The sequence below is a fragment of the Capsicum annuum genome, chromosome 4 (genome assembly GCF_002878395.1).
Source record: "Capsicum annuum cultivar UCD-10X-F1 chromosome 4, UCD10Xv1.1, whole genome shotgun sequence".
Classification (NCBI taxonomy): domain Eukaryota; kingdom Viridiplantae; phylum Streptophyta; class Magnoliopsida; order Solanales; family Solanaceae; genus Capsicum; species Capsicum annuum.
This window is the reverse complement of record NC_061114.1, coordinates 197102135-197167648: the sequence shown is the minus strand read 5'-3', so window position 1 is coordinate 197167648 and position 65514 is coordinate 197102135. Positions and strand designations below refer to the sequence as shown.

Genomic DNA, 65514 nt, shown 5'->3' with positions numbered 1-65514 from the left:
GATGTTTGACTAACTCATTAGAAAGCTTGTGCATATCGTTGTGCGGCCACATATTACATTGTGCGATCTGCACACCCAACACACAAAAAGGGACGAATTAACAAGTTAACTTGAAGCCTTGTGCGGCCACACATCTCATTGTCTGCTCCACCCCTTGCTCCAAGAAAAGTCCCGACGAGAATTTCTATATCAAGAGCTAACAAAAGCCCACTTCAATTCTATGTTGAAAATTATTTTACAAGTTGAGAAGAATGTCGCTACCTTTGCTTTTTTCAATATGATAATGTTAGGATATTTTGAGTTGATTGCGTGAAGGTCACATTATGTCCTTAGTTTTGTTCATCTGGTTCATTTCACGCATCCTTCTTTGTTTAATTTTTATGAATACTACTTTATTAGATGGACTAGTTTGAGACTCTTTTGTCAAAATTTGCTTAGGTGCACTAGTTGGACAAAGACAACCTAGAGATAGTTATTTCTTGATATACAATATAGTGTATATACTATCTTATGATCGAAACGCCATATAATGCATTATATTGAAAGGACATTCCAAATATAATTTTGTGGGCACTCAAAAAGCAAATGCGAACATCAAGTTGACATGACTATGCATACTAGACAATCCTGGCTATCCTATTATGTAAGTTACAACAACAATAACATATTCAGTAAAATTCCACAAGTATGGAGAGGATAAAGTGTACACAAACCTTACCACTACCTCGGAGAGGTAGAGAGACTATTTCCAAGAGACCCTCAGAGTTACATACCTATTATGTGAGTTAATAGACAAAAACATCTCATACATTAGCTATATTTTCGGTTTGAGATACATTATTTTCCACCTTTTTTTTCTTTTATTAAAATAAGGAACTCCAACTTCTCTGTCAAGTTACTGTTTAGTGATCTATCTCAATCTCCTTAGACATGTGACGTTTTACTGTAGGATAATTTATCCCATCAAGAATACTCTTTCATGTACCATAGAAGAAACAGTGAACTAATTAGAAGCTTATGAAATTTCTAAGTGAATTTTCATTGATGTAATTTTCTGTTACTTATAGCTAATACAGTGTCCTATTTGTAAATACAGATAACTGCTAACTAACTTTGTTTCTAGTGTAACTAATTATGTACACCTATACAAATTCTAGAATCTTAAGTTATGTACAAGTAAATCAAACTATACAGAAAATATTTAGACTATGTGAGTTGTTGGATTGGTACTGATGACTGGCCCAAAAGAATGTTATGCCCAATCCTTTTATTTGCTTTGGCTTACTCTATTTCCTTGTGTGAGATGTACCTAGAAGTTTCTGAAGTTGTGTCGAAACACTTCTCATTTTCTCTTGCTTTGTTACTGAGATGAACATCACCATTGTTACTGTTAACACCCCCCTCAAGTTGAAATGAGGCCCAACTTGCCAATTAAATAGTGATGTGAAGGTCCAGACAAGGGTTTGGTGAGAAGGTCAGCGAGTTGATAGGTGGCAGGAACAAAAGAGAGAGATATTAACCCAGCGAGAAATTGTTGTCGAACAAAATGGCAGTCAAGTTTGACGTTTTTGGTGCGCTCATGAAAGATGGGGGTTTTGGCTATATGGATTGTCGCTTGGCTATCAGAGTGAATAGGAATGGGAAGAGATTGAGGGACACCTAAGTCATGAAGAAGGCAATTTAACCATATGAGTTCTGCAACCACACGCCTCATGGAGCAATATTCTGCTTTAGTAGAGGATAAATAAATGAATGATTGTTTCTTGGACTTTCAAGAGATGGGATATCCACCAAAGGTAATGTAGAACCCACTGAATAAACGTTAAGAATCTACACAAGAACCCTAATATACATTGCAAAAACTAAGAAGGGAAAATGAAGGGTCACTGGTAAAGAACAAACCTTGACCTGGGTCAGAGCGTAGATAACAAACAACTCGGAGCGCAGCATTGAAATGGGGAAAACGGGGTTGCTGCATATATTGAGAGAGATGTTGGACGGCATAAGAAAGATCAAGGCGAGTATATGTAAGGTAGTTGAGCTTTTCAATTAGGTGACGATAACCAGTAGGGTCGATAATGAGTTCTCTTTAGCTAGATGAAAGCTTAACTGATGGATCTAATGGAGAAGAAACCACGGGCAAATGAGCACAATCAAATTTAGTAAGTATCTCAAGAGTGAATTTTCTTTGAGTAACAATCAAGATATTGTCTTCTCTGAAAATTTCACGTCCTAAAAATTAGTGTAAGTTTCCCAGATCCTTTATTTTAAATTCTGCGTTGAGAAATTCCTTCAACTGTGTGATAGTAGAGAAATCACTTCCAATGATGATTATATCGTCGACATTTACAACAATGATAGTAATAAGATCCCCGGAGTTCTTGTAAAATAGTGAATAATCATTAAGTGATGAGCAAAAACCTTTGAAATGAAGAGCTGTCGATAGTCTAGCAAACCATTGGCGCAATGCTTACCTTAACCCGTAGAGTGATTTCTTGAGTTAAAAAATAAGATTAGGACTAGTACAATCCATGCATGGTGGAAACTTCATGTAGACCTCTTCATCAAGGTCTCCATAAAGGAAGGCATTACTGACATCTAGCTGAAAAAAAGGTCATTTCTTTTTCGTACCAATAGCCAAAAGACACCTTATTGTTGTCATTTTTAGCACTGGTGAAAATGTTTCAGCAAAGTCAATCCCAGCCCTTTGAATATCACCTCAAACTACTAGTTTTGCTTTGAATCGATTAATACTGCCATCAGACCTATGTTTTACTTTGTACACCCATTTGCAGGGTAGAGCTTTTTTGCCTTTGGGTAGATCCACAACATCCCGAGTTTGATTAGATACCAAGGCCTTAATCTCATTATTCATAGCTGATTGCCAACCAGGGTGCATTGCAGCTTGTGCATAGGTAGTAGGCTCGGTGACAGAAGAGATAAAATTAACTATAAGTTGATTTGTAGAAGAGAGTGCAATGAAGGGAAAAACATATGAACCGATAGGTGAAGCGAAGCAAGAAGAGGTAAGATCAGTGAGAAACACATTGTTACAGTAATAATCATCTAAACAAGCAGGTTGTTTATGGGTTTTGGATGATCTTCTGGGTTCAAGAGAAGTAGTAGTAGTTTCAGATAAGGAAACACTAGAGTTAGGGATAGAGGAGGTAGGATCAGAACCAAGATTAGAATGAATATGAAGAGATGAAGGGTCTTGATTAGCTGTGGAGTTAGGGTCAGAAGGAATGGTATAGGAATCTGTAGAGGTAGGAAGTGGATGAGAGAAAATTGGGGCAGAGCTTGAAGTTATTCTAAAAGGAAAAATGGTTTCATGGAAATGAACATCTCTTGAAATAAATATTTTCTTGTCTTATAAAGATAACAACTTATATCCCTTTTTCCCCAGTGGATATCCCAAAAACACACAAGCAGTAGCTCTAAGTGAAAATTTTGATCTCTTTTGAGTTAGAGTAGAAGCATAGCATAGACAACCAAAAGCTTTGAGAAATTGATATTTCAGAGGATAACTAAACAAAACTTCATGAGGGGTTCTACCATTTAAGACTCTGGAGGGGTATCTATTGATTAAAAAAGTAGATGTAAGAACACAATTACCCCAATAAGAAATAGGTAGGTTAGACTGAAACAACAAAGCTCTAGAAGTTTCTAAAAGATGTCTATGCTTTCTCCCCATTATGCCATTCTGTTGAGGAGTAGAAATACATGATGTTTGGTGTAAAATCCCTTGAGAAAGCAGAAATTCAGAGGCAACAGTTCCTTTTCCTAATTCTAAGGCATTGTCAGACCTAATAACTTTGACTTTACTGTTAAACTATCTTTGAACCATGGATAGAAACTTTTAGCATGGGAAAAGCATTAGCCTTAGTGCTTAAGAGATAAGTCTAAGTAGTTCTCCTAAAATCATCTACTATGGTGAGAGAGTATTCATAACCATTGTAGGTTGAATTTTTATAGGGACCCCATGTATCAATATGAATTAATTCAAAAGGTGATTTGGTTTTAATGTGACTGAGTGAAAAGGGAAATTTAGTTTGCCTGGCAAGATGACAAACATCACAAATGGAATTGAAATTGTTAGCATAATGTAAATATTGTAACCATATATTATTGTATATTAGTGTAATTACATAGATTTGATTTAGTAGTTAAAGAGAATAATAGTGGCTTTAGTAGAGCAGATTTGGTGGGATAGAATAGTGAATTTAGAGGGATAGAAAAGATGATCTTTAGGGATAGGAAGATGGATTTTTAGGGATGTAATCATTAAATATTTTCTATTTAATGGCAAGACTCTCAGTATTGAGAGTCATTTAGCAGAAAATTGACATGGTATCATAGCCTTCTCTTGGTTGTCTTGTTTCATGGAGTTCATTTGTGGTTCCTTTCAGCCTTTTTGGAAATTTTTTGTTTTTTGTTGATTGTTCCTCGGCAATTAACACCTTGTACTTTGATCTTGGTCATTTTGTTTATTCTTTTTGAGTCAGTGTTTTTAGTTTTCATAAATATGACTTCATATCTGTTTGACTCATTCAGTGTTTGTTTTACTGGAAAGAATTTTTCATCATAGGAGTTTCAATTTTAGTTAGTTGTCACCGTAAAAGGACTATAGGGCCATATAGATGGAGTCGATCCTGCTCCTACTGATCCTACAAAATTAGGTAAATGAAAGATTAAAGATGCTCGGGTGATGACATAGATTTTAGGGTCAATTGACCCTATTGTTGTTCTTAATCTTAGGCCTTACAAGACAACTAAAGCCATGTGGGATTATTTACAACGGGTTTACAACCAAGAAAATAGTGCCTGACACTTTCACTTAGAGTATGAAATTGCTAATTACTCTCAAGGAAGTCTTTCTCTTTCGGATTATTTTTCTGGATTTCAGAATTTATGGGCTGAATTTACAAATATTGTTTATGCCAAAATACCTTTCGAATCTCTCTCTGTAATTCAACAAGTTCATGAGCAAAGCAACCGAGATCAATTTTTGATGAATTTACGCTCTGAGTTTGAGAGTATTCGCTCCCACTTGATGAATCGTGACCTGTCTCCCTCCTTGGATGTTTGTTTTAAGGAATTACTACGTAAAGAGCAGCATTTTGTCACATAAAATACTTTCAAGCAAGTTGATAAAATTGTTGTTGCATTTGCTGCCCAAGGTAAAGGAAAGGGTAGGGATATGACTAGAACTCAATGCTACAGTTACAAAGGATATGGTCATATTGCTAGCAATTGTGGCAGGAAGTTTTGTAATTATTGCAAACAACAAGGACACATTATCATAGAGTGTCTCACACGCCCTCAAAATCGTAAGGTTAATGCTTTTCAAGCTGGGACAAATGGTTTCACTACTGAGAACTCATCTTTGGGACAAGTTCTTACTCCTGAAATGGTAAGACAAATGATCATGTCAGCTTTTTCAGATTTAGGGCTACAAGGTAATGATCTTGCATCTAATTTTTGGCTTGTTGATTCTGGAGCTTCCAACCATATGAACAACTCATCTAGTATGCTAAAAAATGTTGGTAAATATCATGGTCCATCACAAATTCAAGTTGCCAATGGTAGTAATTTACCCATTACCAGGGTTGGGGATATTGCTAAAACTTTCAACAATGTTTTTGTGTCACCAAAGCTCTCCACTAGTCTTATTTCTATTGGACAATTGGTAGATAACAATTGTGATGTAAATTTTTCTCATAATGGTTATTTTGTGCAGGATCAAGTGTCGGGGACGATAATTGCAAAGGGGCCTAAAGTTGGACAACTGTTTCCTATACACTTTTCCATTCCTCGTGTTCTATCATTTGCTTGTACTTCTACACCTAGTAAGACTGAGGTATGGCATAAGCGCTTAGGACATTCAAATTCTATTGTATTATCTCATTTATCAAATTTGGATTTATTAGGGAACAAAAATCAATTTTCCACTGCTTTCTTTGATTGTTCTACTTGTAAATTTGGCAAGAGTAAAATTCTTCCTTTTCCTAATTTTGGTAGTCGTGCTACAAAGTGTTTTGATGTCATTCATAGTGATGTTTGGGGTATTTCACCAATTGTTTCTCATGCTCATTTCAAGTACTTTGTGACATTTATAGATGATTATAGTCGATTTACGTGGGTATATTTTCTTTATTCCAAATCTGAGGTATTCAAGACATTTTTAGCCTATATTGAGACTCAATTTTCTACTTGCATCAAATTATTAAAGACTGATTCTAGTGGAGAATATATGTCTTATGAGTTCAAAATTTTTTACTTGAAAAAGAAATTGTCTCACAACGCTCTTGTCCACATACACCACAACAAAATGGGGTTGCTGAACGTAAAAATCGTCATCTTTTAGATGTCACTCGTACTTTATTGATTGAGTCCTCTGTTCCATCTAAGTATTGGGTGGAAGCTTTGTCTACTGCTGTTTATTTAATTAATAGACTACCATCTAAAGTCTTAAATCTTGAATCTCCATATTTTCGTCTTTTTCACAAAAATCCAAGCTATGATAATTTTCATACATTTGGTTGTATTTGTTTTGTGCACCTTCCTCCTTCTCAGCTTGATAAACTTTTTGTTCAGTTTACTAAATGTGTTTTTATGGGTTATAGTACTTCACATAAAGGTTTTATCTACTATGATCCATGTTCTAATAAATTTCATGTTTCTAGGAATGGTGTTTTCTTTGAGAATCGGTATTTTTTACCTACTCATGTTGACTCATCTCCTGTTTCTCTTCTTCTTCCTACTTTTAAGGATTTTTCATCTTCTTCTTAGAGGTTTGAACCTGGATTTGTTTATGAACATCGGCAGCCAACTTTACCCCCTCCTGATATTGATCTGCCACCTAAAACTGCTCCACAACTAGAATCTGAGAATTCTTTAAGGCCTACTCCTTTTGAGCCCACTCGGCGATCTATGAGATTATCTTGTACTCCTAATTGGTATGGATTTTCATCTACTTTATCCACCATTTCTATTCCAACTTATTACTCACAACCTTCCAAGCATGAATGTTGGCAGAAGGCAATAGAGGAAGAACTTTTGGCTCTTAAATAAAATAACACATAGGATATTGTTTCATGTCCTTAAAATGTCCATCCAATTGGATGTAAATGGGTTTATTCAATTAAACTTCATTCTAATAGAACTCTTGATCGGTAGAAATCTCGGTTGGTTGCTCTTGGTAACAAGAAGAAGTATGGTGTGAACAATGAAGAGACTTTTCCACCAATAGAAAAAATAACGATGGTGCAAACTATGATTGCCATTGCTGCTTCACAAAACTGGAATTTTCATCAAATGGTTGTCAAAAATATTTTTCTTCATGGTGATCTCAAAGAGGATATTTATATGAAACCTCCACAAGGTTTGTTCTCATTGCCTACACCAGATGTATGCATGGTGAAGCGGTCTTTGTATGGATTAAAACAAGCTCCCAGAACTTGGTTTGACAAATTTTGGTCTACTTTGCTACAATGCTCTTTTGAGTAGAGCAAATATGACTCATCTTTGTTTCTTCGAAAAACATCCACAGGTTGTGTTCTTCTTTTGGTTTATGTAGATGACATTATTATTACAAGAACTGATTCTTCACTAATCACTAGCCTATAACAACAACTTAAGGATTCTTTTCATATGAAAGATCTGGGTACTCTTACATATTTCTTGGGTTTGGAAGTTTATCGTGATTTATCTGGTGTATTTCTAAATCAACACAAATATACCCAAGATTTGATTTCTTTGGAAGGTCTTCAGGATTCCTCCTTTGTACATACTCCATTAGAATTGAATGTAAAGTATCGTCTGGAGAAAGGCGATCTTCTTCCTGATCCAACTATATTTCGGTAATTAGTTGGGAGCTTAAATTACCTTACTATTACCAGGACTGATATCTCTTTTGCAATTCAATAAGTTAGTCAGTTCATGCAAGCTCCCCATCATCTTCATTTAGTGGTTGTCCGTCGCATCATTCGATATCTCCGAGGAACATTTAATCGTGGATTATTCTTTCCTAGTGGTTCACCTATTCGTCTTAATACTTTTAGTGATTCTGATTGGGCGAGATGTTCTAACACTCGTCATTTGATTATTGGTTGGTGCATGTTTCTTGGAGAGTCTTTGATATCTTGGAAGAGTAAGAAGCAAGACTGTGTGTCAAAATCTTCAACAGAGGCTGAATATTGAGCAATGTCTACTGCTTGCTCCGAGATTGTGTGGTTTCATGGATTACTTGCTGAGATTGGATTTCCTCAATCTAATCCTACTCCTCTCCATGCTGACAATACAAGTGCTATTCAGATTTCTACTAATTCGGTTTATCATGAGCGGACCAAACACATCAAAGTAGACTATCATTATATACGAGAAGTTGTAGATAAAGGTGTCATTACTCTCCGCACGTGTCCAGTGATCTTCAAATAGCTTATTCTTTTGCAAAATCAAATGCATGACGATAACATCAGTTTCTAGTAAGCAAATTGATGCTTCTTGATCTACCAGCATCAATTTGAGGGAGATGTTAGCATGATGTAAATATTGTATATATTAATGTAACCATATATTATTGTGTATTAGTGTAATTACATAGATTTGAATTAGTAGTTAAAGAGAATAATAATGGCTTTAGTAGAGCAAATTTGGTGGGATAGAATAGCGGATTTAGAGGGACATAAAAATTGATCTTTAAGGATAGGAAGACGGATTTTTAGGGAAGTAATCATTAAATATTTTCTATTTAATGGCAAGACTCTCAGTATTGAGAGACATTCAATAGAAGATTGACAAGAATCACATTTGAAATTAAAAGAACTCAGCTTGTTCATTGATGAAATGGGCAAATGCCCCAGTTTTACATGCCATAAATGAAAATCAGAACTGTTACTGCTTGTGACTGAATTAGATAAGAAATTACAACTGAAAAAGCTAGAACTAGAAAAGGAAATTGCATCTTTCTTTAGAGGACTTTTAGACTGGAGATTTGAAGGAAAAAGTTGATAGAGGCCTTTCAGTGCTTCACCAAGAACCAGAGGCCTCTTCACTGAAGGGGCCTATAAGACACATTTGGTAGAAGAAAGTATAATTAGACAATCTAATTATGTTCATAACTTGTGAATTGATAGGAGATTGAGCTTGAATGAAGGCTCAAAAAGGACATTGTGAATAATGAGATCAGGAAATAGAGCAACAGTTCCTGAATGAGTCACTTTTACCTTAAAAGAATTAGGTAAAGTAATTTTAATGGCTTGATTAAAAGGTGCGAGAGTAGTGAAGTTTGTTGCATCAAAACACATATGTTGAGTAGCCCCTGAATCCAAAATCCAAAATCCAGGGGTTAGAATTTAAGAGTAGTAAATAGGACACTGAACTATTACTAGCACAAGCAGCTGTAGCTACAAAATCAGCAAGTGAAGCATCTGGTTGAGAGATCTTGACCTGATTTAATAGGTTAACCAATTGAGAAAGTTGTTCACTGGTGAATTGGTTCCCAACTTGACCTACACAATTAGGTAAAGAACTGGAGTAACCAGGTAAATCAGAGGGAATAACAACATTGCTCCTCACAGTGTTTTGCATCCTCTTGTTTCTGGCGAACTTGAAATCATTAGGAAAGCCAATGATCCTGTAGCATTTGTCAACTGTGTTTAACTTTATTGCAGTGAGAACATGTCAAGGACATGTCAATCTTCTTAGATCTATATTCAGGAGTATGATTCCTCAGTTTATTTTGAGAGTACTGAGGAGATGCATTGCTATCAGCAACCAAATATGAAAAGTGATCTCCTGCAGGGTTGGAGTAGATAGAAATCTCCCTTTGTTTCTCATCCTGAATAAGAAGAGAGTAAGCAAGACTTACAAAAGGTAGAGGAGAAATCATTAAGATGTTGCTTCTCACAGCCCCATAAGCTTCATTCGATCTCATCAGGAATTGAATAAGTCTCTTATCTTGCTGAGCTTTAGTCATTCTCATCTTACCACCACAATCACACTCACAAGAGCAGGTGTTTTTAGTGTTTAAGGTATCTAACTCATCCCATAATCCCTTGACTTTTGTGTAGTATGCTGCAATATCATATGTGCCCTAGGACAACTCACTAATTTTCTTTTGCAGGTGATATAATTTGGCCCCATTAGATTGGCCAAATCTATCCTCAAGATCTCTCCATAGTGCTTTAGCTGTTTTGAAATAGAGCACACTGTCATTAATATCTCTAACGAGTGAATTCAACAACCAACTGGTAACCATGTCATTTACCGAATCCATGATTGTAGATCTGGATTGTTAAGAACTGGAGCCTTGCAACTTCCATCAATAAATCCCAGCTTATTTTTAGCTGAGAGAGCAATAAGAAATAGATCATCTCCATCCTCCATAGACTTTTCCTTCAAAAGTGGAGTTCACCAAAGACATCACTGGTGAATCAGATAGATGAAGGAAGTAAGGGCTGCTTTGATCCAATACTTTGGATGAAGCAGGAGTAGAAGGTGACTCAGAGGTGGTGCTTTCCATGGAAGAGAAAATAAATCTTCAAAGAGAGGATCTTCAAAGAAGCTCTGATACCATATTGAAGAAACAGTGAACTAATTAGAAGCTTATGAAATTTCTAAGTGAATTTTTATTGATGTAATTGTCTGTTACTTATAGCTAATACAGTGTCCTATTTTGTAAATACAGATAATTGCTAACTAACTTTGTTTTTAGTGTAACTAATTATGTACACCTATACAAATTCTAGAATCTCAAGTTATGTACAAGTAAATGAAACTACAACAACAACGAACCTAGTGTATTCGCACAGCGTGGGTTAGGATAAGATGTATGCAGTCCATACTACTACCTCCGAAGAGATAGAGAAGTAAAAAGTAAATAAAACTATACAGAAAATATTTGGACTATGGACTTGTGAGTTGTTGGGTTGGTACTGATGACTGGCCCAATAGAATGTTGTGCCCAATCCTTTTATTTGCTTTGGCCTGCTCCATTTCCTTGTGTGAGATGTACCTAGAAGTTTCTGAAGTTGTGTTGAAACACTTCTCATTTTCTTATTTTCTCTTGCTTTGTTACTGAGATGAACATCACTGTTGTTACTGTCAACATGTACTAAAAGAATGTAATGTACAAACACTTTTTATTTTGTTTGTCTATTTACCATCTAATTAACATAATTTGTGGTGGCATATAGCAATCATGTTTGTGTTGGAGGAAGCAAATTTACAAGAGAAATTCATAAGGATCGGAGTAGTAAAATAGGTCGTAATATAATTCAAAAGTTAGAAGAAACAAAAATCACATGGCAATCATGTTATTTAACAAAATGCATAGGGGTATTCTTCAAGCCAACTTAATTCTAACAAACAAAAAGGTAAGAGAAAATACCTTTGTTGTTATCTTATCACTTCACCACGTCTATATGGACATCCCCCGTAGCATTGTTCATACATTAAATTCATCAACCAGTTATGGGTGCTCAAAGCAACTAATTACCTTTTTGCAATAGTTATACCATCTGAAATTCTAGCTTCACTACAGATTTGACAACAACGATCACTTCTTTCTCCTGGGAATTCATCCAAAAATGATTTTAAATTATTTAACATTCAAAGAAAAAACAAAATGATGAAAAATTGGATATTGCATTGAAAAAACATAAGTGTGTGTCAAAAAGAAGTTGAAAAAGACGAGATTTTTGGATTCATACAATTCAAGATTCTTGTTTTTTCTTTCAGTTGTGATAATTTTTCAGCTTAGTAAGTAGTAAAGAAGTTGAAAAGACAAGATTTTTGATTGAGTATCTGTGTCAAGTTAGTTGCTTTGGTGTTTCAGCTAGACAAAAATCTTGAATTAAGAAGCATTTGTGTTAAAAGTAAGTATTTGGACACAAATTCATAAAGTATTTGGACACCAATTCATACAATTCAAGATTTTTGTTTTTTTCTTTCAGTTGTGATAATTTGTCATCTCAGTAAGTAGACAAAAAGTGAAAAAAAAAATTGTTAATTGCTTTAGGTGTTTCAGCTAAGCAAGAATCTTGATCAAATAAGCTTTTGTGTTAAGAAGTCAAGTCTTTGGACACCTAATTCAATTCAAGATTTTGCTTCTTGTTTCACTTTTGATATATTTCAACTGAGAGAGTAGAAAAAGTACCAAGATTTTTTATTAAGGAGCTAACCAAATAATCTTGACTTTAAGGGGCTATTATATGAACCCCGAGGAAAGGTAGAAAAATGAAAATTTGGTGTTTGCAGTTAATTGCAAGGGTTGTCTGTGTTTCCATATAAAAATGGTACTCAGAACCGAACCTTATCTGGAAATTGATCATTAAAAGAGACAATAAGTAATATTTTTGAACCTTTAGCCATTTTACATCTATGGTTATACATCTAGATCACCATCCAGTAATCAAATTTAGGGAAACCATTGAAACAATGCTATGTTGCTTGGTTTCTTCTAAAGTTGTGTATTTTGGAAGATCCATCTGGCTATGACATCATTTTTGGAGAGTTCGAGCAGCGAAGAAGAAATGTGAACAATAGGGAAAACAAAAGTACCTCAGCAGCAAAGAATTTTGTGATCAGCTTCAGCCATTCCTTTTGAGAAATCACCAACCTCTTTGGGATAAAAAGATGGCAGGATTTGGATAAAGCTAGATTTCTCAACAGCTTCCTCAACAGTCAAAATGGGCAAATCTATATTTGAAGTGTCGTACTCAATGAGGTTTGTCCTTGGTTGCATCAGCAGACCTCTGACTATCAACAACCTATATTGTTTTAACAACAGAATGAAAAAAGTTCAAAATTTCTTTGGTGAAAGTGTATGAGAAATTAATATTTCATAAAATTAATATCAGCAGAAGGAAACTTGAAGCGCTCGCCACAACTGCAATGCTCGAGCTGGATTTCCTTGACACCTGATAATGGTTTTGTACTGTAGATAAACGATCCATGCAAACAGTTTGGTGGTGAAGGAATGTCATCTACATAAACAGCTTTACCTGAAAAATGTTATATTGTCACGACCCGAACCGTGGACCTGGCCGTGATGGACATCCCGAACCATGAAGGCCTGAGAGCCCTTCTAACTTTTAATCATATACACCATTCATATATATAAATATAAAATGTGGAAAATAAAATGTGCTACGGAAACATGGTCATATTCTAGATTTAGTTTAATAATAAGGAATAAAATCCAATATCAACTAAACATCGTCTGAAACCGTCTACGAAATCTCTACTACATGAAAATCTAACAACTATTTGAAAACTGGGACAAGGCCCCTAGTAGACCAAAACTGAAATAAATGGCATAACCTGAAAGGATAGGCCTTCTAGAACAGAGAAGGCTCACCACTGCAAAATCTGATATGCTGTCTGAATTATCTACTGCTTATTTGGACCCCTAGACTGAGCCTTAGAACCTGAGAGGTAGGGGGAGGGGGTCAATACAGATGTACTGATACGCAAAGTAATCCAAAATAATGCTTTTATATAAATAAAATAGTTGAGAGCTAGTCATAAAACATCATGTATGATATGAATTCAAGACGCATGGGCATTTTTGATAAATCATAAAACTTTCTGTCAATGCAGTTTCTGATCTTTATATTGCTTCTGAGTTAGGTGGCACTCCCCTACAATTCTGATATTCTACGGGCTGTAGGGAATACATCATTGACTCGGTGGGGAAGCCTCCAACCCGAGTGTGCCGCAAGGATTAGAGTTTCTAATTCTGATACGTCACGCGGCACTAGGCCAGCGTAATATAATGTACCCGGATCGGCAAATCACGATTTTGGGAAATGAGTTATCTGAACTCATGCCTTCTTCAGGAAACCACCTAAGCTCTCTTCATGCCCAATTTTATCCCGTTCTTAATCATGCATTTTTTTCTAGTTTCAACATATGAAAATCTGATTTCAACCATGTGTTCTATTCTTTTCTGAATTACCATGGTATTATCTGAGTTGGTATCGTCACACCAAGACTTGAAAGTCCTATTTTCTGAGCCATAATGTATCATGCATGATTCTTTCATGAAAACTCAATTCAGACCACCCAAACATGTAAATAGTTTAACAGATTTCATGTTCCGAAACATGAGTTAAAACTATGCAAGAATTCCTCAAATATATGGTGCTCATGTGCTTTTGGCAAAATCATGCACTCTTTCATTATATGAATATTTTCATATTTATCAACATAAACTACCCTCTCTCTTTTGAAATTAAAATCATAATCCGAACATGACGTTATTCAAGACCTTTTATATCAAGCTTTTCGAAACACATTCGAAATAATCCATAGCATGTCATAAGTAAAGGAAAAATCATAACCAGAGAGCGATTTTACATGAATCATGATCTCAATTCAATCATCAACCTTAAAACACATACATATATACATATATCATTTTAAATAAATTTGGGGAAGGCCTAAAGGCCAAAGCAATATCATCAATACTTCTAAAACATGAATATGTTCATAAGTCTGAAACCCTTTTCCTAAAAAAATGATTTCTATGCCCATAAAATTTTAAGAAAACCCCGCGTACCTTAAATTAAAAGATCTGAAAGATGGAACCCGAATCTAGATAGATGAAACCTAGATCTTGATCCGTTTTTTGAATATCTTCACTTAGGAAGATGAATTCTTGATCTATGGAAAAGAAGGAAACTTGAATCTTGATTTGTTTCTTGGAGACCTTGAACTTAAGGATTGATTTTCTTGATTTCTTGATCTTGGAGGAAACCCTAGTTTCCATCTTGTTCTTGAGAGTAAAGAGGATTGAGATGTTGTAAAACTGATAGTATATGGATTATAATGCTTAGGGTTCAATTTATATTCGTGGAGAAGGTTTTTGGAGTGAGGGAAAGACCAAAATACCCCTACGAAATTACTTCTCAGTTGCTGAAATTTTCAGCTGACGATCAAGGCTGATAAGCCATCAGATCTGTGATAGCCAGTCAGCCCAGGTCGTCACCTAGGAGATGAAATTTATGATTTTTTGCCTAAGTCTGGCGACATTTTCTGATAAGGCATCAGAAATGTCGTTAGAAATGTGATAAGCCGTCAGATATGTCGTCAGACAGTTTCTAGACTGATATGCTAGAGTAAAACGGGCATAACTTTTTGCTCCGATATTGGATTTGGGTGAAATTAGTATCGTTGGAAAGATAATTCGAAGAGATTTCATTTGATATATAGTAGGCCACCCCGTTCGTCATATAAAATGAGTTATGGTCGATTGAAGTTGACCCAAGTTTTGACGCTCACTAAAACTTGAACGATAGGAAAGTTTTCAACTAGTCCTTGAGTTAAAGGGACCTCTATGATCTCGAATCATGATCAACTAGATTCCACACTACATTAATGATTAACACAAAAAATCTTAATTGGATTTATGGCTTTTTGGAACATCTACACGTAAGAATGACGGTTTATGTTCTAGCCCAAAAATGTGGGGTGTTACATTATCTCCCCCTTGGGATCATTCGTCCCTGAATGATGGGTAGGAATATTGAAGTCTTTAAGGTATGGAATAACATGGACATGATATGTCTTCTAAGAAAGGATATAGACGAGCTGAAATGTTTAAACTTCTATCATGAAACTGAATTTGCAATTTACATGGATGGAATAGTTATATCTTGGGATGGTCATACGCATAAGACTTTGGTTAGTAGGACCGAGTGAAAAGGTAGGAAACCACCATACTTGTCTGCCCGACTGTTAAACTGAATTGTTTGTTATACAAGCTGAATTATGCTAGAAACTTATACTTAACTAGAGTATCTCTTCAACACTCTTTCTAAAGAAGTTGTAGTAGCATTAAGGAGCAAGGAATCTTGGGCCTGAGCTACACAAGGCATCCAACTAAGGAATCTCAACAATGACATCACTCTATGGCATGGAATAGAGACATATGACTCATAAACCAGGATAGAATTGTAGACACCTAATTTCGTCCCTTTCCTATGCCGTTTTTACCCATTTTATTTTTATCCTACCGTGTACCCTCACCCACGTTATTATACCCTCACAAAATAAAAATAAAATAAAAATAATAATAACAAAAATCCCTAACAAAACCTATCCTAACTAATTTTATCTTATCCTAACAACCTACCCAATCAAAATAAACCACCTCACCACCCCACACCCTACCCCCTACCCCTACCCACGTGACCCCACCTACCTTACCTCACCACTACCCACCCTCACAATATATACACACATACTCTCACAAGAAAAAGGGGGACGGAAGGCACTCCAATTGCGATTTTTCTCAAAAACAGAATAATACGTACACAACCATATACAAACAACATTACAGATATCCAATTTTCCATTTTTTTTACAGAACTCCATATATACACAGATCCTCCATTTTTACACAGACCTCACACCAAGAACCTCAACATATACGCATACAGCAAACATATATACATAGCTCACGAAGGAGACAGAAGGAGACAAGTAAGAGTGAGAGAGATTGAGAGTGAAGGGAGAGAGAGCGGGATGAGAGAGGGAGATCAGAGACCAGCGTCTTCGCCTGAAGCTCACCGAAAAGGGCTTATCCGCCGCCGGAATTGGCAAAAATCAGCCCCGCTCCGACCACACCATCACACCAACGCCAGCAATCCCCAAAACACCAACCGAAATCCGGCAATGAAATATAGTAAACGGTGAGAAATTCATCTTCTGTCTGATCTTTTCGGCGAGCTCGGTGCCGGCGTCTGCTTTCCCGTCATTGGTGTTGGTCGAATCAGTTTCAAAATTGCTAAAAGATCCTTTTCTTTTCACCGACATCTAGACGAGATCTGGCCGGAATCCGACGGTTTAATGGGTTTTGTTTATTGTGAGCTCACCGGAGTTTAATTTTCTAAAGATTTTGGGTTCGTCGGAGCTCCAGTGTAACAGAAAATATGACGACCAGCCCTCTGTTCCACCCAAATCTGCGTCAAACTGTTGTTCCCGATCCTGATTTTGGTTTAATTCTCACCGGAATCTCTTTGCTTCATTGAATTTCGGTCAGATTCTGAGTTGTTTCTATCTATTTACATAATCCTGAGCTAATCGTAACTCGAGCATTATTATTTCTTGTTCCAATTTTCCACGCCGAGTTTGGATTCGAGAAGATTCGTGATTGAGGTTTTTCGTTCAAGGATTCCTGTCCCGGGTTTCCTTATTATCGACAAAACATTCTATCGAGGTCCATTTCTCAACTCGTCTTTTTATATATATATATGTATTTGGTTGGTTGTTTGGATTGGTTTCGATTACGAGTGGTGTGATTATGATTTTTATTGGATTTTGTTTTGTTGATGTTATGATCATGATGCTTGGTTGTTTGGTTTTGGTGGATTGAGGCATAAATTTGATCATGTTCTAATGGATGGATAGAAAGGAAGTTGGGGGTAGAATTGAAAAATTGACAAAAAGGATAGATTCGTTTTAATTTGATTTATTGTTGGTATGAATCGTGATAGATTTACGATGGGTTGAAACGGATAGGCAATATAGGGCCGGGTAGTCAAATTTTAAAACTTGTTATTTTGGTTGAATGTTAGAATGTGCGTGCGAACGTTTCTTTCTAGTTTATCGTATTTAATTCAATTGTATAATTTGGCCGGGGAATGCCCCGGAGTATCTGTATATATTTATTCACCGGGGAATGCCCCGAGGAATTTTGTACGCTAAGGTGTTCGTGATTAAGGCTCGAGCTATCGGGTAAAGCATGGTTTAGGACTAGTGTAGGTTATTTCAGTATTTTTATTTCGGGTTGTAATAATTGGACTGGACTTTACATTTTTGTTTTGTTTTGTTATTGTTTGATTATTTTGTGTGCTTTTGTGTGGTTTGTACATTTCGTAATGCCAAAATAGTTGATACACTCTACCCAAGCGACCGTGGTTGAACCACGGGATCGAGGGGTACCTAACACCTTCCCCTCGATCAACAGAATTCCTTAACCAGAATTTCTGTTCGCAAACCAGTTTAGAGTCAAATGGTTTCGAAAAGGATTTTCCAAAGGTGACTTGGCACACCGGATTATGCCAAGTGGCGACTCTGAATAAAAAATGTAAATGATCCTTTTTCCGAAACAAATTTTTCATTTCTTGTCACTTAAATAATAAATCCCTTTCGACCCTTAAAATATACATCTTTTTTGGAGTACGTAAAAAAGGGGTGTGACAGAATTATTAGGCCTTAGGCAATGCAACTTCTTACTTTCAAGCTTCACACACTTCTCGAATATCCCTTAACTATACTATTCCCCCCAAATGCCACACTTATTTGATTCAACTTATAATTCTTTTATAGGCATTGATAAATCTTTCTACTAATGTCTAAAGTAGGTTAAATCTTTTATCGTGATCAAGCCTAACTCTAAATCACAAAATACAACGTGCCACCCACAATACTATTCTAAACCATATGATTCAACCTTCCATATCTCTTTTTTTATCACATCCTAAGCATAATGTGCCCTACCACTTCAATGACTAACTCTGAACTCTTACTATGGATTCACTAGCGCATATTGCGTTTCTCCTCTTAAATCCCAACATGACATTCAAACCTATTTTATAACCACCTATGAACTTCAAGGCAAACACCCGTAAATACATACTTCACATAGTCTCTAAACCATTGTCAATATAACTCCCATGCGCTACCCCAGGAACATACACACACAAATTTCAACTAACCGTAACATGTATCAAAGACTTCACCCCAAATCTTACTTCACACTTATTTTTTCATCTAAAACAAGCATACAATGATCTATCATCAACAAGAACCATTTACTCATCACCATTATCATTACATAAGGAGGAGTCACTAAAAGGTTAGAATATAAGACTTTGAAGTATAGAAGGATACTATACAAAACTCGACACTTAACTGAGGCCTGAGGAGCAGCGAATCAACATCAGGGATTCATCAAAGTGATCTGAATTGGGGAATACATGACTATAAGTTGAATCTCACCAATCATTAGGAGTATAGCATGAGTTATAGGAACTAAGCACACTATAAAGCGTGAGTACATGAGTCATGAGCTGCATGACCTCAATTTGGATTTTATAGCATATGGAATGTGATTCCGACCACTGAATGAACTGGAACTCCTCATTTTAGAACTGGAAGAGTATATGACTCTCTATCATATGCATGAACATGAACTATGATCATGGAACTGAAATGCAATGCATGAGTAGGTATTGGGATAGCTGAAAAATACTGAGATAAGAATGGGTTGAGTCCCACCCTCACTTTCTAATGTTCTGTATCATACTGGCATTACTATCAGAATCTGAGAGCCTGACTTGGTTATTTGATCTATCACCCCCCCCCTTAGCTTCAAGTCATCATCTTAAGTTTGATAGATCTCTTTCTAGACTTTAAACTGAACTACACTCATTGCACTCTGGGGTCTGGAAAATGACCATACACACATATCATAGAACTTAAACCGAATGAATACACCTGAAAGTGAAAAACCCACTGTTAATACTAACTTCTGAGATACACTTTATCTTTCTATAGCCATCAATAGTCATCATATAATACTTGCACACTTACTAACTTCGGGTCTTTGTAAGTATCCCTATAGTCAGAGTGTACACCCTCTAGTGCCTCAACTCTTATTTCTATTAGCTTAATCTTCAAAACTCAAACTTAGATTCTAACACTTAACATGGATATCACCAAGCCTTTGATGAACCATACTACTTCCGTTATAGCCTACCAATAGCGTGACTCCAAACCTATATCTCTCTACTACTATGCGAATCAAGATCATATCATACGGCTCAACACTATCAATCAAAACTCCTTAACTTGGCTATTTAGAACACCATATACCATCTACTAGCATTTCCCTACCTAGCAACTCAACGGTACTACTAGCCACACGCAACATGTAATAGTCTTAGAAAATGCCTCAACTCCATATCACCTTGGGCATACTTCTACATCATACATATAACATCACACTTCATTACGAATCAAATAAACTTAAGCTCTTGCATACACTGTTCAAGCCTATTAGATCACTTCCATATAACTAGTATCATTAATCAAGAAATTATCACATCCACCTTTATGGCCATCAACTGTCCAAACTTAATGTCTAGTGCTAAACATGATTTACAACCCAACCTTACACATAATTCTCACAAACATTCATCATTAATCTTAAGCCACTATTCTTACATCCACATTCTACATTAAATTTAAGCCTATAGTCTAGCATCAATCACCTACCACCACTGAAGAATGCAATATAATATACTAGTCCATCAAATTGGGACATTATGCCTTCTCATAAGTAGTACTAGTTTACAACTACCAACGAAGAGAAGGTCGGGGGGGGGGGGGTAAGGTCACATAGTAGACATGGTCAACCTAAATCTTATATTATAACCCCATTCAATCTTATCTACTTATACGTCTTTCTCACATCGCACTTACTTACCCAAGCATACATTTAGACTACCTTCAGATTCCACAAACAATCATGAGTCTATAATTATAACTTACTGGCCAATCTAGTCATTTTCATACTTCAGGTAACCAACAATTCACCTTGACTAATAACTCTTTCTCTACCTTCTACTAAACTAACACACAAGGATATATCACTTCATTACCAACTCAGTCTTATGCAAAAAGATTCGGCTAAACATATATTTAATACATCGTCATTACCACTTTTCTTGTCATTACGCCTCTAAAACCCCAGTTCCAACCAACACAAAAACAACAAGATGAACAACAAGTTGCTAGTGAATCAAAATAGGTCTCACACGGCTTCACTAGACTTTGATTTTTGTGTTTTGAACAAGGAAATGAGATGAATGACAAGGCAACTATGCTAGTGAATCGAAAGATCCCCACATGATTTCACTAGACTTTGAGTTTCAATAACACAATGATAACAAGATTACAAGAGTTAGAAACTTGACACACAATAATCAATGATCTAAGAATACGCATCTTACTGTGTATAAATAAAAATCTGAGTCAAACACTTCCCCCACAGACTACCATGCAATACACACATGCTACTAGCTACCACATTAGTCTATCACTATAAAGGGGTAGATCATCCTCAAACATCGGTTATGCAACTAAAATATTTATTTACACAAAAGTCACCCTCACTCTTAACTCCTAACTTTGTGACTTCACATCACCAACTTCTTGGTCCAACATCACTACCAATAGGTCATGACACCGACACTTAACTTATACTACTACTCGGGTGGAAATACAGTTCCAACATTCTTCTACACATCATCTTCCCTTAAGCATGACATCTGCAACATAAATTTTTGAAAAAGAATGAACACTTAATACCGCAGGCTGAAAAACATGATTTTATCAAGATAAAGGTTCACACTAGAATCAATACACCCCGAAGCACTAATGGACTCTTCACAAGTCCTCGCACAATTTCAAAATGTTATATGGCTTAATCAGAAAGGACCATACCATTTAAACTCTAAACTTCTACACTTGAATCACCCCAATAATGAGACACATCTGAGAACATCATAGTAAGAAAAGAATGGGGATGACTGTTACTTTCGTATGGGCGACACCATAGAACGAATTAGAGTATGAAAGAAAAACATTCTGACTCCATAGCACGAACTAGAACATAAAGAAAGGGAGACATTCCTAAGCGCCTTGTAGCCTCCTGCTTATAAGTGTGGCGCACTACACACCCATAAACAAGACTCTACCCGACGCAATTTTGCAGACACCCTGGGACCATGAACCGTGCTCTGATACCAAGTTTGTCATGATCCGAACTAGGACCCTGGCTGTGATGGGTTTCCCGAACCATGAAGGCTCAAGAGCCCTTCTAACTTGTAATCATATACACCATTCATATATATAAATAGGAAATGCAGAAAATAAAATCTGCTATGAAAACATGGTCATATTCTAGATTTAGTTTAACAATGAGGAATAAAATCCAATATCAACTAAACATCATCTGAAATCGTATACAGAATCTCTACTACATAAAAATCTGACAATTATCAAAAAATTGAGACAAGGCCCCCAGTAGACCAAATCTGAAATATATGACATAGTCTGAAAGGACAGGCCTTCAAGAACAGAGAAGGCTCACCACTGCAAAATCTGATCTGCTGTCTGAATTATCTATTGCTTATTTGGACCCCTAGACTGAGCCTCAGAACCTGAGAGGTAGGGGGAGAGGGCAATACAGATGTACTGATACGCAAAGCAATCCAAAATAATTCTTTTATATAAATAAAATAGTTAAGAGCTAGTCATAAAACATCATGTATGATATGAATTCAAGACGCATGGGCATTTTTGATAAATCATAAAACTTTCTGTCAGTGCAATTTCTGATCTTTATATTGCTTCTGAGTTAGGTGGCACTCCCCTACAATTTTGATATTCTACGAGTTGTAGGGAATCCACCATTGACTCGGTGGGCTTCCCGAGTGTGCTGCAAGGGTTGGAGTTTGTAATTCTGATATGCCACACGGCACTAGGCCAGCGTAATATAATGTACCCGGATCGGTAAATCACGATTTTGGGACATGAGTTATGTGAACTCATGCCTTTTTCGGGGAACCACCTAAGCTCTTTTTATGTTCAATTTTATCCTATTCTGAATCACACATTTTTTTCTAGTTTCAACATATGAAAATCTAATTTCAACCATGTGTTCTATTCTGTTCTGAATTACCATGGCATTATCTGAGTTGGCGTCATCACACTAAGACTTAATAGTCATATTTTCTGAGCCATAACGTATCATGCATGATTCTTTCATGAAAACTCAATTCAGACCACCCAAACATGCAAATAATTTAAGAGATTTCATGTTCCGAAACATAAGTCAAAACTATGCAAGAATTCCTCAAACATATGGTGCTCATGTGCTTTTGCGAAAATCATGCACTCTTTCATTATATGAATATTTTCACATTTATCAACATAAACTACCCTCTTTCTTTTGAAATCAAAATCATAATCCGAACATGACGTTATTCAAGACCTTTCATATCAAGCTTTTCGAAACACATTCGGAACAATCCATAGCATGTCATAAGTAAAGGAAAAATCATAACCAGAGAGGGATTTTACATGAATCATGCTCTCAATTCAATCATCAACCTTAAAACACATACATATATACATATATCACTTTAAATCAATTTGGGAGAAGGACTAAAGGCCAAAACAATATCATCAATGCTTCTAAAACATAAATATGTTCTTAAGTCTGAAACCCTTTTCCTAAAAACATGATTTCTATGCCCATAAAATTTTAAGAAAACCCCATGTACCTTAAATTATAAGATCTGAAAGATGGAACCCGAATCTAGATAGATGAAATCCGGATCTTGATCCATTTCTTGAATATCTTCACTTAGGAAGATGAATTCTTGATCTATGGAAGGGAGGGAAACTTGAATCTTGATTTGTTTCTTAGAGACCTTGAACTTAAGGATTGATTTTCTTGATTTCTTGATCTTAGAGGAAACCCTAGTTTACATCTTGTTCTTGAGAGTAGAGAGGATTGAGATGTTGTAAAACTGATAATATATGGATTATAATGATTAGGGTTCAATTTATATTCATGGAGAAGGTTTTTGGAGTGAGGGAAAGACCAAAATACCCCAACGAAATCACTTCTCAGTTGCTGAAATTTTCAGCTGACGACCAAGGCCGATAAGCCGTCAGATCTGTGATAGCCCTTTAGCCCAGGTCATCACCTAGGAGCTGAAATTTATGATTTTCTACCTAAGGCAGACGACATTTTCTGATAAGGCATCAGAAATGTCGTCATAAATGTGATAAGCCGTCAGACAGTTTCCAGGCTGATATGCTGGAGTAAAACGGGCATAACTTTTTGCTTCGATATCGGATTTAGGTGAAATTGGTATTGTTGAAAAGATAATTCGAAGAGATTTAATTTGATATATAGTAGGACACCCATTTCATCATATGCAATGAGTTATAGTTGATTGAAGTTGACCTAAGTTTTGACACTCACTAAAACTTGAACGATAGGAAATCTTTCAACTAGTCCTTGAGTTAAGGGACCTCTGTGATCTTGACTCAGACTCAACTAGATTCCCACACTACATTAATGATTAACACACAAAATCTTAATTGGATTTATGGCCTTTTGGAACATCTATGCGTAGGAATGACGGTTTATGTTCTAGCCCAAAAATGTAGGGTGTTACATATATAAACCAGCACACTTGAAGTTCAGAATGTTACAGACACCAAGTTATAATTAAACTGATGTGCAGATAAACAATTTTGCATTTAAAAAATAGAGGTAGAGGAATTCATGACAACAAGTGCAGCAAAAAGGAGAAGAATGACCAATTGGTAACTTCAAAACAAAAGCTCAAGCCTCGTCTCCTAACACAATGTTTTATCAAAAATATAATACAAATTCTACTGAATATGTCTCAACACCCTCAAAGAATGGTATCAACTAGCCTATAGTTGTACAGGGGGTATCCAAACTCAATGTTTTTGTTGGTTTAAAGTTGTTAAAGGAAAATAACGTAGGAATTCAATTCAAAAGCTGGCCGCTGAAATAGAGATGGAGTTTGAAGAGAATATGCAGAGAGACAGATTATTTTCTTGTTAAAAGACCGTCTATAATTGATCATCAACTTAGCAACTTAAATAGTTGCTATTACAACTAAAAATAGGACAAAGAAACAACTTATTTCTACCAAAATTAAAATAACTAATTAGTTTCCTACCAAAGATAGGACTCCTAATTTAACTACGATTGTACATAAAAAAATTGGAGAGAAAAAAAAAAGAAAGATGTGCATTCCTAAAACAACTCTCAACACTCCTCCTTGCTTTATGAAATGCAAACTCCAATTTTCTGTCTGAAAAGCTCGAATTTGCTGACAGGTAAAGGCTTAATGAATATATCAGCCCATTATTCTTCCATCTTGTAGTAGACAAGAATCACATCTCCATCTTTTTGAACTTCTGTCAGGAAGAAAAACTCGATATTGAAGTGCTTAGTTTTCCATGAAACACAGGATTGTGAGAAACAACTATTGTTGCTTGGTTGTCCACGAACATTTCAATGCTTCCTGTTGGTTCAATATGCAGATCAATCAGAATTTTCTTCAGCCACTATGCTTGGTTTACCATTGTTGTAGCTGCCACAAACTCAGCTTCGGCAGTAGATTGAGCCACAATGTCCTATTTCTTACAACTCCATGAAAAAATCCCAGAACCAAGACTAAAATAATTCCCTGAAGTACTCTTCGAGTCATCTTTGGAACCTCTCCAATCACTATCAGAGTACCCAAAAAGCTTCACAGGTTGACTCCTTCGAAACATAACTCTATAGGTAATAGTTTCTTTGATGTATCGCACAGTTCTTTTGGCTGCCTTCAGATGTACTTCACTCGGACAATGCATGAACCTTGATAGAATACTTACAACATACAATATATCAGGTCTTGTTGTTGTAAGATACATTAAACACCCAATGAAACTTCTGAAGTATGTTTCCTCCACCTTTTCGGCTCCATCATCTTTGCTTAGTTTTTCTTTTAGGTTCGTATGAGTATTTATCTCTTCGCAATTTTCCATTTTGAATTTCTTGAGAATTTTCTTCGCGTACTTCTTCTCGTAAATGAAAAACTCATATTTTCCCTGTGTAATCTCTATTCCAAGGAAATAAATCATCAGACCACACATCTCCATTCCAAGGAAATAAGTCATCAGACCAAGATCAGATATTTCAAAAGCTTGGATCATAGGCTGCTTGAACTCATCAATGAGCTTTGCGCTGCTTCCTGTAATCAAAAGGTCATCGACATAAAGAGAAGCAACAAGAATCCCATTGTTATTGCGTTTAACATATAGTGTGAATTCTGAAACACTTTTCTCAAAATCGAGGCTAAGCAAATAATCATCTATTCGACTATACCAAGCTCTTAGTGCCTGTTTTAGGCCATTAAGAGCTTTATGTAGTCGGTAGACTTTCTCTTCTTTTCCATCTACAATAAAATCTTCAGGTTGCTCGATATAGATTTCTTCTTCAAGAACTCCATTAAGAAATGTGGATTTGACATCCATCTAGTGCACTTTCCAGCCAAGTTGTGCAGCAATAGTAAGAAGCAACCTGATTGTGTCGAGCCTAGTAACTGGAGCAAACGTGTCAGAATAATCAACACCAAAAATCTGTGCATACCCCTTAACTACAAGTCTTGCCTTGAGCTTGTTAACAGAACCATCAACATTCAATTTTGTGTGGTAAACCCACTTCACACCGATGATTTTTCTATCTTAAGGCTTTTTCACAAGCTGCCAGGTCTTGTTCTTCTCAATCATTACAAGCTCCTCCTCCATTGCGGCTTTCCACTTAGGATCTAAGACAACCTCTTTAAATCCAGAAGGCTCTAAAATGGCCATATTGCATCTCTGGTATATCTTAGAGAACAACCTTGTTCCTCTCACAGGTTGATCATCAATGTTTTCATCAAAATTTGGGATTGCTTGTGATATGCTTCTGGTTAACTTTTTCCCAGTCCCATCGCTCATTCTCCATAAAAAATACATCTCTACTTACTATAATTTTTTCAGTATGAGGCTGAAAAATTTTGTAAGCTTTAGAGATTGTAATGTAACCAATAACGACTCCAGATTCAGCTTTCTTGTCTAACTTGTCCCTCTTAACCTGCGGAATATGAGAGAAACACAAACAATCAAAGATTTTTAAGTTTTTTAAGGACCCAAGATTTTTAAATTTTTTAAGGATGGCTTATAGCCGTGCCATGCCTGAAAAGGTGTCTTGCTGTCAACTGCTTTGGTAGGCAATTTGTTCAGCAAAAAAACAGCAGTGTTAGCTGCTTCTGCCCATAAATATTTTGGTAGGCCTTTCTCATATAACAAACACCTTGACATCTCCATTATCGTCTTATTCTTCCTTTCATTGACTCCATTCTATTGCGGAGTATACAGGGCAGTGAGTTGATGCTCAATACCTGTATTTTCGCAAAACTTCTCAAATCGATCAGATGTGTACGCAATACCATTATCTGATCTAAGTATTTGCATCCTGCAACTACTTTGATTTTCTACCAAAGCTTTGAATTTTCAAAAAACTTCAGGTACTTCAGATTTGAACCTGAGAAAATAAATCCAACACATTCTTTTCATATCATTAATAAATGCTATAAAATATTTACTTCCACTAAGAGAAACAGTTTTATATGGTCCATACAAATTAGTATGGACCAACTGAAGCTTCTCCGATGCTCTCCAGGTTGCCTTGGCAAAAGGCATCCTGCTTTGCTTTTCAAATTAACATGTGTTGCAGCTTGTGTGTTTCGTAGTCCTAGAACCATATCTTTATTCACCATGTCCAAGAGTGCCTTTTGATGACAATGACTGAGTCTCTTATGCCATACATCTGTTGTCATCTCTTGGCTTGGAAGGTAGCCGACTTTCCCTCCATTGGATCAAACGAAAAGCTTTTTCCTCTCATCTTAACTTGGCAGATTTCTTGACCCTTTGGATCAAATATCACACACTTCTTATCCCCAAAATTAAGCTTAAAATCATTCTTCAAATGTTTTTCTATGCTCAATAAATGTTGATCAAGTTCTGGAACAAAAAGTATATCTGAAATTAACTTTGAAACTGAGCAGCTTTCAATGGCCTTCAATAGCTACTGTTCCTTTTTCTTTGGCAGAAAGATAATCACCATTACCAATTCTGACTTTAGAGATTGCAAACTTGTCTAAATATTTGAAAATCTCCTCATCATGAGTCATATGATTCATACAACCGCTATCAATTAGCTAGGACTCGCTTGAGATGCTGCTTGTAAAATACGATGCGACAAAAAGTTGATCTTCTTCCTGTTTATTAACAACTTGAGCCTCTTCATCTTGCTGCTGAGTTTTGTTCTTACAGATGATCGCTTCATGCCCAATCTGATTGCACTTGGTGCACTTAGCATCAGGCTTCTTCCAACACTTGAAAGGTGCATGTCCGAGCTTGCCGCAATGCTTACAAGGAGGGTAGTTTCCTTTGAAACCACCTATTTTGTTCCTGTTGTTGTGTGCTGCACCTTCTTCATCAGTTGGTTGGTACTTCTTCTTCTTCTTCTTCTTCTTAGAACGTCCATCATCGTGATGCTTGGCTGGTAAGGTACCTTCGACAACTCCTCCTTGTCTCATAACACGTCGTTGCTCTTGCGCTTGAAAAGCACTTAAGAGCTCTGCAAGTATGATCTTGGACAAGTACTTAGTATTTTCTAAGGTTGTTATGGTAGCCTCAAATCTTTCAAATGCCGTTATTAGGATTTTCTCAACGATCCTTGAATCATTGAAAGTGGAACCCAACAATCTGATGCGATTTGCTAAATTAAAAAGTCTGTCAGAGTACTCCTTTATGGTTTCACTTAATTTTATCCTTTGCAGCTCAAACTCACGTACCAGATTCAACACTTGCATCCCTCGAATCCTTTCATCTCCTTCATACTCAGTCTTGAGATAATCCCATACCTATTTCGCTGATTGCAGAGACATGATACGAGTATGGATATTAGATGAAACTGCAATAAATAAGCATGCCATTGCCTTTGATTTCCTAGTATTCCTCTCCTTGTGAGTTTTAATCTGCACCACCGTGGGATTGTCCGAAGGGAGCTATCTCGTATTCATCTTCAATAGCTTCCCATAGATCCAAAGCTTGCAGTTATATCCGTATTCTAACTGCCCAGATTTGATAACTTTCTCCATTGAAAGTTGGTGGTGCCATTGAAGAAAAATTTGCTTCTCCGTTCATGGTATCCACTAGATCAGATTGATGCAAACACTTCGAGGTCCCTTAAGATTAAAGCTCCGATACTAATTGTTGGTTTAAAACTGTTAAAGGAAAACAACGCAGGAATTCAATTCAAAAGTTGGCCGCTGAAATAGAGATGAAGTTTGAAGAGAATATGCAGAGAGACAGATTATTTTCTTGTTAAAAACCGTCTATCATTGATCATCAATTTAGCGACTTAAATAGTTGCTATTACAACTAAAATAGGACAAAGAAACAACTTATTTCTACCAAAATTAAAATAACTAATTAGTTTCCTACCAAAGATAGGACTCCTAATTTAACTAGGATTGTACGTAAAAAAAACTGGAGAGAAAAAAATCAAAGAAAGACGTGCATTCCTAAAGCAACTCTCAACAGTTTTATCCAAAGCTGAGACAAAGTAAACTATTTCCTCGATCTCGTATCTCCTAGGATAGATTTTCCCTCCTGACCTACTATTACTTCAGTTGTGTATTTTCACTTAAAAATCAGTTATCAATATCAATATAACTATGTTGCTCGGACCCTCGAATAATGCTTCCACACCTCTGTCGGATCTGAAACGTACCTGTCAACATTTTTTGAAAGTCCAAGCAACATAGCTTAAATGTCAAAAAGCCAGCAGTCAAGGCCAGGAAAAATTGATATGGAACTTGGACTTAACATGCACAAGATGAATAAAATATTAAAAGGCGATAACAACCAGCAGCATGCAGGGCAGCTCCGACCTTCTTCATCGGTTCACCCACGGGATGGTACTCAGTACTAAATTCCACAACCTGCTTAGCGGAAGATAGTAGTGTTTGTTTTCTCCCCGGAGTAACGCAACCATTATTACCGCTTTCCGTAACTTCCTCATCCGAGATATAATTAGTTCCATCAAGTAAACCACCAGAAATAGAAGAATGAACCCCAGTAACTGGATAAAGAAACTCAAAAACAATAAAACAACCAAGCTTGATCTGTACTCAGGGTGTAAAGTGCCATCTTCCGGTACCACCAATAGTTTGACTAGTTTCAGTGCTTCATACAAAACATCTACAGTTAGCATTTTCCCGGCTAGAAATTCTTCTACCTTTTTAGCCTTTGTTGCATGTTTTGTGCCATAAGCACCAAACGCCAAATGGATATTGCCTATAAGGACACCTTTCTTGCAGTGAGAAACATCAGCCTGGAAAGTAGCATTTACATATGCCAATGCATTCCCATGAGGTCGTGGGGCAGCTTGATAAGTTTTATACTAAAATCTAGAATGAGTTTGGGGAGAACTTTGATCCTTCTTAAATGGGATGATTCAGAATCACATTCCTTGAGTGGTGGTTTCGATAATAACTCCTCCCATGTGAGCTTTTCAAGTCCTTGACTGGTCATCAAGCTAACGGTAGCACAAAGCCCGAGAAGTAATGTAGCGATATTCAAAGGAAAACCATAACGAAATTTCCTCCCACACTAGCGGAGTTTCTAACAAATGGCGAAGCAATTTCTCCATGTGGTAAGCCAGTTTTCGGACACCAACTTCCCATGTGAACCGAAATTGATTTTGCTTTCCTCTTTCAAGAACAAAATGAATTTAGAGATAGTCACAGTTGCTCCAACTTCAATGCCTGCCTGATCTCTTTTGATGATTAAGAGTTCCGGAACGTGCTTGAGGTCAATGTAATGATCATATTTCTGAGTTTCCTTATAATAACCTGTGCCGGTATTACCAACGACAAGTTTATAGCTTGCACCATTTACCATTGCGTTGGAGTTCAACAAGCCCCATAACTCCTCAATGGAAACAGGACTGTACCAAGGGTACCTCAAGGAGTCCAAATTCGAGGCAAATTCACATTTCAAGAACTTAATGCATATTTTTCAATTGATTCTTATTGTTGAAAGGCCGGTGCATTATCTTCATTATGTTAAACTCTACAGTTGCTCAGAACTGGTTGTCATTAAGTAGCCTTATCTTGCAAGTTGATATTACATTTCCAAGTCAGGTTGTAATGTCGAAACCACTTTCTTAATCTTTCTGACAAAAGATTTGGAGATGCTTAAATAACACATGGTCTAGTGTTATTGGTCTAGAAGTAAAAACTGACTAACATTTTCAGGTGATTATCCTGTAAAGAGTAGTAAATAATTCAAGACAAAAAAAAAAAATTACTCCCTCCATTGCAAAAAAGAATGACCTACTTTTCTTTTTGGTTCAATTTAAAAAGAATGACCTTTCTTTTTTTTGATAATGCTTTAATTCCCATTTCCAACATGGCAGGTGTAAGACTATAATCATTAAGTATTTTGTTACATTTCAAATAACTTTGATTTAAGATCACAAGATTCAAAAATTTATTTTCTTAAACACCGTGACTAGTCAAAATAGGTCATTCTTTTTAAAAAAGAAAGAGTAAAATATTGTACAAAATCATATACCGCCATTATAAAACCTTCCACAGAGCTGCTTGTTTCAGTAAAAGTCCAATCTTGCGCAAAGAAAATGTCATAATAATATGGTTAAAGAAGTATTAAGTGTCCAGTATTACAAAAGCAAAAATAACAGGTATCTAAATTAGATTACGTTTCTAATGCGACAACTAAATATAGTGGCACAAGAAATGCACGATGTTCAAACAGGCTGAGAATACTTTGATGCTCACCTCCCAGCATCTTGAGCTGCTAAAGTGATATTCAAGGAAGAATGACCTCATGAAAAAAGGAGAAAACATTCATAAGAATGAAATATATGACAAATGAAACAGAAAAAATAAAAAGCCAAATAAAAATAACTAGACACTAGATTTCCTTTTTAACTTTTTAGCTTTTCTCATTTCTCTACAGAAAGATGTCAAGAATGAACCTTGGTTTAACTCAACCTCAAAAGCTAGCTCATAAAGAGAGGATCGTCCAAGACTATATAACGAGATCAAAAATTCTTTAACCCACCGATGTGGGATTCATGGAGCGTGGATAATATAAGACGGGGGCCCAACATCGGAAACAATGAACTGGGTGGGCCTGACTCTAATACCATGTCAAGAATGGACCTTGACCTAACTCAGCCTCAAAAACCATATAGGAGACCAAAAACCATTTAACCCACCGATGTGTGGGACTCCAACAAAAGAATTAACAAGCATAAAATAAATCAGAAAATAAACATTTTAACATACTTTGCAGCCAAGACAGAATAGAGTGGTATTTTGACAAAGTCATTCAAGTGGCGAGAGGCAAGATACAATTACTTCATCTTTAAGCATTCCGCAACTTGAACCATTCCACCACAACAAAGACAAGCCACTTCTGCTCTCTCTGTCTTTGTAAAACACACTCAAAAGCTAGAAAAAGAGTAGATGCCAGAGAGATGAAATGACAAAGAAGGAGAAATTGGAGATACAGAGTTCTGTCATTGAAAAATGTAAAACTTGAAAGAGCTAAGTCAGCTAGCCTCAATGAAAATACTATAACGTAGTGATTTAATTGAAAAAAGTGTACAAATTTATCAGTCACTTTTTTATACTCTTTCCGTCCCAAATTATCTATTTTAAATCTTTTAATTTGATTTTCATTTTTTTATTAAACAAGATTAGATAAATTTTTTTCATCATATCCTTAGTAATAATTAATTACTCCTTATTACTAGTATTAAATTATTAAATCTTAAAAAATATTGTAAAAACTTTGGTAATCCTATAATCCCAATTATCCATAAAAAAATATTTTGGTATTCATATAATAACTCCATTAATATTAAAACTAACAATATGACAAAATTAATAAGGATAAAATGATAAAGTTATATTACCAATTATTATTTTTTTAATAGTTCTATCATCTCAATTTGAAATGGATAATTTGGATAATTTGAGACTGGAGGAGTATTACTATAAACGATTTTTCAAATTTTAGGAGCTATTTGGTTATCTGTTAATTCATACCAAGTATGGAACCAAGTTATGTCATCCATTTAAGAAAAGTATCAAAATATGTTATGGACAAGCTAACAGCGTATGTTTAACAAAAATATATAACTCACTTTTAGTGAGTTATTGTTTTTGCTTGCACATAACTCGAAAAAAATAAACTATACACATAACTTACTTTTTTTTATTTGTAAGTTATAACAATGAAAGTTGGATTTTGGGTCACAGGTGACAAAAGAGATTTAAAATGAGGTGTAGGTGATTCAAGTCTTAATAATTGAGTAGAGGTGACAATTACTTAATTATGGATTAAAAGAGTTTGAGAAATTTTAAAATAACTCAAAAGTTTTTAAATTTACACTTTGATCCAAATGTTAGTTAATTAACAAAAAACAAAGGGAAAAAAAGGTGTATTTTTCTCTCTCCTCATCTATTGTTATTTTCTCTCTCTTCGATATTTTGTTGTTCATTGTTGTTGCTGTTTTATTCATCATCTTCTGATTCATTATCATCATCTTGTACTTCATTATCATCTTCATATTCTTCTTGTTGACCATTGTTGTTGTTGTTGTTACACCAACTGCTGCTCTTTGACCAAATTCTTATGTCAAATTTTATTTCGTAAATCACTTTCAACTTTGGCATTTACTTGAGAGGAGACTTTGGTAAGTCAAATTATGTTTTTTAGTTGAATTTGTCATCTGGGTAACTGCTAATGTGTTATTGTTTCAACAATAGCTAGCACGCGAACATGAATGCAACATAAGAGCAATCTGTTTAAACAAATCCATTATCTGCGGCACTAGATAAATGTTTTGTTATGCCAGTAAACTCATGTTGGATTCATGTTTATGGCTCTAGGTGTCCGTAATATAAATCGAATAGATGGGTATTCTGTTACACCAGATTAGTAATCTGTTTCAACAGATAATAATCTGTTTCGAACAACAAAATACAGCTCCTGTCACAAACCCAACAGATAACTCAACTCATATGTTGATCTCTTACTATTGATACTGGAATCAAATTATTCCTTAATTGTAGACATGTCATTCGTTGAGAAAAGGAAATAGACAACACGAAAATTAAATAAGAAATAAAAAGTCAAATGCATCAAACATAAATTTTTATAAAACAAACAAAAAAATACATAGGTAAAAGAAAAAAAAGCTTAATTATTATTATCATTATTATTATTTGTATGGTCAGCCGGCCAATCTTCAATCGGCGGCAGCAGCGCCCTCCTCAGCTTGCGGATCTCCCGCAGCATTCTTACTCTAACGGCGGCCAACTCCCAATGAAGGTCATGAACCTCCTTCTGCAATTCCCGCATGACGTCTCGTAAAATAGCGACATCCCACATTGGATCAACCATATCTAGAAAATGCATTAGTTGACAAAACACACACGTAAAAATAAAAGTAAAGAAAAGAAAGAATTCGAATGTAATACAACGTATATTTACACAAAAATCAAGAAAAAAACTTTTCAGAGACAGGAAAAAGCTATCAAGTCCTTAAAGAGAAAGTAGTTGAAGGTGTAACAAGAGCAAGGAATAAATAATATGTAGTAGAATGAACGATTGAGTAAGGAGGAACTTATTTATAGAGGATTGAACTTGAATAAGTTAGGCAAAAAATCGCAACTGCTCACCTTCATTTATTAATGACATTCTTGATTACTGTAAAAAGTTATGACTTAATTAAATTAAGAATATTGTGATAAGTCATGACTTTTCAGCTTTATTATTATTAATAATTACTTCTTTCTAGGAACTGTTTTTACACTGAGTTGGATAATAGATTATATATCTGTTACATCAGATAACTCATCTGTGACAACAGATATAATCCGTTGCAACAAATAGATAACCTGTTGCATCAGATAATATATCTGTTTCAACATATAATCTATATATCTTGTTTTTTAAAAAAATTATCTTTATGATCCAAATTTTCTGACTTTTTAATTATATAAATTAATAAAGCAGATTTGAAGGCGCAATTGTTCACCTCCATTTATTAATAACATTCTTGATTACTATAAAAAGTTATAACTTAATTAAATTAAGCAATATTGTGATAAGTCATGACATGATTTTTTAATTATATAAATTAATAAAATAGATTTAAAGGCACAACTGTTCACCTCCATTTATTAATGACATTCTTGATTACTGTAAAAAGTTATGACTTAATTAAATTAAGCAATATTGTGATAAGTCATGACTTTTCCGCTTTATTATTATTAAAATAATTAATTCTTTCCAGGAACTATTTTTACACTGAGTTGGACAACAGATTATATAACTGTTGTATTAGATAACTCATCTGTGTCAACAGATATATCATCCGTTGTAACAAATAGATAACCGGTTCCATCAGATAATATATCTGTTACAACATATAATCTATATATCTTTTTTTATTTAAAAATTATCTTCATGACATTCAAATTTTCTGACTTTTTAATTATATAAATTAATAAAGCAGATTTAAAGGCACAACTGTTCACCTCCATTTATTAATGACATTCTTGATTACTGTAAAAAGTTATGACTTAATTAAATTAAGCAATATTGTGATAAGTCATGACTTTTTAGTTTGTTATTATTAATAATTAGTTCTTTCCAGGATCCATTTTTTACATTGAGTTGCGATAACAGATTAAATATATGTTGCATCAGATAACTCATCTGTGACAACAGATATATCATCCGTAGCAAAAAATAGATAACATGTTGCATCAGATAATATATTTGTTGCAACATATAATCTATATATCTTATTTTTTAAAAAATTATCTTCATGACATCCAAAATTTTTGATTTTTTAATTATATAAATTAAAAAGGAAGCTTTAAAAACAAAAATATTTTTGGTGAGTTTTTTACAGTTTAAATTGTGTTTATCATTTATTTTCTTATTGTTTTCTGTGAAAAAAATGACTTAATTAAATTAAGCTGGTGAATTTTTTATTATTGTGAAAAGTCATGGCTTTTCAGCTTATTAAATTTAAATAACCTTTTTCTCAATTTAAAAATTGAATACACCTGGTTTTCAATAACCGTTTCTTTAATAACCATTTTTTTTAATTGAGTTATGGCAACAAATTGTATATCTGTTGCATCAAATAACCCATTTGTTTCAACAGATATACCATCTGTTGCAATAAATCGACCATCTGTTTAAAGAGCTTTTTTGATTTCTTCTAACTGATTCATCAGTTGCAACAGGTGAGGAATTTGATGCATCAGGAATGTTTTTTGTTTTTGTTTGTTGAATTTGTTTAGACAAAAAGTCACAGTCATGACTATTCATTCACTTTTTTCTTAACAATCATATCATCATATAACTTAATTAATCCAATGTTGTAACTTTTTTTAAATTAAATAATCTTTCTTTTAGGATTATAATATCATTTAGTTCCTTATTATTTATTAACGAACCATTTTAGGAGAATTTCTCATCATGACTTTTCACCACCATTTGTTGTCACAAGTGCTCAATCCCTACCTCCAACCGCCGATATGTTGAGAATAGGAAATAAATAGAATGATAATTAAATATTAAATAAGAATTACAAATTCAAAGTCGACCAAACCAAAACCAAACATATACATAGATTTTTTTGAATCCCTTATAGGTAGATCGAATATACAAAAGGAAAATACATACGCTAAAAGAAAGAAAAAACATAACCTAATTATTACTACTACTACTATTATTATTATTACTATTATTATTGTCAACCAGATAATTTTCATCCGGCAGCAGCAGGGCCCTCCTCAGCATTGCTTTGAAGTCGGCCAAATTTCTCTGGAGTTCATCAAACCGCCTTTGAAGTTCCTGCAAGGACTAGATATGAATCTTCTTGTACGAATCTGGATCAACCATATTAGTATTGTAAGTGTAGTAGAATGAACGAGTGAGGGGAGGCCGGAGGGACCTATTTATAAAATGATTGAATTGAAAGGGACTTGACTTAGTCAAACAAAAAGCCACGATTATTCATATCCCTTAATTAAATAAAACTGGTGACTTTTTGGATATGTAAATTAAAAAAAGGAATCTAAATACAACATTCTATCTTTTTATTGTATTTTAGAAAGAGACAGATTGATAATCTGTTGCAAAATATATTCCACCTGTCAGATAACTTACAACATATTGACAATCTGTTGCAATAGATGGATATATCAGTTTGCTTTTTCATCAGCTGTGGCGTCTTTTGCAACTTGCTAGTCATCTATTTATTCAATTTCATCGAGAGCAATAGATCTTTCTAAACACTTCTTGGACAAACTCAATTTTTGCTCTTGGATTGCCTTTTTTTTCTTTGCATCCTTCAAGATGGCCTCCAAATTCAATTTTTGCTCTTGGATTGCTGGATGCAAATAATAATAATAAAAGCAATCCAAGAGCACAAATTGAATTTGGACGCCAGCTTGAAGGATGTAAAGAAAAAAAGAGATGCAATCCAAGAACAAAAATTGAGTTTGGCCAAGAAGTGTTTAGAAAAATCTATTGCTCTCGATGAAATTGAATAAACAGATGACTATCAAGTTGCAACAGACACCACAACTGATGGAAAAACAAATTGATATATCCATCTGTTGCAACAGATTGTCAATATGTTGTAAGTTATCTAACAAGTGGAGTATATTTTGTCATAGATTACTAATCTGTCTCTTTCCGAAATACAATAAAAAGATAAAATATTGTATTTAAATTCATTTCTTTAATTTACATATTCGAAAAGTCACCAGTTTATTTAATTAAGGGATATGAACAGTCGTGACTTTTTATTTGACTAAGTTAAGTCACCACTTCCAATTTAATCATTTTGTTATTGTGGTCGTTGAGCTCAGTATAGAGCTCTTGATCTTTTGTGAGTTTGTCAACGAGGAACACTTTCTTGTCAGCTTTCTTATAATACTCCTCTTGGTCCTTCTTAGCTCTACACAAGGTCAAGGAGAAGTATGGAAGGTTCTCTTTGAGTTTTTCCAAGGCAAGCACTCTCTCGGCTGATAAATTCGGTGCTGCGGCATATATGAATAGTGCAACACTCAATGCAGAACAGTTTTCTGGTAGAAGTCTTGAGAAAACACAATCAGTAATTTCTCGATATCAGCTTTCGCTGTGTCAAGTAGTTCTGTTGATGTCTTATCCTCTACGAGAGAAGATTGATCAATAGAAAAACCAAGTGATTGAGATTATTTAATCTGTTGACTAACTCGAGCAAAGACGTCTTCTGGATTATCAAACTTCATATGGCAGTCTGGTGGTTCAATAACATTAGATGTCTTGTTTTTGGTATTAGTTAATGATGGGGAGATTCTTCCTTCCTCACCATACTGAAAAGAAAAAGCACTCAAAATTACATGGAGTATCTCTACATAACGACACAAGATGAACTAAATCTAGCATTCAGTTTTTCCTTCCTATTCCTCACCTTTTTATCTTCTCACCTTTTTCAGATCCAAATTTTTTCTTTTTTCAAATACTTGATAATGCCTTGGAAATTGCTTTCTTTCTCCTCTTAGCCTTAATCTCTAATGAAGTGAATGAAACTGAAATCCTCTTTGATCGAATAACACTACTTTTAGATATCAATTTCTTTACATTAGCAGTTAATGCATTAACAGTATTAATCACTCCATCATGTTTTTTCCTTGCACTCTTTACATTTGCATGCATAAGATAAGCAAGGAGGGGCAAGATTGATCATTATTCTCCCATATAGAGGACAACATATCTGTCATGCAAAAGTCTACACCATCGCCAGAAATGCTTACCACAGCGAAAGTCTGTAGAAGGCATGACAAATAAACATGAGCAACATCCAACATTAAATCTTAACAGGGTATCATAACCATATTTATGGTCCCTCATCCTTATCAGTTTGAACCTACCAAACTTAACTGTAAAATTACAGATATCTTGTTTGAATGATCTATGACTAATCGGTAAAAATAGCATTCACAAAATCAGTGTATTCTATATGTATTTCCATGATAACATTATCAGTAATACATACCTCCCACATATAAAGTGGTTCCATCTGCATGTAGCTTATTTCTCTGAACCTATCTTAACTGCAACCTTTTGTGATGGTCAGGCAAAATTTGATTAAGGTTCAATTTCTTATATATCTACAAAGAAGAAGGAAAAAATTAATGCCACAGAAAGAACATTATCCATTTATTGCAACAGATGTAGAGTCTGTTGCATCAAATATGGAGTCTATTACGTCAGATCCAATTGAGTCTTTGTAATTGCATGGTGTTAGTATTGCGTTCATCCTGACTCGAGTCGTTGATCGATCACTCTGAGTTGAAATGAGTTCTTATTAACTTAATGTTAAGATTAATAATAGTACCTACATCGTTCTAGGTGGAATGAGGGATGAATGATTAAGCTCACAGGGTCAACTACAAATACAATTAAGTCGTTGCATTTGCATGGTGTTAGTATTATGTTTATCCCGGCCCGAGTCATCGATAGATCACTCTGAGTTGAAATGAGTTCTCATTAACTTAATGTTAAGATTAATAACAGTACCTATATCGATCTAGGTGGAACTAGGGATGAATGAATGAGCTCATATACAATTTCAATTAGTCTTTTGGCAATTGCATGGTGAGACGGTATTGCGTTCCTCCCAACCAAAGTCGTCGATCGATCACTCTGAGCCAAACCGATTCTTACTACCTCATATGTTCAACTAATACCTTAATTGAATAATCTAGGACTAGGGGTGAGTTCTCATAGGGTCAACTACAACTTCAATTGAGTCTTTTGGTAATTGCATGATGAGACAGTATTGTGTTCCTCCCGACTAGAGTCGTCGATTGATCACTCGAAGCCAAACCAATTCTTACTACCTCATATGTTCAGATAATACCTTAATTAATTAATCTAGGACTAGGGGTGAGTTCTCATAATATCAACTACAATAGATGACAACACCTATTTGATAATTTACAACAGATGGATAATCTATTATGACATATGACTTAACCTATTTGATAATTTACAACAGATGGGTAATATGTCGCAATAGATGACTTAATCTGTTTGATAGTTTACAACAGATTCATGATATGTTGCAACAAATAACATAATATGTTTGATAGTTTAAATAGATGTGTAATGTGTTACAACAGATTACCTAATCTATTTGATTTAATCCAATAGAAAAGACATCTGTTGTAACAGGTTGAACATTTATTTATATATAATTTCAATTGAGTTCATATGTTAGACTAATACCTTAATTGAATGTGAGTTCTCATAGGGTCAACTACAACTTCAATTTAGTCTTTTGGCAATTGCATGATTAGAAGGTATTGTATTTCTCCCAACCAGAGTGGTCGATCGATCACTCTAAGCCGAATCGGTTCTTACTACTTCACATGTTAGACTAATACCTTAATTGATTAACCTAGGATAGGGTACTAATACCTTAATTGAATAATCTGGGACTAGGGATGAGTTCTCATATGGTCAACTATTGATTAATCTAGGACTAGGAGTGAGTTCTTATAGGTTCAGGTACAATAAATGGCAGTGCCTATTTGATAATTTACAACATATGGGTAATCTATTGCGACATATGACAATCCATTTGATAATTTACAACAGATGGGTAATTTGTCGCAACAGATGACTTAATCTGATTGATAATTTACAACAGATTCGTAATCTATTGTTACCTAATCTGATTGATAATTTACAATAGATGCCAAATCTGATGCAATATGTTGAATATTTATTTTTATACAATTTCAATTGAGTTCATATGCTAGACCAACATTACCTAAATTGATTAATCTAGGACCAGGGTGAGTTCATAGGGTCAACTAAAGTACTTGGTCAACTACAACTTCAATTGGTTTTATACAATTTCAATTGAGTTCATATGTTAGACTAAATAGTACTTTTTTGGCAATTTCATGATGAGAGGGTTAAGAATTACGCATATCTTTGATGATTTTAAAAATAATTATGATAAATTCGGACCAAATTAACATTTTCAAAACTTATCATTCTTTTCCAAAATATAAATCAACCCATACAAAATGTTTCATCATTTCAAATCTTGAGTTCTCTCTCTTTCTCTCTCATTCTCACTCAACAATACAGTACATACAACAACTACTCAACAAATTTGCTCAACCCTCCATAACAGATTATTTTTCTTCTCCTTTTTGACCACATAGGTGTTATTTTCGACTTCATTCTTTCTTGTATCAGTCGTTTTCTTTGTCTTCATAGGCAACAGAGTTCCAGAAGAGTTCTATATTTGTTATTTTTTTTCTAAAAAATAAGGGTTTATAAGTTAATGATGAAAAATAAAACTTTTAGTTGTATTATCTTCGAGAATGAGTTTACAATTTGAGTTTTGATGGTAAAATCATAAGAAGAACTCGAGAAATCCCTAGTTTTTGTTGTAGTGTTCTGTTGACTATTGTGGTATTATTGGATGGTGTTTGTGGTGTTGGTGGTAGTAGTAGTGGTGGTGTTTGTGGTCATCGTGGTGGCATTGGTAGTGGCATTGGTTGGTGGTATTTGTGGTGGATATCGGTGGTGTCGATATTCGTGGTGTTTGTTTGTGGCATTGGTTAGTGGTGTTTGTGGTGGTGGCTATTGGTGTATCGGTATTCGTGGTGTTTGTAATGTATTTTTTAAAATTTATGCATATATTAATTGTAATGTAATTTTTGTTTTTCTGTTGTTTGTAGGTAAAACATGTCTCTCAAAAGAAAAGAAAGTGAAAGTGGATCAATGTTTGACTACCCAAAAAAAAGACTACAATATAGAGGGATTCGGAGGAGCTTCCTGAACAATCTCAGTCAGGAAAAAATGAAGTTGAGGAGAGATATTAAAACAACATTGAGGGAGGTGAACAAAGGTCTGTAGATGGTGATGAAGAAAATAAAAGTGAGAAAGAGTATCAATTGAAGAATAAGAAAGAGAAAGAGGATGACCATCAACATGATGATAATGGATCACTAATGGGACATGAATTAATATCGACATCCTAGCATGATCCTGTCAAAACTTTTAGTATTGACAGGTTTCAAGTTGCGATACCGATAAATGACCCAGAAGTAAAACAACTAACTAGTCAAATTGTACTTAAATGTCAGATGGGAAATTTTTTTGAACATTTTATAAAAATTATAAAGAATGGAAACATAGGCGGACTTTTTAAGAAGAGCTTCTTTAGAAGCTTTCTTGAGCTGCCTGAGGACCCCTCTGCCCATTTCCATTTCCCTATGACGATGGTATATGGTCTTCTCAAACGCAGGATTAACTACGTGGGAGATGATAAAGATCCGGAGGAGGGGGGCAAAAACAAGATAGATGAAATCTGGATCAACTACTGTGGCATGCCTGTTTGGTTTAGCTTGCAAGAGTTTGCCATAGTGACGGGCTTGAGATGCCATCGTCCAGAAGAACCACCACCCCACAAAAGATCCAAGGCAAGAAAACGCAAGGAAAAAATAGATGGGTTGTTTGACATTGCTCAATGTGGCTACAAAACATCAGATTTGTTGACAGATCTCGAGGATAAAACCATACCAGATCAGTATAGGGAGAAATTGTTCTTAGTTTGGTTTTTCCATTCGGTTATATTGGCAAGAGACGTCAACAAGGTCATAGAAGATGATTTGTTGGCGCGTGCTGAGAATTTTGATAAATTCAACAACTATCCCTAGGGATGTGACAACTTCTACTTGACTATCCAATATTTACTGACAAAGCTATCCTCAGGGATGACCACATTATACGGCTTTCTTTCGGCTTTCATGGTAAAATTAATCACTAATTTTACTCATCCATTAATTTATATTGAATATAGTTATTATAACTTTTTTTTGCTTGCTTCCTGTTTACATTTTTTGGGCTTGGGCATTTGAAACCATCCCCCCCTTCGAAAGCAATTAATGGATTACCCGGATGAGGTTTCTCATCCAAGGATGTTTAGGTGGTTGGCTGCAAAGAGCAACACTAATATTAAGGACTGATCTCTTTAACCCTCCGGATAATGCAGTACGTCTTCTTCGAGTAAAATAATTTTACTTAAAGAAAGATATTGAACAGATATTATATCTGGTGCAACAGATACTATATCTGATGCACCAGATGGGACATCTGTTGCGACAGGTTACCCATCCTATGCCAATCGGTGCAACAGATGGATAATCTGTTGCTACAGACGATTGATATCTTGTATCAGATTACCCATCTGTTGCTTTGGTTTTCTGAACCCGACTTTTAACCGATTAACCATCTAAAGCAAATTATGCAATAAATGTGTAATCTGATAAACTTATTATTCATCTGTTGTGATGTATAGATCATCTGTTGCATAACAAATTAGCTATCTTGTGTAACTGTTGTAACAGATGATTGATATTTTAGATCAGATTATCCATGTATTGCTCTGTTTCTCTGAACCAGACTCAACCAGATTTTAACCATATACTGCAAACTATGCAACATATGGGTCTTTTTTTTAAAAAATATAACCCACCTGTGAAAATTATTATATTATATGATTTAAATGCATCTATCTTTTTTCTCTTTTTTATAGATTGTTCACCCATGGATCGTGCCTACTAAGGAGGAGTCGATGATGACTTCTTATATTACTCTAGGTCATGTTGATACTATAGCAGGCCCAATGGTGGAGTTAATAAAGAAGGAATTGGCTAGAGCAACAGCCAAAAGAAGAGCAGTTAGGCAAGGTTAGCCTAATGTTGAGGCTCTTCATGACCAATCTACTAAAGCAGATCCGGGTGCTTCTTCTGGTGGAGTTGTTGGTGTTGGTGGCAGGCATGCTGATACTTCTACCACTCATGATGATGAGCATGTTGATGCTCAATAAAGATTAAATATGTTTAAAAACACCCCTTTTCACCCTTACATAGGTCTTTCTCACCCCTCTTCACCCTCGTGTTCTCGTTGCAAATACGAAGAGTGCAAGGACAGACAGGATAAACTCTTTGAAAAAGTAGAGGCTATATCTAAAGCTATCAAGGAATTTGAATGCAAGAGGTGTGTCATACCATCCAAGAAAGTAAGGGATGCACACACTCCTACAGTATTGGTTAGGAGAAAGAAAAGAGTAATTAGAGAAGTACTCTTCGATTGAAAATCAAAAGAAATTGTAATTCTTCCCTCTTCAAAAGCTGTTGAAGTTCAGGGACTAGTAAAAAAGGTGGACATATACACGAAACTTGGTGCTGAAGAGAAGAGGGATCTACGACAGGCCAAGAATGCCAAGCTAGGAGCACTAGATTACCCCAGGCCTCCTTTCCCTCCCCCCAAGACTTCCAGACTATGACTGATATGCATATGCCGTATGAGGACAAGGCAAGTTTACTTTTCCTAACCTAGCCCTTCTAATCTACCCCATGAAGATGAAGCTATGCAACAGATTTCACATCTGTTGCAACAACTGGGTATACTGGTGCAACTGGTAGTAGTTCTGTTGCAACTTATTATCCATCTATTGCATAAGTTGCATTGGATCATTGATTCAGAGAACCCTATACAACATATGGACCATCCTTTGCATCTTTACAATTACTAACCTATTTAAAAATTGACTTCTTATATTACAGCATGTCGACATAATTCTCTGCCTCATGAAGAAAAGGCAATTAACGTACCGGGAAGCTTATGACGCTGCCGATAGGATAATGGACCTTGACTTCTGTAAGAAGCTCAAGTATAGGTGCGATCAACTCAATGGGGAGGCGTTATCCCTTTGCGTGGGAATTGATTTCCTAGTTCCTACGTTGGTCTTGGATGAAGAAAAAGTGATAAAATATGTTAGAGGGGAGAAGCCAAATCCACACGACAAGAGCTGGACTGAGGTAAAGAGGATTCTTGTAGTCATTAGCGTGAACGGCATGCATTATCGGGCTGTTGAGATACTACTCGAGGAGGAAAAAATCAATGTTTATGACTCCAACGTACCTCTCGTCGATGATTTCGATCTTATTCTCCTCGTGGAGCCACTGATGGTGTTGTTGTCCATCTTGTTGAGGGAGAGTAAAATGATGAATCATTTTCCAAAGGAAGTGTTGATGAAGAAATCATGGGATTTTGAAGGTCGAAACAAGGGAATGATCCTTCCAAAAGATGATGCTGCTAAAGCGAGTGACTCGCATGCTCTTGTACTCATCGAATATTTGCTGACCGGTACAGAAATGACCGAGTCAATGACTTTTTTATGCGACAACGCTGTGGTAAACCTACAAGAGGTCTGGGATTATGGGGTACTAACTGTAAGCTTGAAGCCTATGTATACAGAAGAGCCTGTGAAATAGCAATTTTTAATTTCAAGTCACCCTTCACTTTATTACATATACATATACTGACAATAATTTTTTTCTGATGAAAGTTTAGTTTTTTTATAATGAAATAGATTGTCAATCTGTTATAAAATATATTGAATTTGTTCTGGTAAATAGTTTATCTATTCCAATAGGTTGGTCATCTATTGCATTACGCCAATGTTATTTCTATGAATAATCTAATAATCTAAGTCTAATCTGTTGCAACAGTGGGAAGACCTGTTTGATAATTTTCAATAGATGACCTAACTTTTACAACATATGCCTAAATCTTTTTGATATTTTTCAATAGTTGTGCTTGAATATCCATATACTCAACAACACCAAACCAGTAGCAAATACACACACCACCATGAGAATTTCAACAATTAGGGTTGAATATCCGTGTACCCAATAACACCAAATTAGTAGCAATAACGACAACAATGTAGTATCTTCTTACTCGATTTTGTTTCTCTTCAGAAGCCTTGACTTTGTTCAACAAACCCCAGATTACATGATTTGCTTGTGAACAAAGTAGTTCTTTATACCAATCAAAGTAATCAAATCCACCCAATTTCTATAAAAAAGAGAACACAATTATAAAATAATTACAAGTCAATAATTAATCAACTAATTAAATTAAAAAAATATTACCTTTGAAATCTTACAAGTAAAAAACCTACGATCTGGATTTTATTGGGTCCAAGAAGTCTTTAACAGAGCTTCATGACCGCACTTATAATATCAAAAATCTTTATCACAAAAAATAGTAGAAGATGCGCTCGACATTGTCAAGCTCAGTTGGAAAAACTGAAAGAAATAATTTGAAAAATTTTGATAGATAAAAGAAGATGATGATGAAGAAGAAGATTTGGGAATTTAGGATTAAATTTTAGGAGGAAGATGAATATATAAGACAATGGGGTGGAATGACCGTTGGGGGCCAAGTGACGGAAAGTCAGTAAAATGTGCCAGACTGAGACATTTGATGCCTATTTTATTTTATGTGTTTAAAATGAAAACTGTCTACTTGATGCCTATTTTATTTTAGGTGTTTGAATTGAACACCGTTGATGGGTTCTACCTTTTTTATTTCAATTCACTTTAACCTTTTTACATGTAGTGGCAATTTTTTATGTCCAATGAAAGTTGAATTTTTATAATGCAACAGATTCTCCATCCGTTGTAACAGTTATTCTACCTGTTCTAACATATAGTTTATCTGTTCAATAGGTTGGTCAGCTATTGCATTATCTTGATAGTTCTATCTAAGTCCATCTGTTGCAACAGTGGGAAGACCTGTTTGATAAATTTCAATAGATTACCTACCTGTTGCAACATATGTCTAAATCTGTTTAATTTTTCCAATAGATGTGTCGTCTGTTGCAACAGATACATTATCTGTTGCAATATTTGAATGTAGTATTCCTTTTCAATTAATAAGTTCAAATCTAAGGAATAAATAAAATTCATAGACAAAATAAAATAAATCAAAGCCTTCAGAAATTAGCTGAATAAGTCAACGAATAAATGAAATGTAAAAAAAATTGTTATAGGTACAGATCTCAACAAATACATCAGCAACAATTTAAGTATGATGCCAAGGATTACTTTGACAGGCTCAAGCTATAAAGATCTACTCAGTATGGACAAGTTGTTCTTTATCTGGTGCTATGAAATTCGGCTTCACTCGTCGTGGATCTTTATTGTTGCTTACGTACGGTTTTTGCGCTTTATGTCCTCCATATTTCCATAAAAAGAGTAGCATATTGTCAATGTTTTTCAGTAGTAGCTTCGTCTATATCCACTTGGAAAGCCAGAATTGGTCAATGCTAGTCACAGAGATACAACAAAATGAAAAAGAATAACTCATCTGTTCTAGCAAATCAAATAGGTATTTCTCTTGTTTTAAATTGTCCCAAACAAATTATATTTCTGTTGCAACAATGAATCAACAGTTGGGGAAAATTTCTATATGAGGAAGACCCTGTATGATAATTTTCAATGGATGAACCATCCGTTGTAATATATGAATCATCTGTTGCAGCAGATAGGTCGTCTGTTGGTACAAATAAAAGTAGTACGAAGAGTTATTTGATTTGATAAAATAGATGAGACATATGTCGCAATAGATACTTTATCTGGTGTAACAAGTTAGTCAACTATTGCAATAGATGTATATATCTGTTGGATAATTTTCAGCAGATGTGTCATCTGTTAAAATAGATATATGTCTGTTTGTTTTGTCAGTTGGAACACATATATATTTACCTTCTTTAGCTCATGCTGCTCTCCTTTCGACATTATATGTTGCTCAGTGCAACACACAGATAAAGGAGTTGCAATTTTGCTTTTTTGGATGCTTGATAATGCCCTGGAAATCACTCTCCTTCTCCTCTTGTCCCTAATCTCTACTGGAGCTAATGGAAATAAAATCCTATTTGATGAAATGATACCCCTCTTAGATGTCAATTCTTTTACAAAATCAGTTAATGCATTAATAGCATTAATCACTACATCATGTTTCGCCCTGCAATCTTGACATTTGCATGCAGAACATTTGCTAGGAGAGGAAAAATCTGAATAACCGGTATGATCATACTCATAATGGTTTGCTTTAAATAATTTAAGAGGAGTATCATTAGCACCAACAGCAGCACCACTACCACCACCAACAGCTCCATCACCACTAAGATCATCAACAACAATAAGTCCACCCTCCAAAATTATTTTTCTTGTAATGGTTGTTGATCCAAATAATTTTATTTTTATTCTGTCGATGAACTTAGGGTACGATAAAGTTTGCACAGACTGTAAAGTAAGAACAAATGGCATCTTCAACTCTCGATTGGTAGGAACTAGCGACGAATGCACAATCTAACATAAATCATTACATATATTAGAATGATGATTAAATCATTAAAAAAAATTATTAATTAAAAGAAAAAATTAATTATAATTATAATTACTGCATCCTTCAGGGGGTTGAAGAGATCAAGAAATTTTGTATTTTTATCAGTTTTGGCCGACAACCATCTCAAGATTCCTGGACAGGAAACTCCTTCCTGGTAGTTCACTTGTTGTCTCAAATAAGGAATGGCTTCAAACACCCAAGCCTATAAAATAACTCCAATAAATTAAAATTATTATTGAGTAAAAGAAAATAAATGATATCATAATAGAAGAAAGAAACATTTACCATGAAAGCCTATGGGAAGCCATATAAGTTGACTGTCTTTGGCGCTAATGGAGTCAACAAATATTTGACAGTCATTTTGAAGCTTTCATACCTCCAAAGACAGTTGTTATACGCCTCAAGATCCTCGGAGAGATTTATTAAACTGAGAATTATGTTGTTGTTAACGTCTCTCTCCCAAAAAATATTATGTACAAACCAAACAAGCACAATGACTGCTTGTGCTTCTTTGAAAGTCCTTTACCTTTCAACGCTTCTATCAAATTTTTATTTTTAAAGCTTGGACCAACAATGGACACCAGGTCATCATGATCACACGACTTGCCTTTGCCTTTTTTGGGTGTGCGGAGTGTTTTTTTTTGGGTTAGAATAGGTATAACTTGAGAAGGAGGATAACATTTTAGTCCAGAAACTATGGCAAACTCTTTCCAACCAAAACAAATAAGCATGCTACAGTAATTTATCCACACTTCATCCATCTTATCTTTGTTTTCTTATATAAATCTATACTTGAGAAGTTCATATACCATTTTCATTTGGAAATGAGCATTGTTGTCTACTGGCAAATCAAGATATTTTCCAAAGCAGCAGTCCCTGAAAAAACATCTAATTTTTGTTCTTGAAGTATTTTTCTGAAGGCGTCGAAAGATTTTCGCATGGATGACTTAACCACGAAATCACCCGTTAAATCTGCGACACCATCGTACTGCATTCTTACAGGAAAAGATCAATGCTGAAGGCTTTGACCAACTTTTCGGTGGAAGGGCTATTAGCATTTGCATCATCTCTTTTAAAACATTTCTCTTCCCTGTGTTTATCATATTCTGCTCCCGATTGAGATAACATTTGTAAAGCAAGAACATAGAGTGGTGGATGTGGCCTAGCTCTTCACTTGTTCTTTTACTTGGACTTGATTCGGTTTCTGTTCTTTTGGGAACTATATTATCTAAAATTAACAGGAACATAAAAAAATATTATAGTTAATTAATGCATCGTTAAAAAAGGATAATAGTAAGTCAAACAAGCAAAGTAGTAAAATAACAGTTGCAATAGATCACCGATCTATTGCACCAGGTAGTATATCTATTGTAGCATATAACCAACCTATTGAAGCAGATGAGTAATCTGTTGCAATAATACAAAACATATCACTCATCTTTTAAGATAGATGAATGGTCTGTGCAATAGATCACACATTATTATGACATATGAGGGATCCGTTGGGACAGTTAAATAACCCATTGCAATGGATGAGTAATCTGTTGCAATAATATAAAATAAATCACTTATCTGTTGAGAAAAATAAATGGTCTGTTTAGCAGATCACACATCTATTGCAACATCATCTATTGCAATATGTGAGTGATCTGTTGGAATAGTTAAATAACCTATAGCAACGGCTGAGTAATCTGTTGTAATAATATAAAATATATCACTCATCTATTGAGAAAGATGAATAATATGTGCAACAGATCATACATCTGTTGTGACATCATCTATTACAACATATGAGTGATCTATTGAAATAGTTAAATAACCCGTAGCAACAGCTGAGTAATCTCTTGAGATAATACAAAATATATCACTCATCTTTTGAGAAAGATAAATGGTTTGTGCAATAGATCACACATCTGTTGCAACATATGAGTGATCTATCAGAGCAGTTAACTAACCTGCAGCAACGGCTGAGTAATCTATTGCGACAATACAAAACATATCACTCATCTGTTGAGAAAGATGAATGGTCTGTGCAACAGGTCACACATCTATTGCAACACATGAGTGATCTGTTTAAACAGTTATTAACGATTGATATTGTTTAGATTTCTTCTAGCACAGGGTCGTCTATCGTGGCAGATGAATGATCAGTTGGAAAAATCAAGTCTTGGACATTTCCTGTTGGAAGAGTTGATAGGATTTTATCCAACAGGAGGTTCATCTGTTGTATTGGATCATTAATCTGATGGTTCTTCTGTTGCATCAGATAGTTAATTAGTTGCATCAAATTTTTTATCCGATGCTTAATTTGTCGCAACACATGGTTAATCTATTGCATCAGATAGTTAATCTGTTGCATCAGATGATTAATCTATTGCATCAGAATTATAATCTGATGGTTCCTCTGGTGCATCAGATGGTTGATCTGTTGCATCATATGATAAATCTTTTGCATCAGATTGTTAATATATTACATTGGATAGATAATCTGTTGGAGAAAACAAAAAACAGTAGCACAATTTTGTTCAACAAAAAATAGCAATTTTACCATTTTTACCAAGAACAAGAACAGAACAAATCAACCCAAATTATTGTTTTATTTTTATAAACACAAACAATAAAAATCAAACTTTAAAATAATGCAACAAACAACAAAAAATAATAATTCACTTCGAAAAGAGAAGAAATATCAGAAATTAGGGTTTTATTCAGACCGCATTTCAAATTAATGCAACAAATATTAAAATTATTAACCAATATTATAAGAGAAGTTGGCTCAAGTTCCTCGTTTTTTTCAAAACTAAAAAGGCCATAAATTTTTACCTGTGAAAGAAGAAAAGGAACGATAAAGAATTCGAATCTGTTGTGGCCGGAGTGCAAGGTTTTCACGTCAATTGAAGGTTGAAGTCGAAAAGAAACTCGAAGCCCAACTATTTGTAGTCAGATGTTGAAGTCGCCGAGGATTGAAATGAGAAATTTACTTGAGAGAAACTATCGAGAGAGGGATGAGAGACAGGTTTATTTGAATTGAAGAGGGGAACTCGAAGCCCAACTATTTATTGCCGAAGGTAGAATTCCCCGGGGGTTGAAGGGAGAAATTTTGTAGAACTGTCAGTTGGGAGAGAGTTGAGAGAAGCTGTCGAGAGAGAGGAGAGAGTGGTTGATTTGGATTGAAGAGGGGTGTGGGTTGGGTTGATTTGTATTTTTGAAAAGATTAGAAAGTTTTGAAAATATTAATTAAGTCCACAATTAACTTAATCAAGTTTTCTAATAATGTTTGACCCTTTAAGTTGGTCAATGCCACCAATCCTTCATTCAAGACTTAAAGACACCTGTCCTTCAATTTTCTCATGAAAGTTATATAACTCACTTTTTTAGTGAATTATCTTTTTTTTTTATTTTTTTACATAATTAAAAAAAAAAGAGTAAGTTATATATATTTTACTTTTTTTTTTACATAACTCACAAAAAAGTGAACTATATATATTTTTAGAATTTAAGTGAATTTTTATAAAACTCACATATTATGTGAGTTTTCTATTTTTCTTTTGTAATTTTTTATTTTACAAAAACCAATATTTATTTTTAATCTATTTTATTTTATATTGCTCATTAAATATGTGATTTATTCAAATATAAAAAAAGTAAACTCAGTTTAAGTGAGTTATCCATTTTACATATGTAATTATGCGAAATATGAATATAACTCTAAAAATATGTGAGTTATGTGCTAAAAATATGAATGTATGAGTTATTTGAGTTAGCACCATATTCATATTTCACATTACTCATAGCTCACATATTTTTAGAGTTATATTCATATTCCATATTACTACATGTGCAAAATGGATAACTCACTTAAAAAATGAGTTACTTATTTTATATTTAGATAAATTACATAATTAGTGAGCTTTATAAAATTAAAATAAATTTAAAAAATAAAGAAAAATAAATATGTGAGATATATAAAATAAAAATTACAAAAGAAAAATAGAAAGCTCACATAATATGTGAGTTTTATGAAAATTCACATAAATTATAAAAATATATATAACTCACTTTTTTGCGAGTTATATAAAAACAAAAAATAAAATTTATATAACTCACTTTTTTGTGAGTTATGTAAAAACAGAATAGGATAACTCACTAAAAAAAGTGAGTTATATAACTCTCCTTGCTATAACTCACAAAAAAAGTGACTTATGTGTATAACTCACTTTTTGTGCGTTCTATGCAAACAAAAAGGACAAGTCACTAAAAAAGTGAGTTATACACTTTTTTGTAAACATAACGTCGTCAACTTGTTGCTGTTAAAATAAAGAGTATAACTCACTAAAAAGGTGAGTTAAGTCTATTTTTGTACCACTTTATATACATGGCATATTTTGATACATTTTTTTAAATAGGTGGCATAGGTTGGACGTCGGTTCGTAAGTATAGAGATAAAAATTATTTATATATTAATTTTAAATAATATTTTGTTGTTATATTAAATATTATATAAAAATTATTTATATATTACTTTTGTTTGTGTTTTTATAATTTCACATAATTAATACTTGTGTAACTTACAAAAAAAAAATTATGTATAATTTTAGGCAGAAAAGAAAGTGGAATAAGTTATGTTAGTATTGTATTAGTTGGGGAAAAGGGAGTGAAAATATATGTATTTAGGCAAAATTTACAGTTACGCATCTTGAACTTTGCGGGGGTCCTATGACCCCTCTAGACTATTTTTTTCCGTATTTAACTGACAGCTATTTGCCCACTAGACCACATAGTTAGTCCATCAAAGGTCGGTGATTCACACGCTCTAATTAATTTAAATAAAAGATTTTATGTTTCTTAAATATGTTTTAACTCTTGATTATCCAAAATTTTAAAAAGAGATAAATAATTATTCAACAAATAAGTGACCTTTCCTCTTCTCTATACTCATATTCAAACATATTCATCGATTTCTTTTATCCCTCTTCCTCATTTCTAACTTTCACTACTCTTTAAAAATTTTTTGCTTGCATTAACAAGTCTTTCTAATGTTCTTGGAGGAATGACTTCGTATTTATAAAGCTGTGAAAGTGCTAGTGTTCAACGTCTTGAAGGTTAGTTTTATTTTTTATAATGGCTAAAGTTAAAATTGAAACTTTATAATAATTTCTTTAGGATTAGTGTTCAACGAGTTTTGATTGTGTCGTCTGGAATTTCAGAGTTTTTCAAAATTAAAAAAATTTCTAGTCTAAATCATTCTTATTTTATCAATAAATTAGAGTTTTTTCATAATCTAAATTGATTCTTCTAGAGTGAATGATTACAATATGATTGAATAATCAATTTTTTTCCTAATTGTCATTCACTGTGAATGTGACTAAATTTCTGAAATGGGTGATTTTACATATATAACCCTGAGATATTATCATGATGAAATTTTAAATAGTAAGAGTCGAAAATCAAAATATGAGGGTGGTGAAGTTACAAATATTTTTTAACGTGAATGTGGATGAATTATCTGACACGACCCGAACCAGGGTCTTGTCGTGACGAGTATCTTAAGTCCAACAAGGACCGGAGACCACCTCCCAATACCCCAAACCATAGATCATCTTACACCCATGTCGGATGAATTTTGAACATATAACAAGATAAGAGAACTTGAAATTAAAGATATTATGATATGTGTATAACCAAACCAACCAACAACCAAACTATCCCAAGTCCACAGTAGTCTGACAAAGCCTCTACTAAGCCGAATATCAACAAAGTGTCGGAACATGCTCCCGACTATTCTCAAAAATAGTATCTAATAGTCTATAACTCAAAAGAACAATATAATCCTGAAATAGAGCCTTACGAAGCATGGAAGCTCACCACTTCAAGTCGACTCTCGATCAATTCACAGTCATTGAGTAGGAGAAGTAGAAGTATGGAAAAATCTTGCATCGCATGGGGATACAACGCTCGGAGACGGTTAGCGATTAGAGTGCTAGCATGAAAGAAACTTAGGAATAGAGGAACAAAATAATATCATGATAACAGTTCAAAACCAGTACAACATTCAATACATTATATCATATAAAGTACATATATTATACATAATATCACGTGTCGCGGTAGGAAATAAGGCTTTGCATGAACTTCGAAAACCTTAACTTAGGTTATGAATTACCGTTATAAATCTACCCACGGGCTATATGGGTCCAGTGTTACTCCCTGAATGGCCTCCGGTGTATGTTAGCCGCACGAACCGGAGATATCATAGATGGTCGGGGATTCCCCTGTCCCCTTCACCCTCCATGATACATATGTACGTGTTGTAGACACATAATTTTATCCTATCAATAATATTTCTTATTCCGATATCACACAATTTAATTTCATTTTTATAATTTTTTCCCAAGAAAATAAACAACCACCTCATCTTTTACTTATTTATGTATTTATTTTTGTTTTGTTTTATCCAAATAACAAGTCATACAAAACTTTGTCTCATTCTAATATTTCAACAACCCACCCAATAAAAAATGGACACCTAACCCTTACCCCTCCAATTAAAAAATAACAACCCACCCCTCACCTAACCATCCTCACCACCCCATACCCCTACCCCACATCACCCCTCTCTTCTTTTTTTCTTATCCAAAAAGAAAATATACTACAAAGGGAACTTCTAGGAAATTTCCTAGATAATATACCCATACCTCCCCCTTCACGCCTACCCGACAAGTCCCCATTTTTTTTCATTATTTTCCCTGGAATACACGAAAGGCACATATACACTAACATATACACTAAAAATCTTCTTCGGAGGCACCATAGACACACCTCCATTTCCTTTTCATTTTCTTAATTTCTTCATCTTATCATCATCATCTTCTTCTTCCTTTAGATAGAAATATATATATATATATATATATATATATATATCACAAAATGCACATAAGGGGACTCGAACCTTGACATATTCATTAAAAATTCTAGAATCAACATCTTCGATAGTCAGTTCGTCTGTTCTCAGCGAGTCCAATACAAAATTCTCAAGTTTTCTCTGTTTTATGTGATTTTCCAGCTGAATCTAGCCAGAAACAGCGAGACCCGCCAGAGTCCACCTGGGGTCCATCATTTTTCGCCTTTGCTCGAGTTCATCGGAGCTCAAGCTTCACTGGGTTCGATCTCCTGTCGCGTGAATTGAGGTTTTGGGTTTGTCAATCTTAGTGTTTCGTTTTCAAATTATGCTTGGATTCATCGTTTTCCTCTGATAGAAATCGTGTACGGACACACCTATTCGTGGCTGCATTGTTTGGGGCCGTTGTTTTTTCTATTGGTTTTGGAATTTGGACGCTTCTTGGTCTCAATCATAGTGTTGTTTCCAATATCAGATTTTTGTTTCTCTATACCGAGTGAGGGATTTCATCTCTGTTGAGGTTTTCTATTCGGGCTTTTGGTTTGGGCTTCCTTAACATTATTATCAACAAAAGTCGATATTGAGGTCTATTTCATTAACCTGTTCTCTTCATTATTTTTGATTGGTTGCATGACTATGATTATGTGTTTGGATGACTGTGATAGTCTGATTTTGTTGATATTGCTATGTGGTTTGAATTTGTTACTAAAATGAGCATGGATTGTTGAAATGGTTTGTTAATCATGGAAATTTAATACAAGAAAGAAATTTGGGATAGAATTAAAAGTTGATAAAATTTGTATAGTTAAATTTTGGTCGGTTGTTATTTTGTTCAATTTGGGATAAACATGAATGTGATCGAGCTCAGATAGGTAAACGTAGGTCAGGTAGGCGAATTTAGGGATTGTGGATCAATGGAATATTTGAGTTGTGTGATTGAATGGTTTTTAGCTATATTGCGTTGGGATCATTTGTATCATTTGGCTGGGGAATGCCCCGAAGTACTTGTATTGATTTATCCGGGGAATGCCCCGAGGTATCTTGTACTTGGAAGATGTTCATGGTGAAGGCCTGAGGCATCGAGTAAAGCACGGGAGAGTAGTTAGGATTAGTATAGGTTAGATAGGATTTATTTTTTTATTTTATATTTGGACTGTATAAATTGGATTAAACACTGTACTTTTGATTCGTTTTTATTTTTGTGTGTTTGTTTGATTCTTTTACGTGTTTTTATGGTTTGTACATTTGTAGTGTCAAAATTAACCAATACGCTCCACCAAGAGTTCGTGGTCAAATCACGGGACTAAGGGATACATAACACCTTCCCCTCGGTCAACAGAATTCCTTAGCCGGAATCTCTGTTCGCAAACCAATTTAAAGAGTCAAATGGTTTTGAAAAGAATTTTCCAATGGTGACTTGGCACACCAGATTATGCCAAGTGGCGGCTCTGATTTCAAATACAAAAACAATCTTTCTTCGAAACAAATCATTTTCTTTTGTCACTTAATAGTAAAAACCCTTTCAAACTTAAAATTGAGTCTTTTTGGAGTACGAAAAAAGGGGTGTGACAGCTCTGGCGACTCTGCTGAGGACCTTTTCAAAATTCAAGCTTATTTTTTAGAGTTGTATCAGTTTGGTTTGGCATTATAGGTGTATAGATATTTTTGTGTTGTTTTTTGTTATTGTTTTATCATTATGGAGTGTCTACGTGCTCATTGTTTATAGCATTTATCTTATGTGTTAGCTCTTTATATCTGTCATCATGTGCATAACCTGAGTGATTCTTTCTGCAACAAGTCCGTAGTACATGTGTTGTACATGACCTATAGTTGAGTCACCCTTATCTTAGGAGGGGGAGCCATCGGTGTTATAGAGTGGGTGAAAAGCTCTCGCAGCCATTATCGACCATATGCTCCCCCAAACAACCTTGTTAGTGAACCCCAACGTAGGTCAGCCCTTAGGTCATGCTTATTTGCATCATATTGAGACCTAGCAGGACCCACTTAGTCCTTTGTAGGAGACACACCTCTAAAGCATCCCTACGTGCTAAATGTCACATCTCTGAGGGTAACATGGTCATTTGATGAACTGATTTGGGAAAAAACATGTGCTAGAAGTAAAGTGTGTAGACAAGAAAATGTGAAAAAGTGAAAGAAAAAAAAGAGAAGCATTTCGTAGTTTTAGTGTTCTTTATGGCTTTTGATTTTTACAATTCAAAAATATTTTTTACCTTTGGCACTCATTTATACAAAAAATAGACATCAAAAGTTTTTTACTTTGTCTCCTTAGCATGCATTCATAATTCGAAATCTTTAAAAAAGTTTTTTTAATAGGAGCCTTTTATAATTCAAAAAATATGGTAGAAATTTTGTACATTTCATATATCATATAACGAAAATACCAAAAGATTTTTCCTTCATAATTGTTGGTGTCAGTTTTTTCTGGAGTGTATAGTTAAAACCCCCCAAAAAAAGTTTTATTTGTCAGCCTTTGGTTATGTCTCTTAAGTTAGGGTCAGTCTGTCAGTTAATCGTTAATTATCCAATTTGGACGAACTACGCATACCTGATTCCCGTCCCTCGGGGCAGGATACGTAGGCAACCCTTTGTGGGTCCGGTAATGTCTTTATTTTTTGGTCTTTGTCTCGATTTTAGCCTAGGGCCTATCTCCACGTAATCTAGTATTGTTAACTGGTCCTTGCCAAGTAGGCTGATTTCATTCGGTGGTACTGTTCGGTGATTTGGAGTCATAAGTGGTCTGTCCTTTCAACATATGTTTGTGTCAAATTCCCAAGGGTTGGGAATCTTTTGCTCTAATTGAATTGCTTGTTAAGTTAATGTCCTATGTGTTATTTCAGGATGGACCCAACCACGAGGTCTAGAGTTTGGATGATTTCCAAGGTCCCTAAAAAGTTAAAGTGGTGGGGTACGTTCAACTATACTGAGCAGCACGAGCTAAAGATAGTGTTGGGTAATCTTACAGCCCTTCTGCATCTCACACCCCATCCAGATCTGATAGAGGCGGCGTCGACTTTTTTGGGATCCTAGTATTTTGGTGTTTAGGTTTGGAAAATATGAAATGACGCCTACTTTGGCAGAAATATCTAGTCTGTGTCAGTTGTCTTATATCTGTCTAAAGATAATCCGAGCCCGTAATCATACTAGCTTAAGCTTTCTTCAGCATTGTTGTTTAAAGAGTAAGAATATACATTTGGGATGCCTTAATCAATCATGGATTTCCCTAGACTACTTGTTCGCTCGATTCGGATCATTGGTAGGTTTTGGTTATTTTTGGAATGAGTTTCATATAACTAAGAAGAAATGGAAAAAAAAATCTCTTGAAATCTTCTCTCTCGCTTTGTTAGGCACTTTAGTGTTTCCACAAGATGAAAGATGTATTAATACTCGGTTGCAATCTATAGTGATGGCCTTATTTCATAAGGATCAAGAGAGAAAGGTTACTCAAGTGCCTATGATTTTAGTAGAGATATATAAGGCCCTGACTAAAATAAAAGAGGGGATATGGTTCTTCGAAGGAAGTAATCTAGTGTTGCAACTATGGATGATGGAGCATTTGTATGCTCCGTCTTTGATAAAATCAGATGTCATTGATTGTTGTTTCTCTGATCGAGTGAAAGCCATGGAAGAAAGAATGCGCTTTGACAAATTCTCATTGCCAGTGGGAGTCGAGGCTTGGATTGAATTCCTTGAATCACGAACAGATGACAATGTTCTGTGGACCTATTTTTGGCTTCACTTGAAAACAATCTTGGTTGGATGTAGCATGCAGATCCTTCTTATTTTGTTGGGACTTAATTGTACTCGACCATACACCCCTTTGAGAGTAATGCGCCAGTTGGGCAGACTGCAAGATGTTCCACCGGTAATGGACCTCCAAAAGGACGTTGAGTATTTTAGAGACCAAGCTAAGGATGAGATTAAATACGAGCAGTTCTGGGATAATGCAATGTGGCAGGGTGTGAATACCCTCAAGGAAGGTTTAGATAATCTAGGATACACTCCAAGATATGGAATCTGGCTATATCCATTCCTCGGGATGTCAGTAGGCCAGTACCAACACAACTTAGAGGAAGAATACAGGAAGAATGTATAGTCGATGACCGCCAGGATGAAAGTGCGGGGGCCAAAGTGGAAGAATTAAGAGTTCAGTTAGCAGGTTTGCTCGCAACTGTGGAAGGGTATCAGAACAGTCTTTTTAGGTGTACTCCCCATGAGGCCACAACACGTACTAGGAGCTTTCTTTAGAATATCGAGGTGTCATTGTAGGGTATGTTGCAAAATTTGACTGGTAAGGCGAGAACTTCACAGACGAGTCCATCTCAGCCAGGGAAATCACAGAGAGCACCAGTTTGAAGGAGCACTTCTTATCTTTATTTAGTTTGAGTCATTTATTTTCTGTCATTGTATTGGCGTGTCTTTGTTAAGTTCATGTCAAGTTTGTTTTAACATTATGGTCTTTATTAGGAATGTCTCACTTGTCGTCTTATGGGTCTAGAGTGTTGTTTGGTATTTGGTGATTATATTTAAGTTATCTTAATCTGTTTAGTTGTCTCTCTTATGAATATTTCATGTTGGGGCATGGTCCTTTTGTTTTGTTTGCTTATCGTTACAAAAAAAATTGGAAAATCAAAAATCTTCAATTTCATGATATTTGTGCATATGTTGCCTGAACTACGTAAGATCTGATTCATGTACAACATGATACGTAGGCAACCTACTTTTGGGTTTGATCTAATCATTTTGTTTCTTTGATTTTCCACAATTTTTCTCTTTTAGAGAAAAACAAAAGCCATAAAGAATGATAAAAGGAAATGAGATCGCCAGAGCAGGAAATAAAGAAAGAGCAATAAGAGAAGAAAAGAGGAAGAGAAAAGATTGATGCAAAAGAAGAAAGAAGTAAAGGTGAAAAGAAGAAAGAACGAGGTGTGATAATGTAATGGGGAAATCGGGATGATGTTTAAATGGCCTCATTACCCTCAAAGGCCGGTAGAAATGTACATAAACCTAGGATGTATACAATGTGATTTCTATGCTTATTGCCTGACCTAATCCTAACGGGTTTTGTCTTTGATGAGCATGTTCTTTCAGATAAGTGGTTGGTTTGTAGCACTCTGGCTAGTCATCCGTACTTCACTAGATCAAAAGCGAAGCTTGCCATGACTAGTAGGGAGATTGACAATTCATTCATTGACCCAGATCAGGATCTCAGGGAAGAAAGTTCAGAACACAATGATGAGGTATTGAGACTTAGACAACAATTGCTAGATCTGCACTGAGCATGGGTTAGTGGCATGCCTCCTTCTCCACTCATTGAAGATCTCGAGAATATCCCCAATTTCCCACTGCTCTCTCAGGCACAATTCTCTGTTCCTATTGAGTCACTGGAGCACACACCAGGATTCACTCCGCGGCAATATTACCTTGGAACTTCTAGTGTGCCCCTGGCAGTTCCTTAACCAAGGATCGTGACTCAGCCAGCACCATCGGCAGTGCCTGTGTTCATGGCTACGCCACCACCTGAAGCTCCCACATATGTTGTGTGTTCAACAATGGTGCTTCCTCAGTTTGCCAGTGAGCCAGTGTTGAAGGTTTCAAATAGTCAGTATTATGCCCCGGATCTTACTTTGAGAATGAATGAACCGTATGGGTACGCTCAGCCACCTGCATTTCTATTTGATACAGAGAAACCTATCGCAACAGAGGAACAGGAGGTCATAATGCGGAAATTGAAAAGTTTGGAACAGGCCATGAGAAATCTGCAGGGAACCAGAGGTAATAAGAGTGTTTCCTATAAAGATCTTTGTATGTTTCCAGATTTCAACCTTTCCCTTGGTTTTAAAATGCCTAAGTTCGAGAAGTATGTTGGGCACGATGATCCTGTGGCAAACTTGAGAAGTTATTGCAACCAATTGAGGGCTGTAGGGGGAAGGGAAGAGTTGCTTATGGCTTTCCTTAGCAAAAGTCTTTCTGATCTGGCTTCAGAATGGTTTGTCGATCAAGATATCAACAAGTGGAACAGCTGGGATGACTTAGCTTCTGAGTTTGTGCTACATTTTCAGTATAACATCGACCTAATTCCTGACGAAAAATCCTTGGTCAACATAAAGAAGAAAAGCACTGAAGACTTTAGAGAATGCGCGATAAGGTAGCGTGAACAGGCCACCAGGGTGAAGCCTTTAATGAAGGAGAGTAAGCTGGTAGAGGTCTTCATTCAGGCATAGGATGAGACCTATTTTCAACATTTACTTCCAGCATGGGAAAGTCTTTTGTTGAAGTCCTCAAAATGGGAGAGATGATAGAGGACGGAATTAAGACCGGCCTAATAGTGAGTTTTACCGCGTTAAAAGCCACCACACTAGCGGTTCAAGGTGGATCTGGCACGTTCAGAGGTAAAAAGAAGAAAGAGGACGTGGCGACCATTATTGCTGGACCCCATTCCTATCCCAAAAGACCACCTCGCTCCTATCCCCAATCCTAAGCCCATGCTTATGTCTAAGCTCCATATATTCCTCCCCACCATTACTACCCTCCACAAAACCCACCATATGCTATTCCACCCCCTCCTTACCCAGTATATAGTGCACAGCCATATACCTAAACCCTTTTTTACCCATAATGGCATGTGCAAGCTCTACAAAATCATCCATTAGCTCCACCAAATTACCAAAACCCCTCCATAATTGGTTTCCAACCCAGGACTGAGTACAAGAAAGAGAAGGCGGTCAAAAATGAATTCACGCTTCTCGGGGAGACATATGCTAGCTTGTTTGATAGGTTGAGAAAGATGAAGGTCTTAAGCCCGATTCAAGAAAGGCTTTCAAATCCACCTCTCAGGCATCTCGATTATTCTTTAAGGTATACATATTGTTCTGACATGCCAGGCCACGATATCAAGAAATACTAGTATATAAAGAGAGCCAGTTAAGTTTTAATCGATGCAAATCAGATTTTGGTCCAGGCCCCGAAGGTTCCAAACATTAACAAAATCCATTACCAACCCATGTTGAAACTAATATTTTAGAATTGATATATGATGGGAAAGAGTCGTCAAGGTGTTATAAGCCTATTGTTAGAATACAGACCAATGAGGATAAATCAGTGAATGTGGAGGACTCATTGAAAGTAATATCATTGAGCCAGGAAGAAATGGGAGAAGATAAAGTCCAAGAGAGCAAAAAAAACCCATGATCACAGTAAAAGGCACCAAAAAAATTGTCGTTTTAAGTCAGGACAAACCTAAGTTGACGGTGGTAGGAGCTCCGGGTAAGCCTATCTTGACGGTGAAAGGGGCATTTGCATCGCTTATTATCATCAAACTAGTGATCCAACCTCTGGTAGTTGATATAAAAAAGTTCCATGGAACTATAAGCGGACTGTGATGACCTATTAGGGGAAAAAAGTAGTAGAAAATATAGATGAGGTAGGGGTTTGACTTGGTTAGGAAGATGCTTTGTGCCTGAAAGTTTAAGGAAGTCCAAGCCAATTGGGAGTGGACCTTCATCTATCAAAAAGCCTGTCACTGAATAAGAAGCCAAAGAATTTTTGAAGAAGATGAAATTGTCGGAGTATTCAATAATAGATCAGTTGATGAAGACCCCTGCTCAAATTTCCCTCTTATCGTTGTTGTTGCATTCCAAGGAACATCGTGATATTATATTGAAGGTATTAAATGAAGCATATATTCCTAGGGATGTTACAGTAAATCAGCTTGAGAAAATGGTTGAAAAAATCGTTGAGGTCAATCGGATCAGCTTCTCTGATGACGAATTGCCAATTGAAGGTACGGGGCATAATCGGGGGCTTTATATTATCGTGAAGTGCGAAGATATCTATGTCACTCATTTCATGATTGACGAAGGTTCTGGCATAAATATTTGCCCTATTTCCACCTTGCAAAAGTTAAACATTGGTTTTGAGAGGATCAGGTCGAACAAAGTATGTGTCAGGGCTTTCGATGGAGCAAAGTCCAACTCCATTGGCGAAATAGAACTAATGTTGTTTATAGGGCCTGTTGAATTCGCCCGAGTTTTAAGTATTGAATATCGACTCCTCTTACAATCTGTTGTTGGGAAGACCATGGATCCACAAGGCCAAGGCGGTTGCATTTACATTGCACCAGATGATCAAGTTTGAGCATGACAAGAAAGAAGTGGTTATTCACGATGAAGGAAATTTTTCCACCTACGAAGATTCTCCCTTGTCTCTAATTGAAACAAATAATGTAGAGGAGATATTTGTCTATCAAACTTTTGATACAGTGCCAGTAGATCGTATCCTTGAAGAACAGGTTGTTTCGAGACCACAATTTTCTTCCGCTCTATCATGATGGTGAGTGAGCTTTTGAAATATGGATTTGTGCTAGGGAAGGGTTTGGGAGTATCTCTGCACGGTATCGTTTGTCCCATATGTCAGAGAGAGAACATGGGCACTTTTGGTATGGAATTTGAACCTATGGCTGAAGATTTAAAGAAGGACAAGGGAAGGAAAAAGGAAACATGGTCACTCCCTCGCCCAATGCCTCTACTCAGTGAATTATATGTCAAGAGCGATGTCACGAAACCTATAGAATTTGAAACTGAATTGGTTGATGACTTCCAGAACCTGCTAATTGATATTGACATGGTTGAAGCAGGAGAGGGTACCAGTAAGGCAGACATGCAATTCATAGGTCCTGAGGTCCAGCTCAATAATTGGGAAGTCACTCCTCTCCCCGTCAGGAGGGAGTTTTGGTAGTTCATTTTGTTTTTCTTTCTATTTATCTGAGTTATTCCAGGGTTGTAATTTGGAATTTAGCTTGTCTACATTCTGTTGTCATTTGTGTTTAAACCCTCATATCTTTCCCTTTTAATGAAATTCAATGTCCCCTTATTTTATGTCTAATATATTTTGTTTTTGTATTTTTCTTTATATAGTTCTCTTTATGCCGATTCTAATGATATGACATACATGCGGAATTTTCAGCTTGATCTTAAAATCCAAACTGATCAAGATATAATAAAGCAAGAGGGGGAATATGATGAAAAAAAAGGCACTATAAGAAATAAGCAAAGAGTTGGAACAGTTTGAAGACAAGCAGAATCCTAATTTGAATGAAACTGAGCCAATTAATCTAGGGAATCAAGAAGATGTTAGAGAAACTAAAATCCGTGTATGTGTTTTGCCACAGCTAAAAGATGGAATGATTCAAGCATTAATTGATTATAAGGATGTTTTTGCATGGTCTTATGATGATATACCTGGTTTAAGCACTGAATTAGTAGCTCATAAATTGCCAACTGATCCCGCATTTTCCCCGGTCAAACAGAAGTTGAGGAAGTTTAAGACTGACCTAAGTATCAAAATCAAAGAGAAAATCATGAAACAACTTAAAGACAAAGTCATTCGAGTGGCCCGTTATCCCACATGATTATCCAATGTTGTTCCTGTCCTAAAGAAAGATGGCAAAATTCGAGTATGTGTTGTTTATCGTGATTTGAACAGAGCAAGTCTGAAGGATGATTTTTCGCTGCCCAACATCTATATTTTGCTGGACAATTGTGCTAAACATAAGGTAGCCTCTTTTGTGGATTGCTATGCCGAATACCACCAGATTATTATGGATGAGGAAGACGCAAAAAAGACGTCTTTTATCACACTATGGGGGACTTATTGTTATCGAATGATGCCATTCGATTTGAAGAATGCTGGAACAACATATATGAGAGCCATGACCACCATGTTTCATGATATGATGCATAAGAATATTAAAGTCTATGTAGATGATGTGATTATTAAATCAAAGAGTCGCGCTGACCATGTTAAAGATTTAAGAAAGTTCTTTGGGAGGCTTCACAGGTATAATCTCAATCTCAATTCGGCAAAATGTGTATTTGGAGTTCCATCTGGAAAGCTGTTAGGGTTTGCAGTCAGTCGTCGGGGAATTGAATTGGATCCCTCTAAAATTAAAGCCATCTAAGATTTGCCTCCGCCCAAGAATAGGACGGAGGTGATGAGTTTGCTGGGTAGATTGAACTACATCAGTAAGTCCATTGCTAAACTCACAACCACTTGCGAGCCCCTTTTCAAGTTGTTGAAGAATAATGCTGCGGTTGAGTGGACTGAAGAATGCTAGGAAGCGTTTGATAAAATCAAAAGATATCTGTCAAATCCGCCCATGCTGGTACCACTGGAGCCTGGTAGGCCTTTGATATTATATTTATCAATCATGGATAATTCCTTTGGTTGTGTCTTGGGTCAGCATGATGTCACAAGCAAAAGGGAGCAAGCTATTTATTACCTTTGCAAGAAGTTCACAACATATGGAGCCAAGTACATACTTCTTGAAACGGCGTGTTGTGCCCTGACTTGGGTAGTACAGAAGTTCAAGCATTATCTTTCATCCTATACTACTTATCTCATCTCACACATGGATCAGCTAAAGTATATATTTCAGAAGCCTATGCCAACGGGTCGATTGGCAAAGTGGCAAATATTGCTTACTGAGTTCGATATTGTATATGTGACTCAAACCGCCATGAAAGACCAAAACTTAG

The 65514-nt window shown here is 35.4% G+C and overlaps 1 pseudogene; it reads right to left on the bottom strand.

The window, feature by feature from the left end:
- Positions 1-10266: 10266 nt before the first annotated feature.
- On the bottom strand, positions 10267-34125 carry LOC107868743 (annotated as a pseudogene).
- Positions 34126-65514: the final 31389 nt, after the last annotated feature.